This window comes from Ambystoma mexicanum, chromosome 5q, assembly GCF_040938575.1.
Source record: "Ambystoma mexicanum isolate Mex_15411 chromosome 5q, UKY_AmexF1_1, whole genome shotgun sequence".
NCBI classification, from domain to species: domain Eukaryota; kingdom Metazoa; phylum Chordata; class Amphibia; order Caudata; family Ambystomatidae; genus Ambystoma; species Ambystoma mexicanum.
Window position 1 is genome coordinate 1,211,123,610 of NC_090933.1, and position 72,089 is coordinate 1,211,195,698.

Below are 72,089 nucleotides of genomic sequence, written 5' to 3' on the forward strand. Positions count from 1 at the left end.
AATCCTGCTGTACACCCCCGGAGGAGGTGTCAATTCCACAAAATCAAAAGCCTGTTCAAGATCAGCAAACGCTAAGTATGTTTTCCCTTTAACCATGATGAAATGCGTCTCTAGGATACTTAACAAGATGACGGTCAGACAAGTTCCCATCTTTTAAAAAAAGCCTGATTGGTAAAAGTCAAACTGCCCAGTAATAGATACCCAGTCCGATAGCCTGAGCAGGAGCAAGGAAGAAAATAGTTTACCAACTACGTCAAGAAGGGCAATTGGAGGGTAGTTCCTCCAATCCCCCTTTATCCCCTTCTTGAAAATTGGAAAGACGATGTTTTCCATGAGGCAGGGATACTCCCCAACCTAATGATCTCAGCAAATAGTGCCATCAAAAAATCCACACAGGCATTTGCCTCATTTGTAAGCATTACATTCATCAATCCATCAGGCACTGGGGCCTTCAAATTGCTAGCCCTTTTTATCAGAGTAAACAGATTTTTTCTATTGAATGTGAAATCCCAACCAACCACCCTGAAGTCACGATGAAGCTCATTGGCTCCATCAGGCATGTCGAATAGGCTAAAATAATACTTCACCCATGCAACTTCAGAGACCCCATTAAGTTGCATAACTTGGTTTGGTGTGCCCACAGAATTAATTAGTTGCCATATTTCATTGAATTTTCAACAGCATATTCTCAGTGTCTTCCTGTTATATGTTCCACTCATAGGCTCTAACCATGCCCCTATACCATTGATGCTGTTTTTTAAATGGACCAAAGTTTTAGGACCCAAAGTATTTGGTTTAAGTCTGTTCTAAGTGCCCTTTTTTCTTGTACAAATGGAGAGTTATAGGTATGTTTGGGAGAAAACAACACTTGTTACAGCTCATAAAAGGCTCCCAATCACAACAATGTAATCAATTACTGCACTCTTAGTACCACTTTTCCAAGTTAGCATAGTACAGTGTAGCCCCCTCTACTAGTCCATTTAACGTGCGGGTTCCTACTAGCTACTTCTTCCCACCACAAAGACCTCCTTCTATCAGTTTGATTCAGTTTAACACCTTTCCCCTTCTTACTTCTATTCACACATCCCAGATCAGGCATGTTAAAGTCCCCATAAATTATGATGTTAGGATCCTGCCGAGATTGCCAACATTAATTTAAGGCATCAATAAAGGTTTGTATGAACTCTGTGTTCTCAATGTTGTTGGGATTCCAATATACATTACATATTACATATTACATACCAAGTGCATGGACTGTTAGAAATTTCCCTTGAATCACCAATATTTGAGTGTATGGGTTAGGATGTTTTATCAAAAACTAACTTTATATTAAACCCGCTTATTAAAGCTATGAGACGGCCAGAAGATGTTCTGCCTTTTGGCCTCTTGACGGCAGGGTTCAAAGTAATTGAGTAACCATCAAGTTCCAGCACCTCACGCAACCAAGTCTCTTGCAGGCACATAATAGGACTCAAAGTGCAGCTCCCCTTCTGCAAAGAGGTGTTTGAACCCTCTTGTATTCCAGGATACCAACCTAACCCCCCAACTCGGCTGAGCCTTGCAGTTAATTTCCCCTTTTGTTCTGAACCAATTCTTCAGATAGCCAAGCCCAAGAGCCAGCTCCATCAAGTGGTCACTGTTCTGCCTCCTCGTACACCACTTTCCTCTGAGCCCCTTCCTGTCCACCCACAGTTATTGTATAAGGCATTCTTTGCTTATTTACAAGTTTGTGTTTCCTGTTTCGAATTCCCCTACATCATCTATGTGCGCCTTTAAGGACACTTTAAGGACACTCTCCTTTTGTCAGGTGCCAAGGTGGCATATCACACATATTTTGGTTTCCATCACAGTACCCCTGTAAATCCCAGATAGTTTTTGATGTTGGGGCTATCTCTCTTAAATCAAACCCCAGAGGGAGTAAATCCTAAGCTTCCTCTAACAGCATTCCTTTTACCAAGCTAAAGGATACATATAACAAAACCCTATCCAGATGGCTGTCGTTTGGGAAGTCAACAAGTTCAATATCCCCCATTTTGATAGACCTCAAATAAGGGATACAACAAAAGAGCCTCAAAACATTATGCTTGTTTAATGTTAAAGCATCTCCCAAACTGAACAATATTTCAAGGCTCACACAGTGACAAATGGAGTTATAGGGTTTAGAAAATGGCCCTGGTTGCGCACCAGTCAGTGTTTCATTTACTGCTGCCTGCTGCTGTTGTTCCATAGTTAAAAAGTGCAAGTCTCTATTGGAATCAACATCTTTGCCTCCCTTCCCTTCCCAATCTGTTTTTCAGCAGTTTCAGTGCCCGTCAGTCCACGCCATTGCTGCATTAACTACCATCTGGTGCTTTTGCGCTATAGTTAAGAAGGACAAGGTTCTATTAGAGTCCACATCATTCCCCTCACTCTCAATATGCACGAGTCTCGTTACAACATGATGATTCTGTTCCAACATTTGAAAATATGAGTTAGAAACATCAGGTACCCCAATCTGTTTGACGTCAATTGTCCAGGTTGTTTGCTGACAATTGTGATACTGTATGATTCAAAGCAACCACCAATTGTTCCTCAGTTGAGTGGGCCGACGGGTACATCAAGAACCTTATAGAAGCATTAGGTGACTCAGCCAATAAAGTGACCACACAATGTGCAACGTGTGGTGGCATTTCATTTCACATCTGCTGCATTTATGTCTATCGGTCCACAGTGTGTTGGAGGGTGGGGACATTTCATGAGTCGGGGCCTGCCTGCAGGTTGCCATCACAGGTGTGTGGGGGGACATGAGTCTGGGCCTGACTGCAGGTTTCTGTCACAGGTGTGGGGGGGACATGAGGCGGGGCATGCCTGCAGGTTGCCATGATGGGGGTTGGGGTGTTCCATGAGGCGGGGCCTGACTGCACATTTCCATCACAGGTGTGGTGGGAACATGAGGCTGGCCCTGCCTGCAGGTTGCAGTGACAGGGTAGGAGGTGTTCCATGAGTCGGGGTATTCCTGCAGGTTGCTGACACAGGTGTGGGTGGACATTAGGTGGGGCCTGCCTGCAGGTTGCCGTGACCAGGTGTGGGGTTGTTCCATGAGGTGGGGCCTCCCTGCGGGGGTATGGTCAAGGGTGATGATGGGGCTATGTGGTGTGGGCTGCCTGCGGGTATGGTCACGGGTGATGGGAGGTCCCATGTGGTGTGGGCTGCCTGTGGGGTATCGTCAAAGGTGATGGCGGCATGTGGTGTAGGCAGCCTGCGTGGTTGTTTGTGGCTGATAGCTGCATGCACAGGCCTTTCCAAGCGATTTGGCTGGAGTGACCGGGGTACGCGATTACGCTGGGGTGTGGAAGTGGTACGTGTTGGCCTTTCCACACGATTTGGCTGGTGCAACTGGGGAAATACTCTTCACCACTATTCCAATTAAACACATATTTGAACATTTCTCTGTGCTCTTTCTTTAGATGATTATTTATTTACTTTTCCTGAAGAGAAAAAACCTGTGCTCCCAGTCAGAAATATTTCTCAACAACCTCTCATTTCAAACACTCCATCTGAAATAATATCATAGAACCACAAAAACGTGTTAAGCCAATGCTTTGACAACACATCACATATGCTGAATTCCTGAAACTATATCCATAGGATTGGACCTCCTTTTTTGGGAGTACCCTCTAGCCTTAATGGCATTGCAAGACGTCCGCATTTAAACAACATCAAGGATATGACAAGTTTTCAAAAATCTTGGAAGGACACAATTGAACAATGGATTCAATTATTTGCCTTGAAAAAGACTGATGATGTCGAAACATGTGTCGTCACAGTTCTTGTCCATAAATGACCGTGGAATAAACACCACCAACTGAACTTATCTTTGTTGTTCTGTACTGTACAATATTTGGTTTTCAATCAATATTAACTTAATCAGTGCATGCACATGGAACAATCTTGATACCTGTTAATCATACTAGGCAGGGCTTAGTCTAGAGTACCATAGTCTGCAGCGGATACATTTATTCTTACACATCCATGACCCACTAGCGACAGCACCCTAATACCTGGTATCCCCAAACTCACTTACCTACGTGTAGTTAGTATGAGCAAGATAGGGGTTACATAGGGTGGATAAAGTGCAAAAACAGGTTAAACATGGGTTGGACACAAACAATGAGATTACAGTGCATAGAGAGTTCTACAATCAGAAGAACAGAACTACATAAAGTGTTAGCTTTTATACCTTACAAAATCAAAATCACAAAATGAGGACAATATTTACTAACCAAAATACAAAAATGGCTGACACATTTTGAGTATAACCTATCACAGACAAACACAGAATTACAACAGTAACATCAACCAATTATAAACACCAAAACACACACATCATGCATACCCTATTCATAGAAATTACTAGAAATACAAACTAGAAAACATTTTCCTGGAAAAAGAGAAAGACTGCAGATATCATGGCTGGTTTGAAAACTGTGTGGCTTATTGGAGACAGTTGGCTGTGTTGGTTACTGCCTTTTTGTGAGAAACAAAATATTATCATGGACCTTGGTTTGAGATATTTTAGAATTAAATAGTTTGGATTGCGGGGTATGCATTGGTTCCAAGTTTTTCAAAAATTGTCCAGTCTGAAAAGTAGAGAGACCCAGACATCATACTAATTCATTGTGGAGGCAATGATTTAGAGAATGTACAAGGTGTGGCCCTTACTTTAATGATGAAACAAGAATTGGAAAAACTAATGGAACATTTTCCTCACACCCTCGTTTATCTTTTCCAATCATACTAAAGGCAAAAATGGAGATGGACAAGCAAATGTAATGGAAAAATTAAAAAATCACGGAGAAATGTTAATAAAGTATGTTCAGCATTCATGAGAGACCACAACACAATTATGGATTTCAAACAACATCCAGTTCTACATGGACAATTTCTATAGACATGATGCAGTACACCTAACCGATGAAGAAAATATGGTGTTCCTTCACACCATCAAAACAGTACTCCAAATGTGCTGAAATAGGACACTCAGTGTACCCCAAAACAGTAATTTCAAGGACTGCCTATCAAATATAAATACACAAATACAATACAATATTACCCAAAACATTATTTTAAAATAACCACGGTTAGAGTTCATAGACTTTTATTTATAACAGCAGTTACACATGTTTAGTTATGGGGGGGCTCACTTTAGGTTTTATAATAGGATAGAAGCTTAAAGATCAATACAGTAAAACATTGTTTATGTACTTGTGTAAGGTAGATGAAGATAAAGAAAGCAGAGTATAATACATGACAGTAAACTAGGTGGGGATACATTTAATAGGTACAATTACACAAGATAAAATAGCATGGGTGACAACATACAGGCTAAAATATAGTGTATGGGCATTTAAAACGAGAGTAGATTGGCTCCCATTTAAAACTAGAATAGGTTGGCTCCTTTTTCAATTTATGTTTCAAACAATTTTCTTCTGTTTTTCTCCACAGACTCAAATGTAAGAAAGTCTGAAAACACACAGCCAAAATAGATAAGGCTCTCAAATACCTACCTTGTAACTGACCATGGACTTGGCCATGGCCACTCATTTTTCACCCCTGATGTCACTATATTTATGGAAATTACTTTAAAAATGAAATAAAACACAGACACTGCAAAATGTATATCCACGAGCATGGTACTACTCTTACCCGTGGATATCTGTAGTCCTTCATAATCTTGGATATAGCCGCGAATATGGGGGAAACGGATGATATATTTATTCCTGCCCCCCCCAGGCCCTCACTAACTGCCCCCTCTTCTATGCCAGCAGCCTCCACTCCCCAGATGGCCTCCTCTCCTTCCCTGCCCCATCCCTTGCCCCTCACAACAAACACTGTTTCTGTGACGCAGTTTGCTTTGAGATGTCGGCTATTCGAGGCTATGATATGATATGATATGATAGGTTATTTATAACGCGCTTAATACCCAGAGGTTTCTAAGTGTGGACCAGGGGATCGAACCTGTGTTGCTCCGTGTTGTCTTGCTTCCGAGGCGAGCATGTTGCCGCTGAGCTATCCTCCCGAGACTACACATGTAGCCACGGCTACAGAAAGATATCACTTGGTGCCTCCCCACCTCTAGACGAAACTCATTTGCAATTATTTAAACCTGCAAATAGCTTTTTAACTACTTTTCTTTTCCCGTTATCCTTGACTATAACCGTGATTATCTCTTGCATCGACAGAAACACAAGGTGGTGGTTGTTTCATTTCTAGAACACCCTGATTTGTGAGATATAGCTATCTATTTTTGAGACAGGGTACCCCCTTCCCGTCAAATATTTGAATAACTACTGCAGAGAATAACCCCAAACCATGCATGGATCATGAGTGAACGCTTCATGCCCAAGTTGTTTTGGAACAACTGACCATGGACTTGGCCACTGATCCAAATCCGTAAAGCGGTTTGGGCTGTGCGTTTAACAACGTTTGTCTATGGGAAAATGAATGGGAAGTAGGCCGTTCTTTTTCGCCTCTGGACAAAGTCCTCAATTTCGCAGTCCACACACTTTCAACCTTTATTACTTTACCTCTACCTCCTCTGCCTGTCTCCAGATTTGCTGGCTACCTATGAAACAAAGGCCTAAGTATAAACTTCCTTTCATCATCTTCAAAACTTTTGCTTTACTTGACCCACCCTACCTATCTGCTCATTTCACTTCCTACACTCCTGCTTGCTTATTTTGATCTCCTTTGGCTCTCCTCCTTGCCACCACTCGAGCCGCCCTGTGCTCCCTCTCATTTCCGCTCTCTCCCTCTCCTCGATCCCCTACTCTGGAATGTTGTTTGCCCTTGCCATGCTACTCCGACTCTAACACTATTTAAATCCAACCTCAAAGCTCTCCTTTATGAAGAACCTATTTCCTACATCACCCTTTTTCCTCTCTCACAGAAAGCCCTACATCACCCCCCTCCCATCCCCCATCCTTAATTTAGCATGTCCCACGCCATCCTGTTATTATGTCATTCTGTCCTGTCATCCTCCCTGGTTTATGTGACCACCTTCACCTGCCGAAGCTAGCCTTCAAGTCACAATCTCTCACCTCATCATAAACTACCCATTTTCTCTCTGCTCTTTTATTAAAGGTGAATTTTGTAAACTCTTTTGTGCCAGAAATGCCACGCTTTCCCTGTGATTTTTATAAATAAATAATACAAAAATAAAGTTTGTATAAAAAAAGAGAATCTGCCCACAAATCTTCAAATGTTGTTTGGAAAAGAGCAAAAGTGATAAAATGATTAGAAAATCATGTCTAACCCTTAGGGATTTGATTAATAAGACACCTTCTTTCTTTATTTTTATTTATTTATTTGTAAAGCGCTGAAAGCCCACGGGCATCTTGCAACAGCGCCTCAATGCCTTTGGGCTCTAGTGCCCTTTCCAAATACATACACAAATAAATAAATAAATGAACATTCATTGATCAGGTTTTTCGTTTAAGTAAAGCATTTCTCAGTTTTTCATTGCCAGGCGTATTATAGGCAATCTGTAACTGGTTATCTCTAAAGTGGAATACTAGCCCTGGCTCTTGCATAGGAGCACATGCTATTTTTCATTCAATTACATAATTACAGCTTCCAAAATAAAGCAATTAAAATATGCATGCTGAACTCTACGGTGTTTTAATTTCTCGAAGCAAATTCAGCAAGGCTTATCACAACACTGCAGACACGTGTGTTTACTGCTGCAGTGTTTGTGTCCCCATTAAAAACAGAACTATCTTTAAAATAACTGACCTTCCCCAGTTAGTCTGAACAAGTCAGAAATGTCAAACTTGTGTAAAAAAAAAAAGGTTGAGCAAACATAGGGACACGAGGCAGAGAACATCCCTATCAAACACTGGATGTGCAGCAGCTGTCTGAGGCCATCACCATTATTATTGCAATACTTTGCGGTTTACCTTACTTCTGAGAACACATTGGCTGTTTTTGATTTCCCAGCCCTTTTGTGAATCGTCTAACATCGCCCCCCTCTCGCCGCTCTATTGGATAATGATGTCATTAAAGAGCAGCATACATAATTCATACAACCCCCATTGAAATGCAGCATGTCTCCCTGCTCTGTCCCAAGCTTGCAGAACAGCAAAGTCTAATTGGCAGTGTTTACAGAATCCTCTACTCGGGGAGAGGTGGCTGGGTTTGATGGCTAAGATGGGAGAGGTTTTCGAGATAATGGCTCATTTATGCTGGGAGCTGGTAAAGAGTTTTGGACAGCATCATTTATCAGTTTCAGATGTGACTTTGTAAACAGAGCATTTACCATTGTGGTCAGTGCATTATTTGTATTCACAGTAAGCAGAGTAAGCATACGACTTAATAATGTTCAGGTCACCTAAGGAGGACACAAATCGATCCTTCGAAACAGGCTGATGTCCTCAAATGCAGTCCAACAGCTCAGTGAATTTAGCATCAGGAATGCGAAGATCAGGACCCAGGCATTTAATATCAGTACAATAGATATTCATGTTTAATGACAACACAGCTAGAATATAAATTCCTATGACAATTATATGTATGATACGTATGCAGTTACCCCAAATTATTGATGTATGTGACACAAATACAAAATAATCTTTAAGCAATATTTTTAAAGACCAAGATTATAATTATTCAAATAATTGGTTATCTTGTATAATACTAAATAAATATAATTCTAGGAAAAGTAGAAACATGTTTACAAGATTAACAGAATGCATTGCTTGTTGTTGGTATATGTACTATTTACCAGAAATCAATATTCCTTTTGGAACCCTACTCTGCATCTCGGCAATAACCCAGAAATTTATTTTTTGTTTTACCCAACACTCATATGTCTAAAAGCAAACTAATTGCACTGCTCTGCTGGGCAAGGAGGATATCTCATGGGCAACATGTTTGTCTTGGAAGCGAGACAGCACAGGTTCAAATTCTGGTCCCACGCTTAGAGACTGGTCTGCGGTATTAAGCATGGTATAAATGGACACTATGCTGCATATGACATTTAGTCATACCCAACCTGTCTCATTGTGTACCAGTCTTGCCTTGTATGCAATCGTTGCCATCCTCCTGATGGTGTCAGTGACATAGGGATGTACCATGCTGTCCTTAGGATTGCATAAACCTGTACACACCTCTTGAGGTAGTTTAGAGCTTTGAAAAAGAGAGAACAATAGAAACTGGCTTTGAAATTCCCCCTCAGTGCTTTTTCTTTTATGTGAATAGCTATAATCTGATATTAAAACAGGTTTGATTTTAATGTGCACAACTGTTTATAAACAGTTTGGCTGACTACAAAAAATACAAAATATTAAGGAGTATTTCACATGCAAGCCCTAACAAGAATCTGACCGCCAGCCTGTGATTATTCATGTCCATCATTTAACACCCATGGCATCCATGTGTTGCTATGTCAGCAGCACGCACCTGGCTACTTTGATTAGAGGAGATATGTGAAAACTACAAAAGAAAAAGAGGGAATGAAAAAAAAGAAGCATTGGCAATTTTACAGGTGACAGTGAACTTGTGGTGCTAGTCATTCCATCACCAACACATGTCAGCTTTCCCACCATAGACATAGGATCATGTTAATGTATATGTATTGATAGACTGAAAACAAAAATACTGTACAATTATAGGTGCTCATTGACCTAGTTGTACAGATTGACATTTATAAGATGCCTTTCATTAAATGAATCAGTGATGTGTTGGCAGCCACCGTGTGCTGATATACAAAGACCTATTATTGAAACAACATAAAGAGGTGTTCATGTTATCCTTTTTAGCCTTATCCTAGATTGCTACTGCACTTTGGCACATGAGAGGTGCTGATTGGTTACAGGCAGCAATATAGGGAAGTGCATGGCAGGGGTGCAGGTAAAAGAGCAATTTGAAATACCATGATTCATACATAAGAGATGAATTTATCAATCTCAACAGGTCTTTTTCAGCTTCATTTTATGGGTGTGTTTCAGTGTTTTGTCAACAATTGTCAAACTCATTCTTTTTCAGTCTTGGCTTCTAGTAAAGCGAATATGTTGTATGCGTAATATCATCATTGAGAACATTGTCTCTGTGTAGGCAATGACGTACCATGGCTTATGAAGTGTCAGTTCTCCCACTTGAGAGGCTTTGGGAAATGAGCCAGCATGCCATTAGCTGGTTGTCATTAGAACTACTGACTGTGTCTTGAAACCTGGAAGCCTCGAGGTGTCGCAAAATAGAAACAATCAAGGCAAAAAGGATCGTGGTTTTGCCACTGGTTCTCTAAAGATAAGCAGGGTGTAATCTCAGGGCCTGGAAAGGATGTTAGTGCATTTTGAATCTTAGATTTCAATTTTCATTCAACATTGCCTCGGTATTCTATAAAGGTCAGGGTCTCATGCTCGACGTTAGGTTGATGCTGGGAGGTAGAAGGAGATGACCTGTCATTCTTTCCTTGTCTTATTTTACTGCAATGCAATAAACTGTCTCTCTACTCCCAACTCTTCAAAATACATTGTATGAGATAAGTTACATTGACAATCCGTGCCCTGTGGACGCTATGAGGTCACACACAGCTTGCAGGCCGCTTTCTCCTTAACGACTGTGGCATCGAAATCGAAAGATAAGAAGTCACTTTTGAATTCCAGATGGAGCGTGGAGAGGAGCTGACGACAAATGGTGTTTTCTGCGAGCTGCATTGGGGACCTTCTTTTAACAAAGTAGCAAGTTCAGATGCAGTGGATCTGCAACAGTGATACGTAATATCAATAACAGATCAGTGAAGGGCTATGGCTGGTCAGAATCAAGAAAGTATCCAAAGTATATTACACAGTCGGTCATTCAGAGAAAAAAAAAGCACGCATCCAGGTAATCAGAGATGGCATTGGTAACATGGCAGATAACTTGATTCCTCAGAGGGTCCCGGGAGAGAATGAGAGCACAGATTTGGATTTGTGTGAATGACTTTTTCTATCAATTGTGTTTATTTTCACTGAGTAACTACTGCAAGCAAGCAGAGTCATCCTTATATGTATATGGAGTGTTAGAGAAAGTATGGTCTGAAGAATAGATGAACAATGGGGCGAATAACATGAAGGTTGCCAGGTCTGTTCAGAATAATTGTTTTGGATAGGTCCAAAGAGGTACCGATACCACCAAAAGGGCACAGCCGCAAATTATATGTATACCAAATATACAAGTATATTCTGTCAATATTTGCAAGAATGGCATATCTTAATTTGTGCATTTGTGGAAGTACAGGTGAAGTGTTGTTGGCTGTGAGGAAGCTCTGTGACGCAAGATAACTACTGTTTTATGGCTAAACTAGCGTGATTTTGACTATCCACGCCCCTTTTCCAGCTACCTATTTCATGCCTGCGCATTTGTGGAAGTGCACGTGAAGTGTTGTTGGCTTTGAGGAAGCTCTGTGAAGCAAGGTGTAGATACTACTATTAATTCTGGACTTCATCTTCAACTACCTGGACATACTCTATGAACGTTTCACCGTATCAGTCAACTCATAGTAATATATCTTCACTTTTATTGCAGATAGCTACTGTTTTATGGCTAAACTAGCTTTATTTTCACTAGCCACACGCCTTTTCCCAGCCAACCTATTTCCAGACAGGAACGCGCGCATCCGCGTGTGCATTTGTGGAAGTGCACGTGAAGTGATGTTGGCTGTTTGCTGGCTTCCGGGAGCGGCAACACTTCACAGTGCAATCCAGTTGTTGAACACGTGAGTCACTTGTTGGTTGAATTTCGAATACTCTCGGATCGTATCCACCACAGATACCTGAGGTGACATCGCTTTTCAGGTTTGTTGTCTATGTTAGTAGACGGTGTATTAACCCTGCTGGTGTGTGGGAGTTCCCGAGAGAGAGTCGCCTCTTGTAATCCTCACTGACGTAAGATAGCGTCACTACCGGCAAACAGTATTGGCGAGGTACATCGCATGCCTGCTGTCAGGGTCTCGCAGAGGAAACAAACCTTAGCAGCATGGGTGATGTTTTGGTGCCAAGAAATGGAGACAAAGGTGAGTGAGTCCGACGCTGCGACGGTTTCCACTAATTTGATAGCGATTGAGGAGGTTGGTCATGCCATTGATAGTCAAATAGGAAGAACAATAGATGAACGGCCCAAAATACTGTGTTGTGCTTGTCCCCGTAAAACCATTCGCAAGCAGGGCTTAATTAACAACACTAGTCCAGCAAAAACGACCAGTTTCTTTGAAAAAACAGAACGTATGGAAACGTGTGTGAAACATACATTAAGCAATATGGATGAGGAGGAACATACATTAAGCAATATGGATGAGGAGGCTATTTCAAGCTCTTTAACAGAAGAGCTGAGTTCTGCATTAATTTGCTTAGGCACTAAAATAATATTGCAAATGCTTCCCCAGCCTAGCAACAATAACGGTGTTGACATTGCAACTGAAGTGCAACAGACGAATTTCCCTATATTTAATGATGAGACTCAAATAAGTCAGATAGAGTTAACGGAGACTAGTGAAAGTCATTGCTTGTTGCTTGTTGATAACGGTCCGCATAAGGACGTCCTTAGTGTGGTGGAAGGATGTCCTAGTACACAAACTAGTGTGGACAAGACACTTGATCACACTGAATTAGAAACCAATGGGGCGCGAATTGATCTCCTTGAACTTCATGTTGAATTAGCTAAGAACCAAAGTGTAAGTGGTGAGAAGATGCATGGTAGGAATGACACTGCACTGGGTGGGAACAAGCCACTGAACACCTCTGTTGTAAATGAAGAAATGACTCAAGATGATGAGGTCCAAAGCAATGTGGAGAATACTAGATTCGAGGTTGATGCAGAAACTGGACAGATAGTTGTGATGGGTGATATACCTGGAGACAATGTGCTGCCGTGCTCAGCTAAACTGTCCCGCCAGACATCCACCGATCATGAGCACTGTACTTCTGGAAACCAATTGGATTTGAGTAATACTAGTATGTGTTCTAATGAAATGTTTGAGGCATTATAAAACCTGCTAGCCACACTAGTTGATAGATGTGACATCATTGAGCGCAAATTAGATGTGCACTCTATATTACAACACAAAAGCATAAATAAAGGGAGAAAACCAATGAAAGAACGTAGCATGAATACAAAGCATGTCTGTTCTCTATTATTTTATTTATTTATTACATTTGTTATACGCCCAGACCCGGAGGTATCACTGCGTAGTTACAGACAGTGGGCAAATGCAACTATATAATACATTTTATAACAAAAGTATAGGAATACAAATAACAATGGTATATTTACTTACAGTGTATATACTGATAGCAAGAGGTGGTCTATTCAAAGAAAAGGGAGGGGAAGCATCATCTAAGGTTAGTATAGCCAAGTTTTCAGTGATTTTTCTAATAGTGGGAAGGATGTTTCAGTCTTAATATTGGTGGGTAGTGAGTTCCAGTATCTAGGCGCAAGGACTTTGAACCCGCTGCCCCCCGCTTTCTCTCTTTTATATTGTGGGATTTCGAGGTGAAAGTTGTTATTAAGGAGTCTTGTCTGGGGTTTCTTTGTGACTGTGTTGATAAGGTATCAGGGTGCGTTATTGGCAATACATTTATGCATGATATTTAGGGTTTTGAACAGTATCCAGGCTTGGATGGGGAGCCAGTGATTGTCTCTCCTAATGCTGTATATGTGTTCAGATTGTTTTTTCCCTAGGGCAGCTCAGAGAGCTTTATTCTGCATGAGCTGGAGTTTGGCTATGTTTGTTTTAGAGGTGCCAAGGAAGAGGATGTTACAATAGTCGAGCTTGGAGAGTATAAGTGCTCTTGGTAATGTAACGCAGTTGTTGGGTGAGAGGAATTTACGGCCTAGAGAGATGAGTTTAGATGTAGAGGCAGTGGAGGAGGCTAGTGTATTTACTTCCTTTTGTCATCTTTGAGGCAAAGGCTATTGTTTGCCATCCAATTTTGAATAAGTGAGTATATTTGGTTGATGAGCTGTGAGTCTTGCTCGTGGTTGCCTGTTAGTGGGATAAGGATCTAGGTGCCGTCAGCAAAGTTGGTGTAGATGACACCCATGGAATCCAGAGCTGAAAGGAGCAACTTAGTATAGGCAATATACAATGTGGGTGATAGGAATGATCCTTGTGGGATGCCTATGGGAACTGGTATTGGGTCGGCTGATTCTTTGCCAATGGATACTCTTGGTGTTCTGTCTGCTCAAAAGGATTTGATTCAGTTAGCAGCATCCTTAGACATATTGAAGTTGTTAGCCAATGTGTTACAGAGTTTATTGTGGTCGACCAAGTCGAATGCCACCGAGAGATCCAGTAGCATTATTAGGCACAGTTTACCTGCTTCTCTGGTGGCATCCATTTGGATTTTTAGATCCAGTAGTGCGCTCTCAGTACTGTGATTAGGGCGGAATCCTGACTGTTGGTCCCCCAGAAGTTGGTGCTGTTCTAGGTGGTTTTGGATCTGGGAGTACGCTATTTTGTCTATTATTTTCAGGAGGAATGATACCATTGTGATAGGTCGGTAATTAGTGGGGATAGATGGATCTAGGGTCGTTTTATTTAGTAGGAGGTTACCTATGCTTTTTAAATGCTGGTTGGGACTGTATTGGTATGAAAGTCTCTAATGAAACCTCTGAAACTGGTTGTAATGTAGAAGGCATAAATGAGATCACTCTGGATGCTATAGCAGACAATTATAATATAAGAAAAAGTAGTAATAATTTGCAAGCTAAAAACAAACTATGTCTTGTTTTAGAGGTTGGAACTAATGGCTATAAGAAAAAGAAAAGGGGGAAAATTATTCAGAGAAAGAAACATGCTCAAGCAGCCATGTATACTGATAAAAGACATAAGCTGATTAGAAATGGGTGCATTGTATCTGCACAATTAGGGATGACCATCTTGGGTGACATTGAAAATCAATCTTCAAGATTGAATTGTACTGACAGTATGCCAACATGTAGTATCACGGTATCAGGACCAAATAGAAATGGCAATGAACATGTGGCGGCAGTTCATGCACCGCACGTGAGCCCTGTGAAGAACAAAGTGAGTAAGACTCCCAAAAAGACTACTGATATATGTAATTATTTGGCCAATGAGCATGATAAAGATCACTTTCCTGACTCCCTGTTGAGACAAAAAGGTTGTAAACTTGCGGCAAAATGAAAGAAGAAAGCTGAGAAAAACAAAGGCATCCCAGATAATATACTTGCTGATGTGCAAAACATTTTTATTGAAATTCCAGAAAGCGATAATGCTTTTATAAACATACCACCAATGATAGATAGAACAAAACAAATCCTAGTGTAAGCTCTGATAGTAATGAAATACATCAGGAGTGACTTGATCACCTGAATGCAATAACAATTATGAAACAGCAAATGTTGAATCCCCTGTTTGCCAATCTCAGAACAAAATAAATGCATTAGAACTTCAAGTGATTGATCAAAGCAAAAAAGGCATGCTTCTTAATAGAGCACGTATTCTTGACCCATGTCAAATCCTCTTAAAATGGTAACCTCGAGAGATCTAAGAAATGTAGATCAATTAGTTGATTTGATTTTGATTTTGATTAATTTATTACGTGCACCAGCCAGAGTAAACCGTATTTGGGTGCAGATGATCACTAAACATGAATCCAGAAAGAGAAACAGCTAGAGTTTAATTATGTTAAACGCTCATTTTTTATTTAAATACGAACGTTTTCAGTCGAGTTCTAAAGAGGTCTAAAGTTTCACACATTCTAATCTCCAATGGGAGTTAGTTCCACACTTTGGACCGGAAAACTCCAAAGCCTCTGTCTCCCCTCGAGACACATTTGGTTTGGGGAATACAGGTCAAGAATGTATCTTCCGAAGGCAGATTTCTTCTTGGATGGTATAACATTATTTTGTCAGCCAGGTAGTCGGGTGTGAGCCCCCTAAGGCATTTAAAAACTAAACTGGCCATTTTGAATGTAATTCTGTCCTCCACCACCAACCAGTGGAAGGATCTCTGCATTGATGACACATGGTCCTGTTTCCAGAGATGTCCTATTACTCTGACTGCCGCATTCTGAACTATTTGAAGTCTTGCCATTTGTTTTTGAGGAATTCCCGCCAACAAACTGTTACAGTTATCCAGGTGGGGATTAGTCCTTGCCCCCACCACTATTGCCCTGTCTTCTGTTGGAATATAAGGGAGCATGTTTCTTAGTGATCACAATGCCTAATGGACTGCTTTCACCTTTGCCCCCACCTGGGGCTCACTGCCCAGGTTCTCCTGCCACCAGCAGCCTAATTGTTTTGATTTTTTTGGCATACTGCAATTGTTCCCCTAAGATCAACTTGATACCACAAGTGTGACCACTAATGTATGGTGTACCAATGTACCCATATTAGTGTACATCCTGCTACATGGCACTGAGTTTAGGAAATTAGGATACTCGTTTCAGGAAATAATAATGAATCCAACCAAATATGGGAGCAATCAACATAATGCTACTGTCGATCAGAAACTGCAAGGATCACTTGAAGAAACATTGAGCAAAGAAAGTCTGATTAAAAATAATAAGATTGGTCCTTCAGATAGAAAAAGAACCTAAACCAGATGTTTCCTTTGAAAATCTTGAAGGATACTGGCAATGGCTTCCGGTTGCATTGAAAGCCCAATTTGGTAAACAGTCTCGATAACATTAACATTGTGTTGTCCTAGAACATGAGAGGTGACTCCCACTATACAGCAAATGAGGGAATACTTGCAAATATGCACCTATTCTTTGTGGTAGCGCTTCAAGAAACTTGGATGTGAGAATATTGTGACATTGATGGGCGCAGCATGATTCAAAGATTGGCTACTAAAAGACCATTGGGATGCCCCAACGAAGGCCTACTGACATTGATCCGACACCCAAGGATTGGTGTTGACACGAGATGGTCTACAAATATGGTACTGGCTGTTCTCATTCAATTTGAGAACCATAAGAACTCATCGATTTTAGTCGTTAATATTTCTAATCCTCCAAATGGTGTCTACAAGAAAATAAACACGCAAACAGTCATTGGAATCTTAGATGAATGTGATGTGAAGACTCTGATTATCTTGTTAGGTGACTTCAATGCCATCATAGCTGAATCTATTCCTTATGAGGATGATGATTGTAAATCAGGACCATGTACAGCCCACACTTCCAATAGATGTGTGAAAAGTTGCAATAGGCTGATTTAAACATATAATTTGAAGGTAATTAATGGTAATTGTCAAAGTGATCCTACTAGAAGTACCACTAGAATTGGCAGAACACGTATGACGACTATTGACTATATAATAATTAATGACATCACTAAGGAATCTGTGCTGGATATGGCTGTTGGCATCAGAGAAGAAAGTGACCATCTTCCCCTTTATCTTTTACTAGTGAATGGTGTGGAGGAAAAGTGTGTATATGAATTAAATGGAAACATCTCTCTCAATAACAGTGGTAACCGTACAAAATGGAACCCAACTAACATAGCAAAGGGAAATGAGAAAACTGAACAGGAAATTACTATCATTATAGATAAGATGCAAGTATTGACAAATAATAGTGGCGGCCATGTGATACCAACTTGTGAAACAAGTTGTAATTAAAACTGTGTCTGCACATAAACGTGCATACCTCCACAAGTGAAAGATGAACTTGACACATCAACACAAACCAACGTTTGATAAATCAATCCATATTGCTAAGAAAAAGCTGTGAATGACAATAGGTATGATTAAAAACATGGACCAGGGTGATGCTCATCAGAAAATTAGAACGGCCAAGTGTGAACGCAGAAATTGGCTCTGTCGGCATAAAGCACATGAGGCAAATGAAATATGGCGAACACTTTCCCAGTTTTCGAGAACTAATTACAATCAAGGAATATGGCCAGTAATAAATAGATTTAAAAAAGGTACTGCCCATTAATTGTGTTAGTGAAAATGAATGGATTGCAGCCGTAAAAAAGACCTTGAGAGCGCTCAAACCAATTGACGAAATAGTAGAGACTGTGGTGACTAAATGGAATTGTAGACACTCGGTTGAAGAAATTAAAGTAATGATTCTAACCTTAACAACTTCTCGTGCGATGGGCCCAGACTGCACCTGTAATGGTCTAGTTAAACTATCTCCAGAGAAATTGTCTCAAGCTCTGCATTTACTGTTTGCATGGATTGGCAAATATGGTCAGGTGCCTAAACCCTGGCAAGAACGCTCCATATTACCCATACATAAAAAGGGCAGCTGGAAAGATCCAATCAATTATCACATGTTAGCGATGTTGGATTTTCCAGCTAAAATATTTTCAAAAGTAAGATTTGAACCAATGGATCTCAGATCATCATATTTTGCCATACAATCCATTTGGATTTTGTGCAAAATCTTTGACGATCCATAATATTACTACCTTGGTCTCAGCAATTAAATATGCATGGTGTAGATGCCAGCTGCCAGTTTACCGATTTTTCCGCTGCTTTTGATACAATCCTTCGAAATAAACTATGGAATAAACTGAAGCGGTGGGATATCCCGCCTGGCCTCCTCTCTATGATTAGACTGCTACACTCAAACACACCTGTCAGAGTGAGATTAGACGGAAAATGCAAAGTCTCAGGACTGATATCTTATTGCTAAAGAGTCAAACAGGGGTGTAACCTGGATGCTACTTTAATTTATATTTAGCAGATCTACCTATGGCATTTATGTATAACTTTTAAGTTTAACTTATCTGATTGTTTGCAAATAATGGGTGCACTATGTGGAAATCCACTAGGGAACAGATGGTGTAGACTATGAGGGACTTTCTCCATTGAAACAGCAGAACACACCATCTGCCACTGTGAGAGTCTTAACATTATAAGACTAAAACATGATAAAGGCATATGAAAATATATGTGATCTTGGTAACATGATTGACGTTTGGGAGAATCTTTTACAAGGCAATGATGTTAATGTTATATTCCACATGATGAATTTTTATGAGTCTTGCCTAGTTATTCTTAGACAATTGTCAGATGGTATATTTTAATAACTATTCTCATAGCAGCATAATCTATTAGGTTGGTTGCTTTTATATTTTTAACCTAATCTGGATATTTGTATTATGTGTCTTTTTTAAATGTGGACGTTCTTTTACGGTTGTATATATGTAAAGCCGTTAATGCTACACGCATATTAAATAAATACATAAAATGGATGCTGGCTTATTGGCATAAATGATTCCGACTCAAATGTATGTTTCATGTTGATAGACTACAAAATATGAATGTGCATAAGAAAATTAAAAAAGGAATATGTGCCCAAATCTGTGGGGAGCGTATTGCCGATTGGTATAAGGAAGCATCAAAAAGGCAATATGCATCTAAATGAAGGGTATTAAAGGCCACTAATGAGGAACTAAAGTACCAAATTAATAGATTAAGAACAAAAAAATAACCTTTTGGAAGGTGCCATAAGCCACCCTGCTGTCTACTTGATTGGTAAAGGATAATCAGGATATGGAAACAGCAGAGGACATCATTGATTTGTTCACTTGTTTTTGGACATCAACTTGATGAAATGGCCAAACCAGAGACCCAGTTACTCCACAACTGGCCACTGCACAACCTAGCCACATTGTTCAGATCCCGGTATTACAGTGCCAGACAACATCCATCATGCATTACAGTGACATCTATTAACTATAAATTCCTCCATATCCATTACCTATTTTCAATATGTTCCAAATCTGCCCTCCCCGACAGGTCCACAGGCATATTCACCAGTGCAAACACCTCAGGAATTGGCCACCCCTATTTTTGTTTCCAAATACACCCTGCTTCCCCTTTCTTAATGTCTGTAACCCAAAGGGGGAGGCATTACAAGACAAGGGCTCCCATTATGCAGGCCCCTTGAGTCAGCTACTTGGGCATTCTACTTTTGGAGAGAATAATCTGGTCACTGTTCACATTCCATGCCCAACTGGGGAACTTAGAAATCTGGACGAGGAGTTGCCTAACAGTAGGGAGGGATGAAGCCCAGAGATTTTCTGAGGAGTTTGATGCAGATAAACAGTGCTATGTTACATTGTGGATAGACATGAAGTAGCTGGTGAGAGAGATCCTGCAGTGGAAGTCAGGCAGTCATGTATTTAGCATGGTGGTTGGCCTGTCACTTACCCAGGAATAGTTACAGACCTGAAATGCCAGCGGTAGGCTATTTGCTGCTATCTCACAGGTGTGCCACCCTCCAAAGAAAATGTTGAATATTCTTGATGGTTAACAGAATACAGTGGCATTTCTATAAAACCTTCTGGATACGTTTTCTGGATTTCACACATCATCCAGGCATAATTTAGGTAATCGACATTGAAGAGAAAGCCATGGCAAATGCATTTGTGATGACACTGCACCTGAAGCTGCCAGAAAACAGCTCAACATGATTTGTTCTGGGTGTTAGACTAAACCCTTAGCTGATTGTAGTGTATCACTGTGTCACATATCAGGAAAAATCTAAGGCAACCATTGAGAATAAACATATGGGCCTAGTGCCACATAATCTATAACAAAAGGAGACCCACAGGGGCAGGGGTTACTGAGAGAAGATGTAATGGGCAGGCAGAGGGCAAGGTACTGTACAGGATGCCCACAGTAATGGATTTGGGGGCCTTAGTGCATGCACTTACTGCAGCAGGAGGGCCACTAGAAGAATAAGAGTCCCATAAGACCCCAAAGACATTTTAGCTACCACACCCTGACTGACCCGATTCCCAAATCTGGGTGCACCAAGCTTTACCCTGACCCTGAGAAATGTAGCACCTAGTGCACCAAGCAAGATCAACCTGTTAACACATCATTACACATAGACCAGTAAGTCTCTATGTACAGTGTGTGATTGAAGGGCACACCATATTGTGTTTGGAAGATATTGGTTATAGTAAGTCTTGTGTAAGGTCTGACTGTTCTCCTGATATCCCTTCATCATCTAATACAATCAATGGAGTGGGCATGTCCAACACCTCCTGTCCAACACATACAATCACTTGAACAGTATCATATATAGAAGGTCCTATCACAGACAACATGTTGTTCCAAGTCCTTCTGCTCCTGGGAACTTATTTGATGGGACCCCGTGTGTACACTTAACTGCACTGTTGACTGAACTCCAGAATGAGTAACCATGGACATCTAAAAACATAATACTGATGCTGTGTTGGTAGCACTCCAGGAGGTTCTTTTCCCGGTTTCACATCAGAGGGAAAATTGCATTTCTCCATATTTCATTGAACAAGTTTGTACCTGGTTATGTTGTGTTGTTTGTTGAATTGATTGATATCTAAACAGAAGAATGTAACATACGTGTGGTTTTATTTAGTGTTTGTGGTCAGCCGACACCTGTTTTGACCCCTCTGGGACCTTTTCAAGGCTAAAGTTTCAAAGGTTTGGCCACGTCTTCTTACATCATGGGAAGTTTCCTGGGTGCCTGGTGGGGCTGATTTGCTTGTTAGCTGTGTGTTTTCCAGTCTGACCTCTTAAATCAAACCCAGAGTGAATTAAAGCAGGTAGCAGAAAAATTGCAAGAGAGCCTAAATTCTGAGGTAGAATTTGAAAACATTATCAAGCAGCTCAAAAAAGAGTAATTCAGAACAAGAGGCCCAATTAGCTACATTAAATGAGGAGTGTCAGGAAAAGGTTGATTCTCTGAAATAGAGTCAACTAAAATTAAGCCAACAAGTAAAATATAATAGCGCCTACTCAGAGCAGATAACCACTTTATTAAATCAGATCAAGAAATTGGAAGAGGAGAGTAATATGTTAATCAATAAGAAACTCATTCCCAAATAGAATTTGAATATGAACACCAGAAGTTATGCGCTATAAAACAACAAAGAGATAAACTGACTGAACAGATTGCCACCCTGTATCAGGAAAAAGATGCCCTATACCAGGAAGTGTGGAAATTAAAAACAGACCTACAGAAAAGAGAGTCAGAACTTCAAGCACTGACTGACCTAAAAACTGTGTATGCAAAATTGATGGGGTATGTGGGACAAGTAGAAGGTGATCTAGAAAAGACCACCCAAGCCAAAAAATGTGCAGAGTCAGGACTCCTACAACAAAAAAGGTCTCATTGTTCCCAAACAATACAAGAAGCACAAGAAGACAATGAAGCCCTTTGTGATGAGAACAGGGGACTCCAGAGCCAGGTAGCAGTGCAAGAGAAGGTAATAGAGGCCAGTCACGCCCTGATAGCGGAGCAGAAGGCCCAGGCCTTTGCCTACTATCAAGCGTAGGGGCTGAGAAGGAAAAACTTGGGAAGTTGGAAAAAGAGTGTGCTAGGTTGAACCAAATCTTGAGGGCCCCGAACAGGTAGAGAGTGGCAGGGCAACCCCTGATCAGTGTGATGCCCTCTGTACCAAGGGCCTCAAACCCATGTACCACCTTGCATGCACACAGTACTGCTGACTTCATTCCACAGGTTCACATGAGCCTGAAACCATTAGGCAGCCAGACTTAAATAGGCCTAGCATGATTGAACTGGCAGGTCAGCGTCCATCGGAGATTGATGGATGAGCATCCCTGTTCAGGTTCAGAAATGTCATGGCTGATGGATCTGACCAGGAAAGCTCCTATGACGAGAAAATCAGGGAGCTAGACTTGCACAAACATTGGCTATAAAGGAGCCACTTGGTTCGCTTCGCAGAGAAAAAGGAGTCTGAGTTGAGGCACCAAAAGAGTATTTTGAAAACCTCCTCCCAATCAGGGTGGTGGGGGGAGATCTCCACCAATCCTTGAAGCAGGGAGGAGTCAGAAGACTACTCTCCTGTGCGAAAGAGGGAGTCCAAGTGGAGTGACCCGGAGAGCCCAAGGCACAACAGGGAAGATGAGACTAGTCCCCATTATTCTGGGAGAAACTCCCAAGCTCATAGAATTAGGGAGCGCCTAGAGGATAGAAATTGGACCTTAAATAGCAGCAGCTCTGAGTCTGAGGGTGAATGGACTCAGGTGCAGTGGCAAAAGAAGGCTAACAAACCAAAAAAACTCTGGTGAAAGACCCCATCAGACAGATAAAAGCTATTAGGAGTTTCATGACTTTGTTCCACAAAAATGCCAAATATTCAGTCTGGAAGCATTATATGAACAGATAATGACATCTTTCGATATTAAAAATGATCAGAATTGTCTAGAATTTGCCAAATGGACGTTCTCTCCATAGTACTCCAGCTTCTTTGCTGGGCTGGAAGACCATTCAAGGTGGTCCACCTACAAGGCGGCCATCTTGAAACACTTTTCCAACACAGGAACCCCCAGGAGGCCCGCAAGGCGGCCTACAATCTGCAGTGTGGAGAGGATCAGGCCCCAAGAGAATTTGTTCAGGAACTAAAATGGGAATTCACACAAATTACTAGGCAGGTGCGCATGAATTGAATCCTTTTATAAACACCTATTTCCATGCACTCCCAAAGTACATCATGACCCAGTTGGTAATGGATTTCCATGATGACAGGTCCCTGGACTGGCTAATGGAGCAAGCTACCCAGATTTACGAGGTCCAAAAGCCTGTAGAAAACAAAAATCCAACCAAAAACCCCAAACCAACCAACAACCCCCTGCTGCCAAGGTGGTGGAGGTGAAGGTTGCCCCCATTTTGGACCTAGAAATGGGGGGGCTAAAAATAGACCTTCCCAAAACCAACCAGGTCAGAGGCAGAAAAGATCCTCTGACCAATCACAAACAGGTGGTAGTCAGGTACGGTACCCCACAAATGTGCCTCCTAACTCTGCCAATTACATCAGCCCTAGGTACAAGGGCAACAGAGCCATATTGGGGTAGGTGTTGACTCCCCCAGCCCAAGGGGAGGCCCAGTCTGGTGAGTACAGCCCCAGGAAACTTCCCTCTAAACTTCCCTCAGTAGGGCAGTATTCTCCCAAATTCTGGTTTAAGTTTCTTTCCCAGGTACCCTAAGATCCCTAATATGCAGGACAACCCTCCTTACTCTCCCTGCTTTCAAGAGTCCAGACCACCAAATCCAGGAGAGGGGAGGCCAAGGGTGGAGGGCTACCAGGGAAACTCCCAGTACCCAGGTCACTCTGGGAGAAGGGATAGTTACCCTTCCCGAGAGCAACCCAGAGTTGATTCAAGAGCCCAGTAACAGGTGGAGTTGGGACAGCCGGAGCGGGTGTCCCAACTGGAGCGACAGGTCCAGAACCTAACTCAAGATCTGAGTTGCATGTTGTGGGCTCAGCAGAACCCTCAGCTGAGCATGGCAGCTCAGAATAACTAAAACCAAGGTTCTGGCACCCCGGAACAATGACGGGAAGAAAACCCTGATAACCAACCTGCTCCAGAGGAGGAAGCACGGGAGGATGGGGATGCAAATCCCTAGAGGAACTTCCTTCCTCACCCGTGAAAAGCCCCTAGACACCCCAGAACAGGAACATAAATCTCATGCCCCCGAAAATCTACAACTGAGGGAACAGAGGGTGGGTACGAGAAACACGGAGACCAAAAAGACCCACTTTGTGGAGGAGGTTAGTGCCCTCTGGTTTGAAGGGAAAGAATCCTTGGAGGATTCTGGAACAAAAGTCTTCTCCTTCAAGGATGGGGGAATTCCTCCCAAAGAAAAATGTTTCCAAAAAGACCATAACCCAGACTGGGTAGGTGTGAGGACTGATTCAGAATCGCCCATCCCTGAACCGCAGAATTGTCATCCAGAGATCACTGAGGGATCTTCCCCACAAAACCGGTTTTAGTGATTGTCTCCGGGTAAAGGAGGACAGCACAGAGCTAAGGGAAAAAGGGAATCGGAAATCCCGCCTATTTCAGGATGACAAATTTTCTTTACAGATTCCCAGAAAACTGTCCAAAGCCCACCTGTGTCGGAGTCCAAAATAAATAAACTATCCACCCAGCTCGCCCAAAATGTCCATTTCCTTTGCATCCGAGTGCAAGGGCAATGCACATTTTTAAGACTGCTGGACACCGGATCCCAAGCCAATCTTCTGTCCAAAAGACCTTTGAGCAGCTAAATTCAGGAAGGAGGGAGAGCCATCAGATCCCTCTCACCCCTCTTCCTCGACCACTCCAGAACTTCGACGGGAATTAAATTCTCATCGAGGGGACTGCGGATCTGGAAATTAAAATTGAGCGACACAAGGTGAAACACCCGGTCATAGTCATGACTCCAGAGGGGAAACCCTGTCTATTAGTGAATTACCTCCTTTGGAGGTTGTCTCCCCTGATACACTGTGTGAACAAGGTACTCTGAACTCAGGCCAACCAGCCAATAAAATTAAAACAAAGCATCAACTATGTCAATTTAAATGGCACATGCCACATGCTTTAACAATGATCTGACCAAATTGAGTTCCATTTTCAACAATCAAATAACTGACATTGCTGTAATTGCTGTAGGACAACACACTGGTGATGGAAACTGCTCTCCACTCCTGAAAATCAGACTTCCTTCCAGTTTCAAGTGGCATTCCACATTAGAATTAAATACCTTGACATTTTATACTGATCCTCACTATGAAAATCCAAGTCCTGTAGTAAAAAGTGATGAAAAACCAGCTCAAAGTTTGGCTGATATTCAGAAAATGGGTGAACAGCTGTTCCTCCCTATTTAGTTAAATGAGGGGGAGCCTGTCCTCGCCAGAGTGGGCCTGAATTGTGAAGAATACTTCATCAGTGAAGTGTTATTCAGGAAACTCCCAAAAGATCAGACCATTCCCGCTGTTGAGTCAGTTTATCAGTGGGTATGGGACTTGGAAATTCCTTATTCAAAACATCTTCTGCTTAGCAGTTGTATGCTAAACATTTCTATCTCTGGTAAAAGCATAGAGCATAATTGTTGGGTCGCGCGAGGCGTCCCTCTGCCTTCTACTTATGCAGTAAAATTCTCAAAATATTTGAAATTAATTGGATCTTATTAACTCCCAACCGGAGGGTAACCCTTAGAGCCTTGGCAATCCTGAAGAAATCCTTCTGGTCAGTCCCATTGCTACCCTAGGCAGTTGAAGTTCAAAAGTGGAGGGGAGGTCACCATCCCAGGCCTGGCCCTACAAGATCTGCATCCCCAAAGGAGAGCTGTCAGAAGAGAAATGGGTCCAAATCAATCAGTTAAAAAAGTTGTTCATCACGAGTTGGGCGGTATCCCGGCACTATTCATAGAATAGTGGCTAGGTTAAAGTAGAAGCCCTCACTATTCGGAGCTGGAGCAAGAAAAATAAGAAGTCATAACTCCAAAACAGTAGAGGATACCGACTGCTATAGTATCCACCATTACTGTGCACATATGGCACACTGCTTATTTTGAATAATGCCATTGTCTCCATAGCACACACAGTAGACGGTTATGATACTCACATAGTGCCAGGCCACCACAACTTGTGCGGTTAATGGCTTCCACAGGATCAAATGAACTGAAAGGCCAATTTAGGTCTAAAGTGTGCAGAAAGGATATATAGAAAAATGTGATTCTCCAACAAAAAGGGCAGCAGTTTATTCTCAACTACAAAAACATGAAAATGCTGTGTTCAAGCAGGCCATGGAAATGTGGGCCTAAAATGCAGTGCAGTAAAACACACAGAGAGGACTGCCAATTTGTAAGGGGAGCGTTTCAATCTCCACTGACATACATCAAAAGGCTGTATACATAGAAAATCAACAATATAACATGGGCCTTCCATGCAAGTGTAACCTTGCTAACATAGAAAGCAAAGCATAAAGGGTGGCATTTTCCAATCCTGAAACAGTTAACACAGAAAGGTGTTCATGTGTATCTAAGAACAATATACACATGGGAAAACAAATCTCCATGGCCAGAGTCCAGTGATTATATATGAGGATTTAAATATGCACATTGGCGGCATGGTGCAAGATATTAAAAGGCCTCACACAAAGAGGAAATGTGGCAGATTGGAAAGCAAGTATTTCTGTTATTCAGAGCACAGAAGTCTTGTGTGAAAAGACTCTTCGCCTGAAAGTTAAAAACAATGACCTTCCCCCACATGCTCCTCTCAGGCTCTCCATCTGAACGCCAATTGCTTTGAAGTAACAGGGACAGATAGAAGAGAAGTCTTCATGCATGGCAGAGCAATTTATGGGTGTGCTGAGTCAACAGAAATACGGCCATTAAGTGGGTTGAACTCTTAAAAATATATGTATTTAAATTTGATTCGCGGTCAGCCCTGAGATATCGATCAAAGCTTGTTCTCACAAATGCTGTTGGACTTTATGGCAGAAACACTAACAAAGGAAGCGGGTGGCCAGACCACTAATTAAGGCTATAGATTTGTATTAAGTATCATCGTTTGTTGGTGTTCTCAGGAACCGTAAGGCATAGAAAGATAACCTAGATATCATGGGAAAGGTAATGAACAGACCCTTCTAGCGACATTCATCCCATAACAATTTGACTATGGGAAAAAAGGTTTCTACCCTAGAATGGGATAGTAACTCCCGAGAAAATTCTCAAAAAGCAGAGATTTGGAGAAGCGGTAGGTTATTAAATCAGATGTCTTTATAGAAACGTATATGTAGTGAAGTGCTATAGGTTTTGAATAAAACGTGAAGAAGAAAAAACATTTGCACATACAATATTGTGCAGAGACAGAACCTATTTCATTAGAACCGGCAAGGGCAGAACAGTTTAGTCACGTAAATATTATTAAGTTAAACTGTAAATTTGCAATAGCCACCAGGGTATTTGAAAGTGAAAAAATGTAAATGTGTATTTGCCCATTCCTTGGCGCCAGAAAACATTCTTCCCCATTCCCATTTGAGCCACATAGGGCTCAAGGGAAAGGGGAAACCGGATGCACAGGCACCGTTGACAACGATGCCTGTGCATCCGAAATACTGTGCTTGCGGGTGTCTTTCATTCCGCCAGGTCAGACATGGCAGAATGAAAGGCACCTGCAAGTACAACTCAGTGTTTGCCAATCCGGATACAATGGTACCGGTAAGCTTAGCAATACCGTTGTATCCGGACCGGCAAACTCATAATGAGGCCCAATATGTGTATTTCAACAATGATGACATACAATTAGCTGCAGAAAAGGCCCAAGACAGGCATGCCACTTTAACAGCATACTTCAAGTTGCATACACTAAGAGAATATATAAATTTAAACATAAAACATGTCAACAGAAATGAATTTGATTAGGCACTATTGCTCTAACAAAATAAATTACTGTTTTTATGTACTTATTCTTATGCATATTTTACTTATGCATTATTTAATAATCCATTGTAATATTGCCTGGTATGTATTATTATATCACCAATATTCTTCATGTACATTTTAAACTACATTTGACTCAATGTATGATCTCATGTCTACTTCAAATCATGCTGCACATGAATTGTATTACCTTACCTTACCTCATATATTCAACTCCAAAACCTGTATGTGGAAACCAAGACAAAGCGGGGTAGACAACAATTGGCCGATTGTACTATGTTCAACTTTAAAAAAATTCCTTGAGATTGTGTTTGTGGTTACTGCTCCTCCATGTGAAAGGTGTAAGATCTGTTAATTTCTTTTTTTTAAACTTTTAACATAAATTACGTTAAAATACTCGACATAATATAAAGCTAAAATGTCTTCCTTTATGAGCACTATCCCATGTACACAAGTGTTTCCACTAGTGGGTTTATAAGGTGTCACACAATATAAAAGGGGATCCACATGTACAATGAAGGAAGTAGGAAGCTGCCTTTTATCATCTGGGTTGGAACTGATGATGCAACTACTGCAGTAAACCAGGAGTAAAGGGAGGCTGGAATCTTTGACCAGGAGAGGGTGTCTAACTGAGTCCCTGTGGCCATGAGATGAGTTGGGAAGCCCTGATGACCTGGCTGTCCTTTCCTATGCACAGACCCAGAGATCATTATGTGAGTTAATTTGTCCATCAAACTAAGTCTTGTGGGGACCTGCTTGAGATCATATCTTCCCCTTAATTAGTGGGTGGGTGGCTTTCATTAGACCCTTAGTAATTGCATTGCACAATAACTCAATTAATTCCCATGTATCCGAATTACACAGAGTAATCTTGATGAAGTTTGAAATCAAAACTCTTGCTTCCAGTGTGAATAACAAAACTATAGTCTATAAAGAAATGTGGTTTCTTATTCTTTTTGTCAACTTCAAATTTCCCTAAAAGAAGGGGTGCATAAAAACTAAATTCCCTACTACTCCTCAATCCACATACCCTGCGTAAAGGTAGGGGGGTCCCAAATGATCAACTGGGTAATTGGCTTTGTTTTGGGGCAGACGAGTGTCTTCCCAAAATTAAACAGAGGGAAGTCACAGATTTAAAAGTACATGTCTGCAGAGTGTGGGAAAGTGTTTCCTGAGAGACGAGAGATGTTGCATTGCATAGTGGTGATGACAAAATAAAGAAAAAGTGTATTTTTTCTAATTGTATTTATTATTATAGCTGATTAATCAACTTTACAATAATGTTTTATAAAAGGAATTTACAAACTGAATAAAATTTACTAGAAATTATCAATTTTGGAAATCAGTTTTCAAGATCACCTGAAAGATTATGGACTATTGAGGCATAATACCACATAATAGGAATACGCCGGTCACAGGTCCAAAGGTACCATGCACATTTATTAACAGGCAGCTGTCTGGCTCTCAACACCCCGCAATGTGTGCAAGCAGACACCGTGAGAGTGCTGGACATTTCAAATACACATAGATGTATACAGATTTTCCACAATCCCGGACACATCATCCAGCCCCTCTTTGTGTCATACATCTACCAAGGGTTCATGGCCTACACACATAACCAAGTCATGCTTAAACATCTTTGAATAGTTTGTTGTTTTCCTTTAAACACTTCATATGTTTTCCAATATAGGATACAAAGGTTACAGTCCTTATTTTGCTCGCTTATATTTGTCTATCATTTGTTCTTGAGTTTAAAGTCAGCTTAGTTTCAAGGAGCGAAAACAAAGATTTCTGCAAGAAGAACATGTTCAACTCTTCATCATTCTACTTTGCTGTTTGAACTGAGAAGGCACTATTGGAACAGATGGTTTCTAAATTACTGATTAGTACGTCTCCAAGGTTTCTCATTGTAGGACAAACCATCCACTTTGGCAGCTTCAACATTCTTATCTACGTTGACATCATGGAAACAGTACAAAGTTCATTTTGCTCTGCTGGAGCCAAAAACACAATTCTAAACATGGGACATAAAGCAAGAGGTGATCAAAATGGCGGATAACTCAAAATGGCGGCATAGTCAGCCTGTTTCAGGTTCATTCAATGCAATTTATAGTGCGATGCGAATGTGCTTAGTCCAATCGTTTACTATAAGGCGGTACTCATGCTAAATATTATTTTACACTCCCTTAAATCACACACAGGGTCTATTAAAAAACTACTAATATTTTTGTCATATAAAGCTTCCCAGTTCAACTCATTGTTGTACATAACTTGTTTGTTTTCAAGCTGGACCATTAACCAGTACACTTTTCCTAATTTGCCAACCTAGCCATATGTGTCTCAATGTACTATGCAATTTGTCATCATCTTACATTTATGACACAAACACAGCTTCTAGAAAGTTCTTAATTGCAATACAGGTTGACATGCGTTTCATTGAGAAAAACAAATTCCATATGTCATTGTCATCAAACGTTCTGAAATGCATGTAATGTTTGTAAAGATATAACTCTCTTTTCTATGATTCCAGGACAGTGTAAAATAATATGTAGTAAAGTTTCTTTTTGGTCAACCTTTTTACAAAATCGGAAACATTCTAATGTACTAATAATAAAGTTACTTTTTACCATTACCGATCTAGTCGGACAAAGATTAAATGTAAAACGTGCAAAGGCTGATCTAGGCATTACAGATGGATAACGAATCAAGTACGGTTCACATGTCCGAAACTTCTTTTCTGCAAATGGGTTCTCTCTAAAATCTTTATTTGACCAGCACTGATTCCGTGTTTTCACCCAATCGTGCAGATACAATTTCCTCTCTCTGGATTCTATAAGATAACATCCAAAGAGAGATCACCAGCCACCATTATGTTAAAAATTTGATTTCTCCACTTAACAAGAAATCCATGTACCAAGATAGGGACAAGAGTAAAGTGTTTGGATTTTTAGCTAAGATACATTTTCTAAACAGAGCACACTGTTGCCATTGGTATATAGTGTTCAAAGAAATGAGGCCAATCACATAACATAAAAACGCCATCGGCATACATTGAGGAAGATTTAAAATCTGCCTTCAGTATTTACCTTCTAATTTCTGAAAGATCGTATAATTTAGAACAGGTCGTGTTTCCAGGCCATATAGAAGGACTGGAGAAGTTTTCTGATTTTAATATGTGATTGATGGGCGTATTGAGAATTTGCCATATTTGCGTAAGATCATTTTGGTCTGTGAAAATGCGGTTGTCAGTTGTGCTATCAATAATTGTAAGTGTGCTCTGTTATATTGCTGGTTCTCAATTCTCATTCCCAAATATGTGTATTGCTCTACTATCTCTAGCTCAGAGTCTTGCAATGTCCACTTAAGTCTATTTCTTCTTGTTCTTGGGGCATTGCAAATCATTTTAGTTTTTTTTAAATATTGACAGTGAGCTGATTGGTGTCTATACAAGCGTTATAGCTTGCAATAATTTTTGTAAACCTATAGGGTTTTTTGAGATGAACACCAAATCATCAGCGTATAAAAGAGCTGGCACTTTTTCTTGACCTAATCTTGGAGCATCAGTGATCACATTCTCAAATATCTCAGGCATATCAAAGAGAAATAAAGGATATACCTCTGCCTCAGCCACGTTGCAGTTTGCAGCGGAATCGAGAGCATACCCTCAGCATTCAATCTAACTTGTATCGAGGTCCCAGTGTGAAGTTAATTTATGATGTGCATGATGGTAGCTGGGCATTCTGCCTTTTGCAATGTATTGATGAGCAGCTGCCGAGATATAGAGTCAAATGCAGCATGATAATCGATGTATGCAAGATACAGAGGCTGATTCAACACATGGAATTGATGTTTAATGGCGTATAATGTAATTAAATTGATGGACATCCCCATACCAGCCACAAAGCCGGTCTGATGAGGGTCATATTTGCAATTCTGTGTGGTCCACAAGTTAAAGTTCTGCAGCACAAACCGTGCAAAATTGGTGTGTAATTTCCAGCTAAAGACCGATCCCTACGTTTATAAATCAGGATTACAACCGATTTGTGCCAAGAATTTGGTATTCTTCTCTTCTCAATGATGTTAGAGAAGATATTGTGCATAATTATGGACCAGCTCTGTGGGTGGGGCTTTAGCATGAAGTTGCTTAGGCGATCCGGCCCTGGTGCCCGCAAACCACTTGATTTCTTTATGAAGTTCTCCATGTCTTCTACAGAGATACTCAGACACCAAGGAGAGCATGATGTAGATATGCTCCATGTAGGGTTACATATTGAGATATCGTACAATGCACGAAAATGCTCTATCCACTGATGTTCCAATACCCCATTAATTTGCACTTGAATCTAGGTGTTGCCTGTTGCCTGATTAAGCATGGACCAGATGAGTGCTGTATTTTTGGTTGTTAAGGCTCGTAGTACGTTTTCATTGTCTCGTTGATACATCATTGCTTGCCGGCTTCGAGTCCAGTTTCTATATTGGCATTTGGCAGATCGTAAAGCCCCCAACCTCGCCACCACCATCACTCTACATGAGGCTGGCCATGGTGAGTTTGCCCCCAGATGCCCCTACTACCATTTGTAAAAGTGTTTTAAAATGGCATTTCAGCACGCTCGGCGCTCAAGTCCCCTTCCTCCCTCCCTAGCCCAATCCCACCTCCCAACCCTCCCCCGGCACCATGATTGGTCTCTTGGCCAAAAAAAAAAAAAAGGAAACAAACTCAGGAGCGTGGCGTCCTCGCCACTCGCCACCACCATCAATCTACATGAGGCTGGCCACGGTGAGTTTGCCCCCAGATGCCCCTACTACCATTTTAAACACTGTAAAAGTGTTTTAAAATGGCATTTCAGCACGCTCGGCGCTCGAGCCCCTTCCTCCCTCCCCAGCCCAATCCCACCTCCCAACCCTCCCCCGGCACCCTGATTGGTCTCTTGGCAAAAAAAAAAAAAAAAGGAAACAAACTCAGGAGCGTGGCGTCCTCGCCACTCGCCACCACCATCACTCTACATGAGGCTGGCCACGGTGAGTTTGCCCCCAGATGCCCCTACTACCATTTTAAACACTGTAAAAGTGTTTTAAAATGGCATTTCAGCACGCTCGGCGCTCGAGTCCCCTTCCTCCCTCCCCAGCCCAATCCCGCGTCCCAACCCTCCCCCAGCACCTTGATTGGTCTCTTGGCCCAAAGAAAAAAAAAGGAAACAAACTCAGGAGCGCGGCGTCCTCACCACTCGCCACCACCATCACTCTACATGAGGCTGGCCACGGTGAGTTTGCCCCCAGATGCCCCTACTACCATTTTAAACAGTGTAAACGTGTTTTAAAAATGGAATTTCAGCGCGCTCGGCAATCAAGTCCCCTTCCTCCCTCCCCAGCCCAATCCCGCCTCCCAACCCTCCCCCGGCACCCTAATTGGTCTCTTGGCCAAGAAAAAAAAAAAACTAAACAAACTCAGGAGCGTGGCATCCTCGCTACTCGCCACCACCATCACTCTACATGAGTCTGGCCACAGTGAGTTTTCCCCAAGATGCCCCTACTACCATTTTAAACACTGTAAACATGTTTTAAAAATGGCGTTTCAGCGTGCTCAGCGCTTGAGTCCCCTTCCTCCCTCCCCAGCCCAATCCCGCCTCCCAACCCTCCCCCGGCACCCTGATTGGTCTCTTGGCCACATATCATGGACCCTTCCAGGGCAGCCCTCTGCCCGCTGCCCCTGTGGCTAAGGGCCCCAAGGCCAAGGGCCGCTCCGACATTGGCAGCTCCAAGATGTGTCTGCAGGTGTCCGCAGGGAAAGCCAGTGAAGCCAGCAGTCAACAGACACCAACAAAAACCGTGAGTGTGGCATGGGTGCAATCACTCTACTCCAGAAAACCCCTGCCGCTCTATCTAACCTCCCATGAACTTATTCATGGCAGGATTGTCGAAGTTGCCTTGCATTACATACTAACATACTTGTCAAGGTCAACAAGCGCCACACTTAGATGAAACCTGAATGTTAGCTTGCCCGCACTTAGACATAATTGTGGATATCAGGCTGCGTCACATCTAGATAGCACTTTGAATGTTAGCATGCCCGCACTTAGATGAAACCTGAATGTTAGCATGCCCGCAATTAAACAGAATTGTGAATATTAGCATGTCCACACTTAGATGGAATTGTGAATGTTGACATGTCCAGAATTAGATAGAATTGTGAATGTCAGCATGTCCGCACTTGGACGGAATTGTGAATATTGGCATGTCCAGAATTGGATGGAATTGTGAATGTTGGCATGTCCAGAATTAGACAGAATTGTGAATGTTAGCATGTCCACACTTAGATAGAATTGTGAATGCTAGCCTGCGTCGCATCTAGATAGGACTTTAAATATTAGCATGCCCGCCCTTGGGTGACAACTGAATGTTAGCATGACTGCACTTAGATGGAATTGTGAATATTGGCATGTCCACACTTAGATGGAATTGGGAATGTTGGCCTGCGATGCATCTAGATAGGACTTTGAATGTTGGCATGCCTGAAACTGGGTGAAACTTGAATGTTGGCATATGCTACACTTAGAGTTGTGGATATTGGCTTGCGCCGCATCTGGATGGAACTGTGAGTGTTGGTATGCCCACACCAAGATTGAATGCTAAGCATTGCCGTGTGCTGCATCCAGATAGAGTTGTGAGGGTCGGCAGGTGCCACACTTGGACAGAACTGTGAATGTTAGCATGCTAAAGGTCAGATAACCCACTAACCAATATAAGCTCAAACTCTGCATACTTATCTCACTCAAAAAAACTCACACAACCATCTCTCGCACAACAAGCCGCACACACTTCACAACACTGCAACAACACATAAGCCGGACCAACAGCACACTCGGACTGACACCGATCCAATACCCGCACCAAAGCTCAGCGTCTGGTGTATACCGAGTTGAAGCTGCCAACAGAACACCACTCCTCTCACTATCCTACTCTCTCTTCACCTTACCAACCCATTCCACCTTATCATTTGCAGATCCGCCAGAACGCCTGGGGACCAATTCCGTTGGTGACGGTGCGCGGTACAAATACCTTTAACATTTAACATTTAACAACCTCTCAGATCCAGGTAGAAGCTTAATGGCCTTTTTGTTCCGTCTGAGTTCAGCTTTATTTACTTTTTGAGCTAAATCGAAACAGTGAGCCTTCTGCAATAGGTTCTTGGTGTGAGTCTTGGTGTTGGATTTAAAAAAAATAAGTGCCATTGTATAAAGGGTGTTACCATGCATTGATACGTTCTTCAAAAGAATGTCATTTAGATGCAGTAGTTTATGCTCATTCCATTTGAATCTTGTTCCTGCATTATTGCCATTGATTTGGTAGATGTACTATTCTCTTATCTCTGCTATTTTGTCAAAGTACCAATGTCAGCACAGCATTAGCATATTGTGATCTCTGTTTATCGGGTCACTCACTTCAAATTTGTCCGCCTGATTGTATAACTGCTTGTCTACATATAGATAATCAATTATACTTTTGACGATCCTCTAGACAATGTGGCACGTGGTGGGAGGTCCCCTGGTAATAACCCATTTACCATTACAAAGCCTCTCTCATCCACCAGAGAGGACCATCTGTTTAAACACACACAATTATTGATCGTTGTATCAAGGCAAGGTATGTTCAAGTCACCGGCTAGGATGATGTTAGTGACCTGCAGATTGGTTGAAACGGTTGTATACGAATTGATCGTTTTACAACTGCTCGAATGACAATTGACCTTTTCACAATTGACCGAATTGTGGAGGTCAATTATACCATATATGTGGGGGGAAACCCCCCACAACCCCCCACCCAACGCCAAACCCCCCAAAACCCATATATATATATATATATATATATATATATATATATATATATATATATATATATATATATATATATATATATATATATTCGGTCAATTGTGAAAAGGTCAATTGTGAACCTTTAAATTCGGTCAATCGTTCATTCGAACAATTGTAATTGACCAATTTGGGTAATACTGTTGAAACTGTATCTAAGATATGCTCCAGATCTTGATAAAATTGCTTATCTGAAATGCCCGCCGGGTTTCTCTAAAGGTTTACCATTGTTATCACTCGGTCATAGTAGAAAATCTTGACTAATTGCATAAAATTGTTTGGGGCATCCCATGATTGTACGGTAAATCCTGAGCTCGTCTTCACAGCTACAAGGAGCCCAGAAGTTGGGTGACCTTTTGTGGCGGAAATCGCTGGAAGAAAAGCAATGCTATGGTCGTTCCAAGTTGGAATATTTAACAATCAAGTTTTCCGGAAGGCGAGTATGTTGAATTCATTTAATCGATTTTCAAGCAAACTCCTAAAATGGGCATGCCCCTGGGTATTCCAACTGGCAAGTTTAATTGTTCTTACATTTCCAGACTTTCTTTGATTGCTCAGATCCTCAGTACCTCATACTTATGCTTGATGTATCTTTGTGGGCATCTGTGATGCTAGCTTTTGGCAGGCATACACACATTTCTCTACTATGTGATTTGTTGTGTTGGGGATCTTGGTGGTCGGCAGGTCCTGTGAAATTATAAATCCCGACGTGAACAAATCCCCCTTTGCCAGCCAAATGGCATTTAATACAATGCCAGAAGGAATCCACAATCTGACTGTCGTTGGGACATATAGGTTTAGAAATACTACTTGATCTATATCGACCAAAGTTATATCATCTAGTGTTGGAGTATCCACACAAATGCTCAATATGTTGGCTCAGCACAAGGTAAAGTGTTTATAAGGTGTCGGACGACATTTCATGATCAATGTATGTTGTATTGATTTAACTTTATTATTGCTATGTTGTATACTCCTATTATTGTTTGAAGATGTCACTGGTAGCTTTTGTACCTTGTTGTGTTGCTGCTTTATCTCTGGGAGTTTGCATAGACCTCCATTCATCTGACAGGAATGACTTGTTATACTGCGATTGATAATTGCATATTTGTTCTTGGTGTGGAGCAGCTATTTCTATCCTGGTAACCGTTCCTTGAATAATCCTCAATACTTGTTGCAGAGTTTGTTTTCTTTCAGAGGCCAGGTATGCATCAACTGCCTCTTTGATCTCCTGGCTGTGTAATTCAAAGGCTAGTGACTCTGAATTTGTATCACCATCTATTTCCTTTTTTTTTCCTTTTGTTTGTTGAGTCCGTTTAAGTCGAGCTATGCCTAAAGTATCTTTCTTTCGTTTTGTCATCTCAGTGATCAGGTCATCCAGTGGAGGGTATGCTGCCAGGGGTGTAACCCCAGTATGTCCCACCGCTTTTTTTTCTTTCCGTGGATTTTTATATTTCCTTTTCATTTTGTGATTGTTTTTCAGATGCTACAATTGTTAGAATAAATTGTTTTGACGAAGATTTAGAATTGGAACCTATGATTTTCATATTTTTGGTTTTCTTATCTTTTCCTCATCCCTTCCTTTACCGTCCTTGGCAGTTCGGTTTTGTTGATGGTCTGTTTGAAAGATGTCAAATGTCTGTAAACTTGCCAGATTCTTGTGAGGGGAACTTTCTTTGGTTATAATCTTGACCCCTTCAGTCACAATCGGGTGAACATTTCCCTCTATTATCGGGCAAATTATGTCATCAAAAACAGGCAATGCAGAAGTTATCGCTATGTTACAGTCAAATGCCACGAAAAACAGCAACCGCTTTTGACTCAGCAATATGCAATTGATGCCAATGTGCACATAACCAAAGTAAATGCTCCAAGCACCATGGAAAAGACAACCTGTATGTGAGCATCAGATGCCACCTCTACTGATAGTGTGTCTTTCCATTGGTCATTGCCTAGTAATATCAATCTCCAGCATTGACCTTTGCTCACCTATTACTCTGCACAATATTTTGTAATATGTGTGCACAAGGAGCGAAAGCGGTTCAGTGCGTAACGGATCATCTCAAAGGTTGACATATTAAAACAATGGGCCTCATTACGACCCTGGCGGAAGACCATGGTGCTATTAGCACCATGGTCCATGCCGGTAAATTACCCACTCTGCCATGGAGAAAGGGGGAATTACCACCCCATTACAAGGTTGGCGGGGCGATAATTCCCCCTTCCTCCATGGCCCTTCCCCATTCCCATTTTTGCCCCATAGGGCTCAATGGAAATGGGGAAGGCGTAGGTACGGTGCCGCAAATTGCGGCACCGTAATTAGCACCAAGGTCCCTTTGCGGGTCCCTACTTTAACGGCTGGTCTACACCAGCCGTTAAGGTCAGGTCCTGCAAAGGGACCTCGTTATTAGGCGCTAATAGGTTAACGGCGCCACAGCCTTTTACGGCGCTGTTAACCCATTAGCGCCTGGGTCGTAATGAGGCCCAATATGCGTCAGACACTTATATGCACGTGTGCACTACGCTGACTCACTTTGAATGCCAAATTAGGCAAGCTGTTACCACTAATTACTACTCTTGTGGCCCTCTCACCTGTACAGTCGCCTCTCACAGCTCAAAGCACAGGGATCGAAAAGTTTTCCCTCCAATATGGAACACGTGGTCTGTACTTGACCGTGGTCAGTCACAGACCACCAAGTGTGCATTTGCCACCACTACTTTGCAATATTATTGGCATGCCCTTTTTCTCATTTCACATGCTTACGTGGTTTTCACCGACCAGATCCAATGGATTCCCCACCAAATGTGACCCAGATAGTTGGATGGATTCTGGGATACCGCAACAGGCAGTCAGAGTCTCAAATACACATATGCCAACTTTCCTCCAACCCAACAAGGGGAAACATTGAAAGTAGGAGTGTTGCTGGGTCTGGAAAAGATCTGGGGATATGCTAACGTCTAGACTGTCATGACTCGGGGCAAGCTCGCCTTTTGTCTGTAGCCCCTGAGCTTCTATCCGGGACTACAACCAAAGGATCTGGGGCTTTAACCTGCTCAGCCCCCTCCCTCCCTAAAAACACCTCCGATTGAATGACACATACATGTCATTGCTAGCATACACTTTGCCCCTAATGCCATATGGCAACATCCCAATATTCAGGCGGCAGACAGCTGCACCAAGTCCTGAAGGTGTTCATTCACAGGGAAGAGTACGATGTGGACATTGATGCTAAAATGGCTGAATCCACCCACATCACAGAGCTGACACAAAAACAGGTGTCAACGAACAGCCCATCACCAACATATGCAAAGAGAGGTGCATGCTGCAACAACATCACAATGCACAACCGCAGACACACTATTACCCAGGTCTGCAGATATAGTGGCTTTTGCAGGACCAGACTGGGTTGCAGTGAGACTGCAACTGCATAAGGATTATGTATAAAATGTGATCCCCTGACACTTTCCATCTCATGTCTCCCCCACCCGTGTGTGGCATTAGCATGTAGTGAGGGGTGCAAAGAAATGTCTGGGGATGTGTGTGACCAGATTACGTTGTGGAGGAGCCCTCTGCCACAATCTTTCATGGCCCGAAACGGGTATTGTGTGCCTCAAGGTCACTAGTGTGACATGGCTGGGGCAACCAAACTACTGTAACCAATATCTATGCACACCTTCTGCAAGCACATTTAGATTTTTTGTAAGCACAGATGACATAGTAAGTAAAGGAAACATTTCTGCCATTTGCCAGTCTCAAACTCATGTCCTCGAGGCATTCCAGTTCCACTCTCCCTTCTCCTTAGCACACTCGACACCCCAGCATTGACTGTACTTTCAGTAAATTCAAAAGGGAAGCTTTCGGATAGAAGTAGTGTTGGAATAGGATCAGAGGTGCCGCCAGATTTGAGCTGGCTAATCGCCCTGGCAAACTCCTGAGTAGAGAATTCTGGGAAACACGACAAAGATTGCAGAGCCGATTTGCCAGCTTCATCTGAGTGACTAGTGCTTCCATCCAAGGCATTTGTTAGTATATGATCACAGATACCTGTGACTGAAGTAGTGTTGGAATAGGATTTGAGGGGGCGCCAGATTTGAGCTGGCTAATCGCCCTGGCAACCTCCTGAATGGAGAATTCTGGGAAACACGACAAAGATTGCAGAGCTGATTTGCCAGCTTCATCTGAGTGAGTAGTGCTTCCATCCAAGGCATTTGTTAGTATATGATCACGGATACCTATGACCGTAATAGAAAAGTCGGCCAGCGAGTCAGGGACGCTATTTGAGCAGTAGATGAAAAAGATTTGACCCCGGCAAACAGCTCTTTACACTGGTTTAGAGCAGACATTACACTACCCGTAAAGAATATCTGCTTAGCCAGTTGAATCGCTGTATGATAACTGTTAGTGAGCTCCTGAAAAATAGTTTTTTCAAGCAGGTCATACGAGTGGCGCCACTTGCGCACTGCATTCCTAAACTGCAAGCAATTCAGCGGCATTCAACTACACAGAAAATCAAGGGGCAGATGGATGCTCATGAGATCGGAGCAGCTTAAAAGGAGTAACTGAATCAGCAGCCTGCTGTTAGAACAGAGCTAGTGAGGAAAGATCTAAATTGGAAGCTGACTCAGTGATGAGAGATATCATCACATTGTGATCTTCTGCCCAGCAACTTCGGAGAAAGGTAGCAGTGCGGCAAGGCCCTGTGATAGACGTGGAAGCCGGCATAGAGAAGAAAACGAAATGGTGATCAGACCAAATTACCATGCTACAGGAGTCAATACAAACATTAGAGTCAGACGAATATATTAGGTCTAGAATACTTCAGTGACGATGAGTAGACTCAGTTACCAGCTGAGACAGCCCTAGATCAGCCAGGGAACTCAGAAAACTGAGCCTGGCCAGGGGTCTGGGGGACGTTGTATCTGATATTGAAATCGCCTGGAACTAATAAATTAAAGAATTTGGTTTGAAGGCTCGCAATGAGGCTGACAAAGAGATCCATGAAAGCATGTCACGGGCCAGGAGGGCGGTATACACTAAGGAAGCGCATAGTGCGCGATGGTGAAACTTGAAAGCACACTAGGAAAGCTTCCATTTATAAGGTTTGAGATGGTGTAATGTGTACTAGAGCAAAAGAAGATTTCAAAATGATGTCAACCCCTCCACCAGGCTGAATGGCCTCCCTATCTTAATGGATACAATTATAGTCTGTGGGGAGAGCGGCAATGCGAGTCGGAGCCGAGTCTTCCAATGGTCAAGTCTCAGTGAGACAGAGCAATTCAGGTGAATGGTCTGCCAGCAGATCATGTATGGATGCAGAGTGTGCTGTGAGGGAATGTGTGTACAGTAATAATAGGTTTGGTTGCACACTTTCCAGATTATTACCAATATCTGGTTCTGGGTCGACTATGTTGAAATCCTTTGGGAGACTAGTTTGAAAGGTGCAAGCTGTAAAATAGCATTCTGGGTGAGCCCGCCCTGCCTGTCCTCGGCCCGGATGGGCATGGATGGGCTTGACTTAGGGTCGACTTCAGCGCAGGAGGCTAACCCCTGCACCCGACCCCTGCGCTGTCAGCGGCCATGTCCATAAGGACGGCACTTAGTATTACCTTAGTCAATCAGCTGGCAGTCAGAGTAGGCCGCGAAGACAGACTCACCTTTTCTCTGTGAATGAAGTTTGAAATGAAATTACGGCAATTCCCTTGAGCAGAGCTTCAGGATACCTTGAGGCCAAGCACTCTCTGCCAGGGGGTTCTTGCACTACAAAGAGAACAATACAATTAAAATGATGAATTAAAAACAATGATGGTGTGGAGGTGGGAGGCGTCCAGTCACGTGCTACGGCCTGGGTGAAAGCCTGGAGCCTAAAAGGAAAATAAAAGTGATGCACAATATAAAAAACAATAACGTAATAAAGTATATAACTAATACAAGCTTAAGGGTGAACCATACCGTTCATTTCGCTCTTCTCATGAATGACACTGTATTTATGTTTTTGGGTATGTTCTCACCCTTATGTGATTACTAGTCCCACAACGCACAGGGTCATGGACGGGAAACAATTCCTATCAGATAACTGCTGCCTAATCTTATCCAGAGCCCTTATCCTATCAACATGAGATTATCGTAACTCCCTCTACATAGGGGCAACCAAACAAACCATCAACAGAATACAGTTGCTCCAAAATAATGCACTTAGAGCGGCCCTAAATATTCCCAGAAGAGCACATATTTCTGAAATAAGACAGAAACACAAATGGCTCTCTACCCATGAAAAAATCAACCTCAAATCTGCCTCGCTTATCCACAAATGCTTAAACAACAAAGCCCCTCGCTACCTAACAGAACGATTTACTAGAAAAAGCTCCACTAGACCAACAAAAATAGCTAGCCCCAACTGCCTTCTAGTGCCCAGATTTAAACTGACCACTATTGGTGGGTCTAGCTTCCCAGTTAGGGCAGCTCAATTGTGGAACTCCCTACCTCACGCACTTAGATCTGACCAAACGTTCAACAAATTCAGAAAGAACACAATAAAATGGCTCACTGAGAATGTCATGTAACCCGCATTCTGCCCACGTACCTACCGCATGTATTGTTCCTGATATTGATTTGCTATTATGTAAACGTCAGCTATATGATGACTTGTTGTCTGCATACCGTTTGTACATGTACTCTACTGCCCTCACCCTGTGGAGTCAAGTAAAGTGTTTTTACCATGTGCTACAAACTTGTAACTTCTGTAACCAAGTTGTAAGCCCTCTTGTCATATGCGCCCTGATACCCCAGGGTCCAGTGCGCACAATAAATAAATAAACAAACAAACAAAACATGTGCATAATGCAAGGTTCAATGCCAACTTGACCTGCATATTGTTTGCTTTGATGGTGCCACTGTAACTTTATTTTCACCATGGATAGCTGTGCTTTTGTACGCAGTTTTTCGATTACATGACAGTGAAAAAAATGAGGGCACGTTCATGCTGGGGTAATTTGCTAATGAGCGGGATAGTGCAGCCACACCTATTCCAACAGCCTTTGGTGAGTCAAGAGGGCACATGTATTCAGCAAGGATTACCCTGAATTATTTGGATCTGAAATGAGGAAGGAGAAAATAACAAGTTATTTTTTTTAAAATAAGTTTTGTTTTTTCCTCCCGTGGCTGTTTCAGATAATCTGCTCCCACCCACACCCTTACTTACCCTTCGGCATCACACTTCGTTGTGTGCCGCCGACTCGATGTGCCCCTACAACACCTCTTCCCTTCACTTCCGTCAACGGGAACCAGCACTGCAGGATTCTTTTTTTAAAAAAACTTTCTTTTTTGGGTAGCAGGGGACACCTTTGCAACCCCCAAAGCCATTACAGTGAACAAGGGCGCGTGGGGCACCGCCACAACACCTGCTCCCCTTGTTCACCGTAATGGCACCGAATGGGAGACTTAATCGAAATGTTTGGCTTCATATAATAATTTTCATGTAGTCAAAATTCGATCAAATCTTCCATTGGTTTTTGTTTTTTTGATCAAATCTGCAGATTCCATTCAGCAAGACATGATAGGGAGTCCTATCGTCATGCCTTTGTAGACATACCACCATGGCCTCAACTCATGGCATCTCTGATTAGCTATGACTGACATTATTTTTGAAGGCATGACAGGGAGTCTGTGACTTACGCCAATGTTTGTCATGACCCATCACTGTGGTTTCCAACACATTGCATCTTTGATTATCATACATAGGCGCTTAGGGAGTGTTAGGACAGTTTTTCTAAAGTCCAACTAAGGGCTCCATAAAACCATTCATCTGAGGCAGTACATAAGATCCACTCTTAGTATAAGGCTTTACCACTTGAGAATGAGGTAGCATGGACAGAGCGGCCAGGCTTATCTTAGAAGGGAGAGATGGATATAGCTTGGTACAAAGAAATTGTAGCAGACATATGGTCCAAAGTAACACTGAAACACTATGCATTGTAAACATACATGGTGTATTCAAATGCATGAAGGCCAAGATGACTCTTGGGTAATTAAGTACTATCACATTATATATGAACACATTTATAAAAAAACAGCTCAATACTTAAGGGATACAACCAAACGGGTAACCTTATTAAGAATATTATTAAGAATAGCAATCATCAGTTTAAGGTGAGTCAAACCTGTAACACTCAGAATGTTGCAATCAGCTATTCGTGGGGAGTAAAACCAGGTTACATATACTTTTTGAATACAGACAGTATTTCGAGGGTAGTAGACCCTGTCAGTCATGCAGTGACACTCTGTTAGGAAATCACATAGTCAACCAACCCTGTTGCCAGTATTCTTTTCTGAATAGTGGAACACAAATTCATGGAACAGAATAAACCTACAACTACACAAAGGATAATCCCCAGTTATACCATGTGAGTAAGACATAATGTTGTAATGTTATGTTATGTTATGTTATTTTGCATTTATATAGCGCCTTATATACCATTGGTATGGTCTGAAGGCGCTGGTAGGTTGAACGCCCTTGGGAACCGAAGTTCAGGTCAGTAGAGAGAGTAGGGGGGAGTCAAAAAGTGCGTGTGCGCACCATGTATGTGTGCAGCTAGTGCGAAAACAAGTGGTAGCTGCTTCATAGCTGTAGGTGTGGTGGTTGAGAGATCAGGAGTATGTGTTCGTTCTGGTCGGCTTTATCCGGAACGAGTTTGGCTGCGTTAGGCCTGAGAAGAACGCCTGGCTGGGTGGTGAGAAACCAGCAATGTTTACTTAGAGTGATGTGGAGTAAGCGGGAGATGTAGATATGGGAACAGTTATACCGAATGGTGTCATAGTATCTCTGCGTTCTAGATGAGTGGTGGTGTAAGGGAGAGGGTAAGCGTGGGGTGTGGCGTGATGTATGTTTTCAAGAGTTTCCTTCATTCCAAGGCATGTTAAGTATCGTCCGTTGCACATAATCGTCCGTTCCTCATACTTGACCGCTCCACACATTCGTCTAGTCCGCACCCTACGTTTGGTTCGCACCCTCGTCCAGACCGCACCCTCGTCCAGGCCGCACACTTCGTCAGGTCTAGACATTTGTCCAGACTATATGCTCGTGTAGTTTATCCACTCGTCCAGTCTACATACTGGACGAGGTAGGACATTCGTTCAGTCCATAATCAGTCGTGCGCTCCCCACACTCATGCGCTGCCCAGACTCATGTGTTCCCCACGCTTATCCGCTCTTAAAATCATCCGCTCTCAAAGTCATCCGCTCACAAAGTCACCCGCTCTCCACTCTCGTCCGCTCTCCATTCTCAAACCGCTCTCCGCACACTCACCCGATCTCCACAGTCCTCCGCTCTCCACAGACCTCCGCTCATTTCGGTTCCTCATACTAAGCCGCTCTATCCACTCAACCGTTTTCCGCGCTCAACCGCGCTCATCTGCTCCCCACAACTTGTCCGCTCACACACACTCATGCGCTCTCCACACTCATGCGCTCTCCGCTCCCCACGCTCATCCGCTCCCCCCGCTCCCCACGCTCATCCGCTCCCCACGCTCATCCGCTCCCCACGCTCATCCGCTCTCCACGCTCACCCGCTCAGCCACAATCACCACATTCACCACACTCCCCCGCTCTCTACACTCACCCGATTTCCACACTCATCGGCATTACGCTCTCGCTCTCATCTGCACTACGCTCTCGCTCCCATCCGCTCCCCACACTCATCCGCTCCCCACACTCATCCGCTCCCTACACTCATCCGCTCCCACACTCAACCGCTCCCACACTCAACCGCTCCCACACTCAACCGCTCCCCACACTCAACCGCTCCCCACACTCAACCGCTCCTCACACTCAACCGCTTTCCACACTCGACCGCTTTCCACACTCAACCGCTTTCCACACTCAACCGCTTTCCACACTCAACCGCTTTCCACAACTCATCTGTTCTCCAGTCACATCCACATGCTTCCGTTTAGTGTAATTGTCTGTTCTGTACACTTCATCCATTCTAACTGTTTCATTTATGTCATTCACTGTATTCCCTTCTCATTTATTATGTCGTTTTGATCGGTTCAGATTTCCTGAGTTTCTCAATGGTTTATTCGTATTCTCTGTTTCATTGTTTTGATCTACTTTACTCGTTTAAGCCTGCTTGTCTTTCTAGTTTACATTCGAGTTTATTTAGCTGTCATTCTCGCTTCAGGTAGTTTGATGGGTCGGTATTATTGTGGTGATGCTGGATTGGTTTTATGGGAAGAGCCAGGTTTTCAGTAGTTTGCGGAAGGACGTTAAGTCTTCAGTTAAGCGGATGTGGGGTGGGAGTGAGTTCCACAGGGTTGGAGCCAGGGCAGAGAATGATGATCCGCCTAGCCTGACTGAGTTTGTCTTGGGAATTACTAGGAGGCCGGCTGAGCTTGATCTTAGGGTGCGAGTGGGATGATAAGGTATTAGTTTGTCTTGAAGATATTGCGGTCCAGTTTTATGCAGTGCTCGATGCGAGAGGCATAAGGTTTTGAAAGCTACCCTACGGGCTACAGGAAGCCAGTGCAGTGTTTTAAGGGCTGGGGATATGTGGTCTCTTGGACTGAGCGCAAGTAGTAATTTGGCCGCTGCGTTTTGTGCTCTTTGGAGTTTATTCAGTTGGTAGGTATGGATTCCGAGGTAAAGGGGGTTTCCGTAGTCCAGTCTGGATATAACGATTGCTTGGACAGCGGAGACTCTGTTGGGAAAAGAGAGGTATGGAAAGACGCGCCTTAGGTTTTTAAGGTGGTGGTGGCAGGACTTTGAGACATTGTTGACTTGGCGCGAGAGTGTTAGGTCGGAGTCTAGGGTGCAACCAAGATTTTTTACCGTTTTGGAGGGTGTAGGTGAGTTGCCCATGGCGGGTGGCCAGGGTAGCGGGTGCGGAAGAAGGTCGGAGTTGCCGCAAACCATGATTTCTGTTTTGGAGGGGTTTAACAAGAGGTGGCTTTGGGTCATCCAGCGCTCTATGTTTACGAGGCAGGATGCCAGGTCGGGTTGGGAGTTGGGTTTCGAGTTCTGGAATTTTAGAATAAGTTGAGTGTCGTCGGCGTAGTTGTAACATAGGATGTTGTGTGAACGAATTATTGGTGGGAGGGTGATCAGGTAGAGATTGAATAGGAGGGCGGATAGACATGCTCCTTGAGGGACTCCCGTGTTGACTGGTCGGGCTTGGGAGGTAAAGCTGGAGAGTGTCGTTATTTGGTGCCTGTCTTTGAGGAATGAAGCTATCCATTTAAGAGCGGTTCCACGAATTCCTAGTGAGTGGAGGCGGTCTAGGAGTATCGAGTGATTGATCGTGTCAAAGGCAGCGGATAGGTCAAGAAGGATTAGAGCGGCACATCCCGCGGAGTCTGCTGTCATTTTAAGGTCGTCCCAGATCGAGGTTAAGGTGGTTTCAGTTCCGTGGCGTGTTCTGAATCCCGATTGGGCGGGGTCAAGGAGATTGTTGGCTTCAACAAAGGCGTTTAGTTGGGAGTAGGCGGTTCGGTCAATGAGTTTGGCGAGGAATCTGGTGTTTGAGATTGGGCGGTAATTTTTGGGCTCGAGAGGGTCGAGCGAGGGTTTTTTAATTAGAGGTTTGACGTGAACCATTTTGAATGCTTCGGGAAAGATACCGGAGGAAAGGGAGGCATTTATGATAGATCTTGCGTGTTCTCCTGCGCAGGTGGAGGCAAAGATTTCTTTAAGGGTTGTGGCTGGGCAGTGGTCCAGAGGGGATCCAGATGGTTTGCGGGCGGATAGGAGTTTGAGAAATTGTTCTGGTGATATTGGACTAAAAGATTCGAATGTTGGTTGAGTTGAGGTTGTAGTTGACGGGCTGGCCGGTACGGGTGGAGGATTGTCAATTGGTTGTAAGAGAGCCAGTTTGGTGTTTAGAGTTTTTGTCCTTTCAATAGCTGTGGTGTAAAAGTGGAGGGAGAGTGAGTCGCACAGTGATTGTGACGGGGTCGCGACGGTTGTATTACAAGTTGGATTGGTGAATTCGGAGATGATTTTGTGGAGTTCTTTGCTTGGGTTTTTGCAGTTTAGGATTCGGGCTTTGTAGTGGGCTTTTTTAGCTTTCCGGATTTCAGCCTTGTACCGGTACAAGTGACGGGCCAAGGTGGTCCTGCTTTCGTGGGTTTTCTCATTTTGCCAATTGCGTTCTAGGTATTTGTAGTGTCGTTTACTGGTCTTCAGTTCAGGAGTGAACCAACTGGGGAACGGGCCACGGCGGGTTGATGGTTTGCATGTAGGGGTGAGTTGCATCAGAGATGCGTTGAGCCATGAGTCAAAGGCTTCAGGTGTTAGTTGGTTTTTAGGGTTGCAGGTGGGTGGTGGGGACTGGAGGAGTGCCTCGGCTAGGTCAGGGGTGATTATTAGTTTTTTCCAGCATTTGCGTAGGATCGGAGGTTCAGATGCGGATACGGGAAGGGGGCCGGGTGCGGTGATGGCAAACGAGAGAATGAAGTGATCGGACCAGATGATAGGAGTTGGGGGCTTTAACTGAATCTGGGTGTCTGAGCTAAAGATGGCATCGAGAGTGTGTCCTTTAAAATGAGTCGGTCCATTTATGTGGGGTTGGAGATTAATTGCATCTAGACCGTCGATTAGGGCGTGTGTCATAGGATTGGTGGGGATGTCGAGCCATATGTTAAAGTCTCCGAGAAGGGTGAGGTTGGGATGGTTTATTTGGAGGGTGGCGATAGAGTCGCAGAGGTTGTTTGCGAAATGTCTATCGTAGCCAGGGGGCCTGTAGATTATTAGGAAGGTGAGTGAGAGCGACGGGGAGAGGGATAGTTTAACGAGGAGAGATTCGCAGGATGGAATGGAGGGTTGGTTGTCCATGATTGAGGCGCGGAAGAGAGATTTAAAGACAAATGCTACCCCCCCTCCTCTGGACGGACGGTTCAGTGGGATGAGGCGGTAGTCGGGCGGAAAGGCTTCATTTGCGATTGGGCTGAAGTCATCAGAGAACCAGGTTTCAGTGATGAAAACTAGGTCAGGTTTGACAGAGGTGAGGAGGTCAAAGATGCAAAGTCTGTTTTTTGCTACAGAGCGGGCGTTAAATAGGATACAGTTCACATCGGCAGGGAAGGTTGGTTTTGGTGCTGGAGCGGGAAGGGGCGGAGGGGCAGAGAGTAGCGGGAGAGGGGTAGGGATGGTGGTGCTAGGGAAGAGTGGGCGAGCCGAGAGTTTTGCAGGCTTCGTGCGGGGTTGGGTGGATGTGTGTGATGGGATGATCGGGATTGGGGTGGGGGATTTGAGGATGGGGGGAGGGCGGTTGGGAGTTTCGGTTGTGGTGAAATCGAGGGCGAGGGGTTTCAGGAAGGGCGAGGATACGAGGGAGAGGGGGGATTGTGGGAGAGATGTGGTGGGGCGAGACAAGGGGGGCGAGGAGAGCAGAGAGGTAGAGGGGGACCAGGAACGCTTCCTTTTTAGTTTCTTTGCTGCGATTGGCGTGAGAGAGAGGGTAGGAGGGTCAGAGGGGGAGAGAGAGGCGGCTTCGGTTCTCGCTAGGGCTAGGCGCGCAGTTTTTAGGGAGGGGAAATGGTGCAGTCGGATGGGGAAGGTGGTAGGTGTATGGTGGCGAGGCGCGGGGTGGATGGTTGCAGGGTGGGGTGTGGTAGTGGGGAGAGCGGGCCTGGGCAGTGCTGGCGGGTCGGCGGTGAGGTTCAGGAGATGAGTGGTCTTGGGGTGGGTGGCACGCCATCGTGCCCCCCTGGCCTGGTGTTTGGAGAGGGTGCTGGCAGGGATTGTGGAGGAGGATGGGTTGTCTTGGGAGCGGGGGGGGGTGAGGGAGGGCAGATCGGAGAGTGGAGGAGGTTCGTGGGAGTAGTTTCTGACGGGCATTGGTGGAGTTGGTGTGCAATTGGGTTCACTTCTAAAAGCAGGTGGGAGACGATTCGAGTTCGACTTTTATATAGAGGCTCTTGGGCGTGACTTCTAAATGTGATTGGGTGCACTTCTAACTGTAGGTGGGAGCAATTCTAAATTCAACTTCCTAAGGGAGGGTATAGGGTACAGATCTAGATGCGGGAACAGTTCTAAATTCAACTTTCACAGAGAGGATATTGGGCGCAGCTTCTAAATGGAATTGGGTACACTTCTAAATGCCGTTGGGTACGTTTCTAAATGTAAGGTGGACCGATTCTAGATTCAGCTTTCTCAGAGAGGCTGCTGGGTACACTTCAGATGTGAGTGGGAACAATTACCATTTAACTTTCTCAGAGAGGCTATCAGGAGGAACTACTACATGCAATTGGGTACATTTCTAAATGCAATTGGGTAGACTTCTAAATGCAATTGGGTAGACTTCTATATGCAGGAGGGAGCAGTTCTAATGGAGGAGGGAGCAGTTCTAATGGAGGAGGGAGCAGTTCTAAAATTAACTTTCACAGAGAGGCTATTGGGCGCAGCTTCTAAATGGAATTGGGTACACTTCTAAATGCAATTGGGTAGACTTCTATATGCAATTGGGTAGACTTCTATATGCAATTGGGTACACTTCTAAATGCAATTGGGTACACTTCTAAATGCAATTGGGTAGACTACTATATGCAATTGGGTAGACTTCTATATGCAATTGAGTAGACTTCTATATGCAATTGGGTAGACTTCTAAATGCAATTGGGTACACTTCTAAATGCAATTGGGTACACTTCTAAATGCAATTGGGTACACTTCTATATGCAATTGGGTACACTTCTAAATGCAATTGGGTACACTTCTAAATGCAATTGGGTAGACTACTATATGCAATTGGGTAGACTTCTATATGCAATTGGGTAGACTTCTAAATGCAATTGGGTACACTTCTAAATGCAATTGGGTACACTTCTAAATGCAATTGGGTACACTTCTATATGCAATTGGGTAGACTTCTATATGCAATTGGGTAGACTTCTAAATGCAATTGGGTACATTTCTAAATGCCGTTGGGTACGTTTCTAAATGCAAGTTGGACCGATTCTAGATTTAGCTTTCTCAGAGAGGCTGCTGGGTACACTTCAGATGTGAGTGGGAACACTTACCATTTAACTTTCTCAGAGAGGCTATCAGGAGGAACTACTACATGCAATTGGGTACATTTCTAAATGCAATTGGGTAGACTTCTAAATGCAATTGGGTAGACTTCTATATGCAGGAGGGAGCAGTTCTAATGGAGGAGGGAGCAGTTCTAATGGAGGAGGGAGCAGTTCTAAAATTAGTTGGGTACACTTCTAAATGCAATTGGGTACACTTCTAAATGCAATTGGGTAGACTTCTATATGCAATTGGGTACACTTCTAAATGCAATTGGGTACACTTCTAAATGCAATTGGGTAGACTTCTATATGCAATTGGGTAGACTTCTATATGCAATTGGGTAGACTTCTAAATGCAATTGGGTACACTTCTAAATGCAATTGGGTACACTTCTATATGGAATTGGGTAGACTTCTAAATGCAATTGGGTACACTTCTAAATGCAATTGGGTACACTTCTATATGCAATTGGGTACACTTCTAAATGCAATTGGGTACACTTCTAAATGCAATTGGGTAGACTTCTAAATGCAATTGGGTACACTTCTAAATGCAATTGGGTACACTTCTAAATGCAGTTGGGTACACTTCTAAATGCAATTGGGTACACTTCTAAATGCAATTGGGTAGACTTCTATAATAAACTATTACAGTTGCTATTCAGATCAGTGGATCATAGATTGTGGTAAGCAATACCTCTCTAACTTAAGTTAGGATGGTACAAGGCAGACCAAGGTTAGTAAAACCCACAATAAACTCATTAAGAATGGCACACAGCTATTCAAAGTAGTTAAACCCAAGGCAGACTTTTTTTCAGACATGCTATAAAGCAGGTCAGTGGAAGCAAGACCCAGGTTGTAAATGTATACACTTCTCTCTGAAATACATAGTTAGGTGAAGCCAGCAGCATTACTTTTGGGAAGAGGGGGAAGCAATTCACAGGTGAGTAGAATAACCTTATATATACTTTTAAGAATGACAAAACACATTCATAGTACAAACGTTTGTAACTGATCATATTTTAGAGGGACAGTTACCAACCAAACCTTTCACAAGTAAGTAACTTTTAAACACATGTAATGCATTTCAAGGAAGAATCCTTTTCTTATCCTGTCCTTCCCTAATCTATTGCTTGAGTTCTCTGAGAGGCAGAAGAGGGACCCTAGTGGTCTAGGTGCCAGCTATAGGGTTAGATAGGGTTTAGTTGCAGGAAAAGTCAGAGTTCCAGAGGTAGTCTCTTCAAAACAAGTAGGTAGTTCACTTTAGAGTTAGAAAGGTTCCAGGGACTTCAGAGAAGGCACCCTAGAGGGATTCCAGCATTGGGCCTGAGCAAACTGGATGAGAGGACTCCCAATCACACGAATCACCTCCAAAGCTTCACAGGAATCACACAAGGTTTAAGGTAATCAATACCCCAGCCAACACAGTACCTCAGCACAGAAGAAGGATTTGCTGCAGGAGGTCTTCGGTATCTGCAGCCAAAAACCATGTCTATGAATTTCTTGCTGTGAAGACTGAAGACAGGACACTGGAATTTTACAGCAGGGTCCAATGGGAAAGACTCCAGGCAAGAGTTTCTTTGTTGGCTGGATGCAGTTATGTGGTTTTGGCACCATTTTCAGCAGCCAGGAGAAGACTGAATATCGCTTGTCGGAGTCTCATGGCTAATCGGGTACAGCACTCTGGTGAAGAGATTTCAAGAATGCCAGTGAAGTCTTTGGAGGTCCAGCAGGATAACCCCAAATGTTCTGTAAGATTCATAATTCAGAAGGCTCTGCACCGTGCAATGGCTCGAGTTCACATGGTATTTGAGTATTGCAGCCCACCAGGTCGCAGCATAGCATAGGATTACTCAAAGTGCAGGTCTTCCTGAGTCTAGTGGATCTCATCAGCCTCTAGGTAGGCGTCATCACGTTCAGGACCCCCAGGTCATTTGGAAATAAGGGTCACAGTACGCTCTGATTACACAGCCTGCTCTCCGGTTGCTGGAAATCAATATGGCCATTGTTTCTTCATCTTCCTCTTATTTTTTAGCTACAGTGTTTGATTTGTCAGCAATTTCCAGGTTCAGAGTTTTTATCAGGAACTAAAGCAAAACTTCTGCATTTGTTCCCTGCATTTTCAGCAAGGAGTGGTCTAGCTGTCCTGTCAGGACAGCCAGCATCCCACTGTGAGTTGGTTCCTTTCAGGTAAGATGGAAGACAACAGGCGGCAGAGTTTTGGACTCCTCCCTCGCTTCCTGCCTTCTCAGGCACTCTGGAGACTGGGCGGGTAATACAAAGGCTTCCCGCCAAAGACAAAACTTCCATTGAGGTTGTTTCCACCTAGAATGGCAGTGGAAGACATTGGAAACGGCAAGCATTCAAGAAATGGCAAAAAAAGAAGGAGCCCACTATTTTGGCAAAATTGTGCAAAATTGTGGCCCTTCTGTGCATTACCGAGGCTGAATTAACAGCCTGCGGGTAATAGCGGTGGAAAATCATTTAAGTAGTTGCACTGCCACCAGCCGTTCAAGTAAACTTGCAATTGTAACAACATGTTACCAGGTAAGAAAGGGGATACACTGCATCCCCCCAGGACTCCACATAAGGTGGGGTGTGCTGGCTCACTTACACAAAATTTAAAGGTGTTGGAAATCGCTCTTTACAACATGCGGATAGTAGTTCACCCAAGTACATGGAATAGAAATTAATAGGGGAGCCCAAAGGGTCAACCCAGCCTAAGCCCTAAAATTGTAGGAAACTATAACTTCAACCATACACTATGGAGAGACATAAAAAGGTCAACCATAAAAAGACTAAAAGAAGAGGTGAGAGGGTGAAAAAGAGTCCCCTTTACCTAGGAAAAATAATCACCAAGTCCAAGCAAAACGTTCTGGATGTTGACACAGGTCAGGAAGATGTATCCTAAATATGAAACTCTTACATAACAGGGAGCAGTGCTATTATTCCTTTAGTGGGGATGGCTGACAAGGACACATCAATAAATAATGATTTGTATTTGTATTTATTTAAATTCATATAGTGCTTTAATCCAAAGCACTTTACACGAGGAACAAGCAATTACAACAAGCAACATACAATATCATACAACATGATGCATGAATATGCAGTTCTGCAAAGTAATTTTGGTTTTTCTTTCTGTTTTTTTTAATAATTTGATATGTGCAAGATCAGTAATGTCCTTACTCCTTTTTATCAACCTGGAAATATGCCTTTTACATCAGAGCAGGAGAGCAGGTTCCATACTTACTCAATTTTACTAAGCGTACGTCATTCTTAGTAGGACATTAACTTAATGAATGCAGCCCAATATGTGTAGTCCCTGTGAAAATTTAACATGGTATCAACCAAATTATGTGTGACATATCTGACAGATACTAGAGGAAATACAATGTGAATCATAACAACAATATTGCTACTAATACTATGAATACTAACGTTAACACCACTACTAATACTGCCACTACTAGTACTACTAATACTGATGCTACTACTACTAATACTACTACTACAACTACTACTACTACTACTACTACTGCTACTACTACTACTAATAATAATAATAATAATAATAATAATAATAATAATAATAATAATAATAATAATAATAAATGTTCTTATACAGTGGTCCATTCTAAAATACCCCTGGTTTAATAACAGGGAATAACAGGTATTATTATATTCAGTACTATGATACAGGATAACTTATTGGGGAAACAATGTTATTTGAAGTCCAAGAAGATTAAGCAGCACATTACAACTGTCGTATTCCCTCCTGCATCCAGCAAGTTCACATAATCCATTTTCTTTTTAAAATAGAAGAAACTGGCTCCTAAAGCACAATAAGAACAGTACTTTCATAGCCTCTAGACCCCATAAAGTCACTCAGAGCTGTGTTGCCTCGTGGTAGCATACAGGTTTTGCACAGACCTACACTGTTTTTAGAGCATTTTTAAGGGTTTCCCGGGAATTTTAGGATCGGGAATAGTGTTTGTTTTTATTTACAAATTTTAAATGTTTTTTAAAAAATGTTTTAATATTGACTATTAGTATCGATGATGAAGGGGAATCCTGTTGTGTTGAAATGGGCCATGAAGATACCCGTTCTGATTCAATATGGGCTGTTTTTGGAGGGAGGACGAGTGAGATCTAGGAGCAGCTAAACTACATTTCCCAGCACTCCTCTAGGGGCTCACCCTCGCTGCGTCACGCAGGAGACAATAGATCCCTTAACTGGCTGACGCAAAGCCAGCTTAGAGCTAGTCACGGTGATCGAGGAAATTGCTGCCCGAGATTCTTGTGAAAACATTCTGGTAAAATGTGCTTTTGTTTGCATAAATGTGCCTATTTGAGACTTGTTTGCCTCAAGCAAGATAAGGGATTGTCTGAAGATATGAGGTTACCCCTGGTTACTGGCTCCGTGTTGTGGGAGCTTACTAATGGCTGACAGATAAAGGGGCCATTTAAAGCAGCACTAATAAATGTTAGGTCCACAGTTAGCCACTTGCATGAGATACTTGCCTTAATTGAAGAGCATGAGCTAGATTGAATGTTTGTTACTGAAACATGGTTTAATGAGTCTTCTCAGGCTCTCTTGCATTGGTTGGTTCAAGAGGAATATGCCATTCAGTTAATTAATATGACTACATATAGGGGTGGAGGTGGTATTAATTCTAAAATGTTCACTGAAAAGGACCCATTTAGAAACACTGGAGTGGGATGTCACCAACCAGAAGGGATATGCTAGTATTTGGTTTTCGCAAACTAAAGCTATAAATATAGTTTTTGGTTATCGACACCCAGTCCAGACCCCGAGGTCCAGCGAAAGCTTTCTTAGAACACTTAGACCGGTTTTTAATAGGCAGAGGGAATACACACAAGGAATTACTCTGGGCCTCATTACGACCCTGGCGGAGTGGGTTTACGCCAGCGTTATTCGCGGCGGACCCGTCCGCCCTACTACGAGTTCCCGTAGCGCCATGGAGCGTTTTCCGCCTGGTTTTTCCGGGCGGAGAAATCCATGGCGCTACGGGACCTTGTTGTTAATTACGCCACCGTATTTAACGGTGGCGTAATTAACGCCTTCCCCACTCCCATTATACCCTATGGGGCAAAAATGGGAATGGGGAAGGGTAAAATGGGGAATGGGGATTTACCGCCCCGCCAAGGTCGGAATGGGGCGGTAAATCCGCCAACCCCCATGGCGCTATCGGCAGCTTTCCGCCGTGCTCCATGGTGCATTTGGCGCCACGATTTCCGCCAGGGTCGTAATGAGGCCCTCTGTCTCTATAATTTTAATATTTGGTTGGATGATGACTCCAAGCCTGACAATAAGGAATTGTGGGTTATTTTAAGTAACCATGACTTGAAACCACTACTAGTATCTTCCTCCCACAAAAATGGTAATTGCTTTGATGCACTGTTATGTAGAGAAGAGAGTATACCATTGATGGACACTGTGCCCGTATCCTGGTCCGACCATGCAGCAAAGATATTTATGCTCGATCAGACAGGGAAGGGGTTTCTGGGGACAGATAATCCCGCCCATGTCCAATATCGGAAACCTAAAGATATGCTTAAGATTCCGGGCAGTGAGCTACAAAATGAATAAGAATCAATGGATTCCTCATGATCTTGTGAAGTCCAATATGGGAAACCTAAAGATATGCTTAAGATTCCGGGCAGTGAGCTACAAAATGAATAAGAATCAATGGATTCCTCATGATCTTGTGAAGTCCAATATGGGAAACCTAAAGATATGCTTAAGATTCCGGGCAGCGAGCTACAAAATGAACAAGAATCAATGGATTCCTCATGATCTTGTGAAGTCCAATATGGGAAACCTAAAGATATGCTTAAGATTCCGGGCAGCGAGCTACAAAATGAATAAGAATCAATGGATTCCTCATTATCTTGTGAAGTCCAATATGGGAAACCTAAAGATATGCTTAAGATTCCGGGCAGCGAGCTACAAAATGAATAAGAATCAATGGATTCCTCATGATCTTGTGAAGTCCAATATGGGAAACCTAAAGATATGCTTAAGATTCCGGGCAGTGAGCTACAAAATGAATAAGAATCAATGGATTCCTCATGATCTTGTGAAGTCCAATATCGGAAACCTAAAGCCATTTTTAAAGCTAAATCTGAGCTCCTGACCAAGAAAATTGAGGGGTCTATAAATCAAACAAGAGACCTCTTTTCAACTATTGCTAACTTTGTAAAACCAAAATGTGTATTCTCACCCATGGAACCCTCTTTGAGCCAGGCTAATGTTTTCATCTTATTTCATAGAAATATTGAGCTTATTTAGGAAGAGATTACACAATTGTAGCCTATTGGGATAAGCCATGAAAATTATTTTAACTGACCAGATACAAAACAAGCTCCTTTGTTTGGGGAGCCTTTCTCTTTCTCTTTAGTTAAGGAAGATGCAGTGTTGTCATTTGAGGGGAAATTTGAAGCCCAGTAACGATGCACTATTATCTATACCAGCAAGCATAGAAAAACGGCTTGCTGTTCATATACCCCCTTTTTTTGCCACAGTTTATTAATACATCATTATCATCTGATTCAGTACCTGCAATGCTAAAGAAGTCTGTGGTCACCCCTCTTTTTAAAAAAAATAAAGTTGGTCCCCGAAGATTTGCAAATCTACCGGCCAGTGGATGGGTTACCACAGCCTGGACATTTTTTAGAGAGGATTGTAACGACTCAGTTACAGGACTATGTGGATAGGGAATCGCTCTTGGACCCCCTTCAGTCTGGTTTCCGACCAGGCTTCGTAACTGAGACAACACTGATGGCAGTGTGGGATGACCTCCCTTGAAGTGGCAGATCAGGGAGAGTTATCCCTGCTGGTCATGTTGGATCTCTCAGCGGCATTCGATGCAGTGGATCACTGAATCTTGCTTGGAGGCCTCAGGGATATCGGAAACATCTCTGACCAGGCACTGAGTCGTTTCCAGTCCTTTTTGTCAGACCAGGAACAATGGGTCAGGCTTGGTGGGTTTCTTTTAAATTCCATACCACAGGATTGTGGTGTCCCGCAAGTATCCTACTCTGTTTAATGTATATATTTTAGGCCACTGATGGGCATATTGAGAAAGCACAAGGTGAAATTTCATTCCTATACAGATGATCCCCAAGTGTTCATCAAAATAAGGAAGGCTGAATAAACAGAGTTAGCATTGTTTTTCTCAAAACACCTTTTGGAGGGTAATATGCATCCAGAGCCGCCTTGCTTTCTGGGCTCACACCTAGCACTTGCCCCAAAAAAAAAACATGTGGGCTGTATTTGGCAGGAGGATGTGGGGAGCAAAGCTCGTGTAGGTGCTAAGGTGCAGTCAGTGTTTAGCACCCTGCACCTCCTGAGACAGGCTCTCCCATTGATCCCATGATTCCATCCAAGGACCACGCTGTGGTGGTGGAACCCCAGTGAACTCAGGTTTGGATTATTGTAATGGGCTGCTGGCAGGCATCCCATCTACACAAATCCAGAAAAGGCCCAGAATGCAGCTGTTACACTGATCTTTAAAGTAATGGGATCCTCCCCGATCTCAATTCTGGGCAGTCCTTGCACTGGCTTATGGTGAAAAATCGTATTGATTTTAAGTTTCTATGTCCAGTGTTTAAATGAGTGAATATGTTAACCCCTGGCTGTCTTTCAGAAAAAAAAATATCTCACTACCAACCAACTCAACCGTTTCAGTCCTGTGATACATTGTTGTTGCAAATCCCCCCTCTCAAATTCTGTATTTTGGGGTGATTGTAGGTTTGCAATATATGACCCAAAACTATGGAACAAGCTGCCATTGGAAGTTCGGGACATAAAAACTTTAAAGAACCAGTTGTTTAAGTAACTGTGGGAGGGTGGTGTCAATGTAGGAGCTTCTTCAGTACTAGGCTCTGGAATCTAGTGGAAATGTTTTTTTTTGTTTCTCAATTGTTTGCTTGAGTGTATTTGAATGTAATCTACGCCCAGATATGATTTGGTTAGTTGGGTGCACTATATAAATGACTCAAAATCAAAATCAAATCAGAATGTTTAGAAACCTGCATCCCCAACACTCGTAGGTAAATGGAACTTGACACACAATCCCTTCGTCCATCTTCTCATGTGCTGTGGCCATTTTACGCTGTTCTATTATAGGTGTGAAACCCAAAGTTTACGAAGGCGTGATATCCAGATGCTTCCTTTCATGACCATGCTCCTTTCTCTTGTGTCTCATTGTTAGTTTAAAAATGCCTTGAGAGCTCTGCAGATTCCATTTGGTAGTAATATTTCTCCCTCTATTTCACCAGTCTTTGGACTACAAATCCCATCAGATCTAAATTACCATAGTCAATGGTAAGGGGTCATGGGAATGGTAGTCAAAGCATCTATAGACAGTCAGGTTGTAGACTTGTACTCCTGCAATTGAATGTGTGTGCACCATGTGAAAGTGTACTTCATGTAATAGTTGTGACCTTGGTTTACAGCACTTTACTGAACCCTAACTCAAACATTTTGCTTTTAATTTCTTGCAAATATGACATTAATTTAAATTAACAAAAATACAGATTTAACATTAGGAAACCCATAGGTTTACACTTGATAAATTATATTCAATATTATGAAATCACCCTTTTACAAGGTATTAGTTCCTCTCTAAAATGTTCAAATAGCTTTTGTAATGTAAGATGTGAAAGTGCATTGGCATGTGACTTGAGACTCCCTTGATATTTTGGACTGTGACTCCCATGATGCTCTACCAATGACTATGCTAGTTAGGACTGATGGGAGTTGTAGTCGAAAGCATCGGTAGTACCAAACGTTGCAGTCTCTTAACTAATTACAGGTCAATGTTGCATGGGATATTAATGGCATGGAAAACTAAGAACATACTCTATGGGTACATACATTTTGTTTACTTCATGCATTTGTTTTTATGCACCCCCATGGTGTAAAGAATTGATATGCAATCCAAACCTGTAACAAGGTAGTATTTTATAAGAGAAGGTTTTTTGGAATATAACTAGTATTTAACCTGTAACAAATCTAAACCTCCCGGAAATTGAAGCAAATATCAAATCATAAAAGATCACCTGTCTAAAGAAGGTAACAATTTCCATGTTAGTGCAATTTCTCCTGGAGCTCAGAAATGTACCGCTGGAGACTTCAGTTTGCAACCGCGCTAATTATGACTATGGGGTATTTTCTTGGGCAGAGTTTTCAGCCTGCAAATGACAAATGCACTGACGGCAGAAAACAAACAACATCCTACTGCACACATCCTAATGGCTCTCGGAGGAAACTCATATTTATCTTGAGGGCTCATGGCTTGTGAGAAATGCCAGATGTACAGCATTGTAAGCTTGCTTCCGCAGGCACTATGTGGAAATGTTTGTACTGTAATTGGGAGGAAAACATTCTGCCCTTTCTAAGCTGGTGTTTCCCACACCATTTCACTCAGTCTCGATTTCTAGATGATAATAAATAAAAACGTGAGATGGTGCTTACGTTTATCTCGCCTGTTCCAGCTAGAGAGTTCGGCCACACCAGTGTGCTTCCTTGTTTCTTGTGGTAAAGTGTGCTATAACAGCATCATGTTTGTGGTTGTTTCTTGCCAGCTCAGAAAAAAAAAGTGATTTTGTACCAAAAGTCATTTACATTGTTGATTGTGACCTTCATTATGAGTTTGGTGTTACCGTTAAAAACATTTTTTTGACACAAACCTCCTGATTAGAAAATGGCTACCTCAAGCAGTATTTCCCGAACGCAGCAGGAAAGATCGCCATGCAATATTTAGAAGGCGCTGCAAAATCCAAACACAGTATTTTCTGCCTCTGACTGCATTTCCGGTACACCCTACAAAAAAAGGTCACAGAGGAAACGCCACACATAGAATCCCGCCAATGAGGAAGAGGGTGCAGGAGGGAGGCGCTCGGGACTGAAAGAAGGCAGTGGAGGGTGGAAACGCCATAGGGGGTCACAGGTAAAATTTTCAACGTAAGGCTGGTGGGGGCCGTGAAAGGGGACGTGCAGGCTTCCAGGAAGCAGTTAGGGTTGTCCTCGTGTGTTTGATGGGAGTGTGCGGGGCCATGGAGATGGAGCGCCAAAGAGGACATGAATAGGTGATTGGAGGGGGGTGGGGGGAGTGAGTTTGTTCAAAGAAAACATGTTTAGTGTGATCTCCAATGCATGCAAACAAGCTGCCTTTAAATATAAGCCCCTGATTTTCGCTCTGGTCCTTTTGTAAAAAATAATTGAAATCGAATTGGATAACCACGACAGTTGAGTGATAATAAATACATATGACACTGTTAGTCGATACAGAAATTATGAAGTTCATATATTGGTTTAGTTGCATTTTCTTGGATGCCAAGAATGATTTAGTGAAGTGTCGTACTTTGTAATAATTGTACATTCATCTGAAAACAACCTGTATGATATCCCATATATTACATCACTGAAGTATTTAACTCGATTTAATGGAGATATTGAATGTTTTCAAAGCATTTAAAATGTATATAAGGTACTCGTATGATAGTATCATGGATTAATAACTTGAAAGGCTTCATTGAATGCAGTATATCAAATATTTAATTGATTATGTAATATGTATCATGTATCATGTATTTTCTGAAAACCATGAATAAATAAAAAAAAATAAAAAAATCAAGCAGCCTTTTTTGGAGCGACTTTTGAAAATACAACCACCCCCTAAACATGAGTTGCAAGACAGCTAGAGACATGACAAAACTACATAACTGACGTCTTGAAACGTATAGGCGTGTTATAAATACCATATCATATCATATCTAAATAACATCATCAGCCAAAGGGTCACTTTCAGATGTGGCAAAATAATACATTGGCCAATATCACACCATACGTTGATACTCTATATGTTGCTTGGAAAGGACAATTGTACTTCCCATTATCACATAAATCAAAAATGCCCATTCACAAATTGTAGAAACCCTGGTGACCCCACACTATTAAGCATTGAATATATCTGAATGATAATAAAGTCATATAGAAAAATAAAACAGTAAAGTCTGGAGCCAATGAATTGCAGGTGAGATCAAAGAAGGCAAGGACTGCCAATAGTAGGAGGAGGAACCATGTTTGAATTGCAAGATCACCTCATACTCGTGCAGTGATGTCAACACCCATAACCTGCTGATCAGTTGGCAAGCATGCCAAGCTACAGAGCAGCTAGACCACCCTCTGGAAACACCTCGCCTCAGGTGAAGCACCTCTGAACACGTTCTGCAACTCCACAACTCCTAAGCCCTTATGAACCATACTTCAAACCCTTTGGTAAACCCTACCTGCCATTCCCACCCGCTTCCTACCTCCATGCTCCATTGGCTCACAGAGATCCATCCATAAACTTTGAAAGTCATGCACTGCTAGCCTCCCATCAGCTCTGTCCACCACACCTCCCCTCACACCCTCTGCAGTTCTTAAGCACCCTGACATTGCACCCTCAGCGCTAGGCACTGCCCACAACTTCACCGGTGCAACTGCAGCTATACGCTCCAACTACAAGGAGCCCAACATCATGCCACCTCACCTACGCCCTCAGTGCTGGGCGTCTTAAGCCTCCAGTGGATCCATGTACCTCTGCATCTAGCACACACCAACCCCATGCCACTTCTACTCCCTAACACATCCCACTTCAAAGGCTATTCAATCACTTACTTCCTGCCACTGCGGTCATTGATCCCACCTACCCCCTTCCTCCTGCACTGCCCCTTCCCACACTCACCTAGCACTGCCACAATGTCCTTACCCAGGCCTGACCAAGGAAGGCCATGGACTAAGGCTGCACAGTACAACTCAGCGCCTTGCCTTGGCCCACTCAGACAGGCTCACCTGATGACCCGCCCCACCCACTAGTACACCCCTAACTACAGACCTTTAGCTCCACTCTTCAGGAATCATAGCTTATGGTCATGCACCAGCATGTGTACCATCCCTAAAGATAACCCCTAATGGCTCATGTCTGACTGCTACCTCACTGCGTAGACCCATTGCCCAGCCCAAACCCAAATTTACCAAAGCACAGTACTTCAAGTCTTGGGCTCAGGGCAACTTGTCCTCCAACCATACCCGCATTGCCTCTGCACTGTCTTCTACACTCACTACCATGGCTAACTCCCAAGCCTCTACAGCATCACCCACCATGAACCCCTCAGGCACCATCACATAAGCATCTGCTTCCAGCTTCATGCCAACCAACGTACTAATCACTAGCACCAACCCACAGAACTGCACACCCAGCCATGCTGTGCCCAGAACAGTCACTCTTATCTAATACAATCTGCTGGGCCACCGCAAAGTCCATGCCTTTTCCAATACTTTGGCAATTACGCTCTCTGCAGCACACCTACAGAAAAATCCCACTTGCCAAACTCCAACCATTAACCCCCACTTATTTAAGATCCCTACGAACAGCAACACCTGCCCTCAGCCAACCAACCCTAACCACCCAACAGTCCCTACCGCCACTCTTCTAAACGGTACCCTAGTGAATGCCAGGCCAATCCCTGCCCACCCACTGGACATCCTAGACCTTATTACAGCCAGCAAGCTCGACCTCCTAGCCATCTCCGCAACTTGGCTCCATGCCGCTTCGGGACCGGCTCTATCCATTGCCATCCTACCAGGGTATACCATCCTTTGCAAAGATAGACAGGAGCTCAAGAGGCAGAGGGGTAGTATTTATCCTAAGGGAGCCTCTCCCTATCTGAGCAATCTGCACCTCAACCCTACCAAGTGGGGAACGTCTCTGCACCAAACGTGGCGTGTCCAACATCTCTACAATCACTATGCATCTGGTTTTTCATACTCCAGGCCAACTGTCTTCCTTTAAAGAGGACCTCATACATGTCCTATTGACTAAAAGCCCACCTTCAAGACTTACTCCTTGGCGACCTGTTGTTGGATAACTTACAAGCCATTCAGACCCCACACAGCAATACTGCCTTCCTAGTTGACATCTACAACCAAACCATCATTCGGGCAGTCAACACCATTGCACCCCTTTATCTACGAAAACCCAAATGTGCCTTGCACCGTGATGCCTGGTACACCACTGACCTGGGTACCCTCCATTAAAAAAAAAAGTCTGAATCCAAATGGAGGAAATCCCCGTCGAGTCTAAAAAAATCCTGCTTCTATGCCATAGCAAAGGAATATAAACAGTCCATTCTACATGCTAACATCTACAACTTCAGAATAACCAATGCCAAGTCTAGCACCTGTGAGCTCTTACTGATTCTGTGTGAGCTTGAGTATCCTATTCCTCCACCCTCCAACATCATTAATGAGGCACCTGGCGTACTAACATCCAAAATGCACTCCTGGGCAAAAACAGCACTCTCTAGAACAAGATCCAACCAAAATAAAACACTCTAAGCACTCACACGCATGGTCCCACTAACACCACTCTCTTGCACTCTCTGCAGAAACCTCTAATTTCTACTTCCATCCAGTCTCAGAAGCTGAGGTCATTCTGATCATGAAAGGCCTCAAACCATCCCACTGCCAAGGGGACTTATGCCCAGCATCTGTCATTAAGGACTGTGCTGATGGCCTCACTGGCTAGATCACCACCCTCATAATTGCCTCTTTTGCTGTCTGCTCAGTGCCTTTCAGTCTGCAGGAAGCATGGGTACTCCTACTCCTGAAAGAAAAACACTTTAGACCCCATCAACTACTACTTGATAACCACAGTTGCTTTCCTCCTGAAGATACTGGACAGGGCAGCAGACATCCAGGTACAGATGTACCTCACAGCCAACAGCATCCTAGGAGTGTGCCAATCGGGTTTCCGCCCTGGTCAGTGCAAATAATCAGCACTTTTGCAGCTAAAAAAACAACTCAACGTGATCAAAGACGCAGGTAAACTGGCTCTCCTACTTCAGCTGGACCCATCATCAGCTTAAACCTCGTGGATCACCACATTTTGTGCCAACACATGGCCTCAGCAGCTAACGTCGCACCTGAAGCTATCACCTATGTAACTTCTTTCTTGACCAAAAGAACCATGAGAACCTTCACAGAAAAGGCCTCGGCCCCTCATCTCTAGTCACCGGAAGCATGCCCTATACGGCTCATGCCTATCACCCACCCTTTACAACATGTTCACCAAACCCTAATTTGACATCCTGGGTGACCTGGGTCTCCAATACCAACTACGCAGATAACATACAGATCCTCCTACCCTTAACTGGAAACTAATCCACTGACTCTGACACATTGTTCACACTTTATAAACTGTCCAATCATGGGTGGCTTCTCATCTCCTCTACTTCACCGGCACCAAAACTGAAATCCTCTTGGTCAGCTCTCAAGTCATTCTCAACAAGCTAGACCAGGATTATAGTGCTTTTAACATAGAAGGCATCACTATGCCTGTCTCCAGCATCAAGATAACCTTAGGTGTCTACTTAGATGCCACCTTGAGGCTAACATGTCAGATCAATGGTATTGCTTCCTCTGTGGCAAACACCACTACGCTAATTGCCACCCGACTCTTCCTCGCAAAACAATAGCTACCTCATTGTCACCTGTGTGCTTATTGTCTCCAGACTTGACTATTGCAATGCCCTATTTTCAGGCACTTCGACACGCAACATCATCAAACTCCAAGTCATACAAAACAATGCACTTCGAGCAGCTTTGATCATCCACAGGCGAGAGTACATTTCGGCTACCAGAAGAAACAATCACTGGGTCCCAAATCGCGAATGTATCACTTTCAAAACTCTGGCTATCCATCACAAATGCCTATCCAACTCCGCCCCCATATACCTCTCCCAAAGACTCAAAAAAATCACAATCCTCAAGACCGACTTGCTCCTCCTACTCTCACTTTATTACCACCCCAATATTCAGACTAACAAGAGCCGGCGGGAAGAACTTCCTGGTCATCTCCACCAAGAACTGAAACTCTACTCCTCGCTCTTAGATGATCCTACTGACCTTTCGTAAACACCTAAAGACACTGCTGTTCTCCCAGGGCCCCCTACTGGATTGATCTGTGTCACGTGACTTTTTGCACCCAATCTTTATCGCCTTAACTTGTAACCAGTGCCTTGATGCCCATGGTTCTGGTGCGCTCTATAAATTATTAAATAAATAAAGGTCTCTGGCCATCAGGATGACATAGAGGGTAGCAGGCATATGTACATGGGCAACAATGTTCCCACTCCAAAATCTGCTCCAATCAGAGTGGAAAGCAAGCTTTTTTGCTATGATTGTCTTCCCTAATGTGCCAGGGACATTGGACTGCTCCAATATAAACTATTCTTCTGCCATGCAAGGGCACATGTCTACAAGTATTTCAAGCAGCAGCAAGCAATCCATGCACAGATGTGCATCACACACTGCTGTGTCTGCGTCCACAATTCAACCTATGAACAAGGACCTAACTTGCAGAACAAGGACCAGAGTGTGTTTACAGGACCACGTAGGCAAGCATGTAGACATATGCCAGGGGCAACTCATTTGAATTCCCACCCCTATACATCCCTGCATAGACCTCTTCCCTCATTTCCACCCTATCCCTTTACCTTACAACCCTACACACATCATCCTTTTCCCATACCTTCACTTCCACCTCCACCCCCTCATCTTCACATCCAAACAAACTACCTGTTCTTCAAGACCCTAACACGCCACCATGATGTCAAAAACGGACCAACATGTGAGGCTTTTGCACAGGGAAGGGGAACAACTAGATACAGTAATTGGATGCAAAAAGCCCCAGATCAAGATCTCATGTCTGTCTCTGCAGTCACCATGACTACTTTCCATCCTTCCCTACAGAAGATGCTGGATGCGAACACAATCCTGCCTTTGCTCCCGACTCTCATCCATGACCCCAAAACACAATATGAACCGAATTATAGCGAGTCACATTTTCAAACTCATGACCCCACAGAGTGGACATTTGGGCTCCTCTGCATCATACGAGCGGTGCAATGCTCTAAAGCCTGGAGAAGCTAGTTAAGACTGTCACGTGTGTTGCAGGGCAGACTGTATAGCATTCAGCTAGCTAGTGGGTGCCCATGTCTGCAATGGAGCAGCAGAAAACAGAATGTGACCCGGAGGAGGAGGTCAACCTCATCAGCGTGATGAAATATAAATGTACCCTCATGGGTACCTGCATCAGTTCTTGACATCTTCTAGAATGCTTTTGGATCTTGTATATTGTCTTGTCCGCGCCATCATGCCCACGGGCTCATTGCCGCGCATTATAAGTTAATTAAAGTAAAGTAAAGTAAATATGCTAATGGACGCACGTGAGCATATGTACTCATGTTGCCACTCCTGTCGCGGAAATTAACTGTAAACACAACAATTATACTACCATCATGTCCAACCGTTAGTTAATAGAAACTATGTGAAAGGCCTCAACCCTCAGCTCCTGTCACCTCATGTGAAACATACCATCACCGACACCTTCCTTTATCCCCAAACGTCACCCACCTCCTTCCTTTAGGGGCAATAAGGGCGTCACAACATCCCCAAGCCAACTCCTCCATCCCCTTCCCCTACCTAGGTGGGGGAGGAGAGTGGAAACCTGTAGTCAATAAGCAGTATTTTGTATTGGAGATGGAGGGGGTGATGTACTTCTGAGCAGGCTGGGCAGCTGAGACGGTTTGTGCTCCATCATGTCAGGATTATATAGAGGAATGTGATGCCAAAGTTTCTGAACTCTGGATTCACTCTTCCTAAGGACGTGGAGACTTGCTGCTGACATTGCATTCTCCTGCCCTCTGCACTAGTGGTGGTGGTAACAGACCACGCTCTACTCCATCCTCACCACTGTTTTTTGCAATCCCATTGATCGCCAAAATCCCCTTATTTACTTATTCATGGAAATCCTGCCTCTCCATCGTACACAACATTCCCAGTACTATTTGGGCATGATTGGAAAGGGCAAGGCTGGTGGTAGCTAGAGTCTTGTAGGGTATGAAGTACCTCCGCCAGCAGCATAGCCAACATTATTCTTGTCATTGTGATTCATCCTTAGCTTGCCCTCACACTCCCAGGCATGATTCCGGTATTTCTCCACTCTTCGATGGTACTGGGCCTCTTTGCCTGCTTTCTACAAATAGAGAAGGTGCTGGCAGGGGGGATTGCAAGGGCTTGGCTTGCCCTGGGACGTGGCTTACATGAGGCTTCCTGGCAGTAGCCACCACTGTGATTACCTACTGTTCCTGGTGCTGCTGTTGGAGAGATGGCAGAGGCTGTTGGAGGTGCAGTGATGAAGGTGCTGCTTGCAGGGGTGGTGTCTATGGTGGCGGTGCAGCTGGTGTTACTGGCATTGGTGTCGGTGACATCAGTGATGGAAGCAGAGTAGGAATAGTGCAGGTGTCGTTACAGGGCGTGCGTGGTGCCATGGTGCATGTTTGAGGGAAACAGCCTCAACAAAATCTATGCCACTGGAGATCGTCGCTCGAAATCGGAATGACGATGACATAGAGTTAGTGGTTGCGCATAAATGGTCATGAGCATGCCAACAACACATGCCATTTGCAGGTCTCTCAATGTGTCTTTCCAATTAGACTACTGAAGCAGCATATCTGGTGTGCATGCCACGTATCAGACCACAGCAATTAATTACATTATCATTTGTTGTTGCATTGTGGTCAACTAGCTGTTCATTTTTGTATTGCTATTTTCATTTCTATGATGCTGATCAGTCACAAATTCCAAACCAAAATGGCTTTGTTGCTGAAGCTTTCGTTCTACCAGTTCAATGAAATGTGGGTTTAACGAAATGTGTGTTGTTTGTCCCAGAACATCTTATGAAATAGTCACATGTTTTGTAGTTTGCAAAGCATGGATGTAAGCAAGCTTTCAAACAGTATTTTACTGGGCATTAGGGGCCGTGCTAGGCTCTACATGTCCTAGTATGCTATGGGTGATTAGTACCTGGCGAGGGACAGATTCTATCGATCGATCTGATTGGCCCTCGCCGGGTCTGTACCCAGCTGACAAAGAATCAACAGCTGCACTTCGGAGCGCTATGTCCCGCGAAGTTCCTTCCCTTTTTCTGTCAGGCCACCATGGAAAGGGAGAATGGACTACATGTAGTCCCCTTCTCCCTGATCCACTGCCGCCATGTTTATTTGGCTTTTTTTTGCATGAGGAAAGGTTTGCATGCCGTTTCTCACTTCTAGTAAACATACTTTTAGTACCCCGGTACAACCTGCTGGGGTACTAATAACAATAGTACCCTTGGAGGGGGGGTATTGCCGGTTGAATAATGCCTCAGGGGCTATGTTAAAGCCCTTGCTTCGCTCAGGCTTGTAACTATCACCCTGGGGGCATTACCCGACTAGTAATACCCCCTCTCTGAGGGTTCTTTTGCTTTAATCTATGTCACAGGTTTGGTAAGACAGTGATTTCAGTTTAGGGCAGTGTTAGGGGCCATTGCTACCTTGTGTTGGAAAACCTATTTGTTATTTTGCTAATTACCATTTGTTTCAGCACCAATGTCTTGGCTCCCAATCCTGTCCCAATCCAGTCTATGTCCGCCATCTATTCCCACAGAAAAGAAACCTGGAGTGTAATGTCTGGGCACAAGAATGTGTACAGTGCACTACAGCGGATGCCACTGCTTGTTCTCCTTATTGACAGTGTGGTGTTGGGTGGAGATGGCTGTAATGGGCTCTGTGTGTTTTTTCTGAAGCACATTACCTCATTGAACTTTACTTTCATGACATTACTTCGAATTTGTTTTATTTTAATTTTTTTTATTTGGGTCCGCAACATATCCCCTTTCCCCCCACTTCCCCTGAAACCCCGCATCCCCACACCTCACTATACCTTCAAAACAAATATAAACATGTTCATCCCCACACAGTAATGTTGTCAAAGTAAATTACAACAAAGTAATTTACATCAACAAATCGGGTATATGATTCTGTCAGATTGCTTTACAGAGCCTAATACAATTCCAGACAAAGGCTCCACATTCAAAAATATTACGATCCATTGATCACCAACAGCAGCTCCTGATCTTAATCAATCATATATAGAGATAAAGTGGTGATCTGCACAAGCCACTATTCACTACATCTACCAAGGGTTGGGGAAAAGTCCCAATTCCTCTAACAAACTAACCTAAAGTTGAAGGTTCTGGACAAAAGTAACACAAAAGGCAGGTGAATGAGGACACCACATAGGAATGTGCACAAGTGCTTGAAAGTCAATGTTAGTTGGCAAATGTCATTAACATTTGTTATGATACCTTCCAATAGAACAAAATACCATACATGTTCACTGAAGGGGACGTGGATATTTGTCTCTTTTCACACTGCTGTTCATATCATTTATTAGATTACAATTCAAGAGTAAGTTATTTCAAATCAATGAGAAAGCTATCAAAAGAGACAGGAAACCTAATTACTCTGCAACCATCACTGCACTCAACAACTGCTGTTGCCTAAACATTCAAGTTTACTTTGGCCTTCCACTCCTCCAGAAACAAGACTTTAGGGTGCTGGACATCTGCATGCCATACCAGGACTCAGACAGGTCTGTATCTATGCTCCCAGTTTCTATCTTAGGATCATATGATTCTTCTCAATACCAACGCGACCACAGTAATTCCAATTCCAAGTAGCAGAGCGTTGTGCATAGAAATAGAAGCATATGCTTTACACCGAAGTTTGCTCAATTCGAACCTGCTCATTGTGGATGGGTGTTTAATGTCTGTACTTGAATGCAACGCACCTTCAGACCTTTGATTTAGCGACAACATTGAATTGGCGAGGTTCATATAGGGAGAATAAGAAATTGGCAGCAGCAAACAAATATCCTAAACAATATTGGTCATTGACGGTACACAGTTCTAAACACAATCGGAACCCGCACACATTATGAATGGGCCATATTCAACCACTATACAACTGTGATGAGGCAATTGCAGAGCATGGATCTTTACATCGTAAGCTCTAAGAACCTTGTGGGATGCAGTGCACTTGGAGTTAAATTGTTCACATTGAAATCCTGGACTTACATTCTATTGAGACATGTCCCCCTAAATCCTGCCTGGGGAACATCAGAGCTAAGAGTCATGTTATTTCAATATGAATAATTTCTGCACCCATGCACCTTATTATCTTGACGGTTGTAGCATAGGGCACTTTATAATATCCTCTCTTTTCCCTCGCCCTCCTCTTTTCTATCCACTTGGGCTTTTTCTGTTGATCAGCGCATTTGCGGGTTACAAGATTCGTGCCAGGCAGGTAGGTCCAAGACAGAGGTTGGGCCCACAGTCAACTTACAAACAATCAGTGAGTTATACCTAATATAGTTTATTGCTTCTGTTGTTGTTAATTTTTAGTGCACTGTATTAACCTCAAACGACAAGGTCGTTTACAATATAGTTCAGGTAGGTGGGCATGATCCATGATCATGATGCACCGACCCAAGACCCATTCAAATTAGGTAATTTCACTTTCATTTTCTTGAAAAGCACCCCAATCTAATCTACTATTTAATCCCTTAGAGTCATTCACCGTCCATTGCATGACTATGCATGCCGCATGATATACTTGGCTCTGGTGTCACCTACATGGTGTAGTTAAATATGGTGACATCCTTTGAAAATTGGCCACTAAGAACGCAGGTAAATTAATTTAAATTAGCTCCTATGGTGGAGGTCCACCCACAATATCAGTTGTTTGTACTCAAGTTGACCTTCATGTTCAATTAGTACTTGACAAAAGACTATTTGCATTCTTTTTATGTGCCATATGTTCTTTTGTTTCCCCATTATGGAATGTTGGTGATTCTGGAGATTTTGATGACATATGACTTCTGAATGGTAAAATTGTTTCATCATGATTTAATAATGGGTTTATGTGTTAATTTTCTCCCACACCTTTTTTTCCCTGAATATTATTTTTGGTGTACTTCACTATATTCATAGTGAATATTACCCATTTGTGATAATGTACACATATATACCAGCCCAGAAGATGACTGTGTGGTCGAAACACGTGTGGGCTATCTTCGTTTGTATTAAATACTTTA